A 60,948-nucleotide genomic window follows, 5' to 3' on the forward strand; every position below is an offset into this window, starting at 1 on the left:
TAAGTACTTTCCATGATCCATGCCCTAAGATCTAATCTGAAGGCTGCAGAAATTAATGGGAGTTTTCCAAATTTCCTCCGGAGGCTTTGAACCTATTTAAGCTTAAAATTATATTTTGAACGTGTTTGAGCTTTCATTTTCTGTATGACTTATGTGCAAATATTTATCTGCATTGTATGTATATGTTCTGTGGAATCAGCAGTGAACTTTGTAAAATATTTGTCCTGTCATTGGGTATTAAACCACTATGAGGATATTTATCCTCTGTGCGGGATCTGAAAAGGAAATGTTTTTGATGGAACGTAAGAACATACAACTTACATTTAAAAAGGAAGGAAAAACATATTCCTTGTTATGTGAAACTGGACACAACGAAATTATGCATAGATGAATAGCTGAAGGCAGTTACAAAGGGAGTAAAACTGCAGGGCAGTTCTAGAGGCATAACAAAAAGTTCTTGCTGGGTCATGTGTATGCTTATTCATTCCTGTAAGAGCAACATTGCCTCTAAAGCTATTAAAGGATCATGACTTTTTAATTGCTGCTGCTGAACTGCTGCTGCAGAGTATACATCAATCCTGATAAACAGAAATGGCCTCTCCTCATCACAATAGTGGCAAACCTAATCTAGCAGATTATAACATGGTGTTTCCCTCCAATAATATTTTTCTAAACTCTTGTTTATACTCCCGAGTTCATTAACAGTAATTAATTTAAATTATTTTATTTAAGCCAGTGGAAAAACATTTAGTTACACTTAAAATTAGTCTCTCTAGCAGTTTGAGTTTAGCTAAGAAGGAATTTATATAAACTACTGTTACCAAACTACCATTTAAACCTACTGCTGGGTTCAAATCACCATACAATTTACTGTGCTTAATATATATAAAAATATGTTAATATAAATATAAATATAAATATAAATATAAATATAAATATAAGAGCATCTCCTAGGTTTTACATCAATTTAACTACAAAATTTTTAAATAGCCTGGAAGTGAATCCATATGAATGAGGCTTTTCCTTCCCTCTCCAGCTCTAAAAATACACTTGACAAATGACCTGGTGATGATAGATTACCTCGAGCTGCAAACTGCCTGGGTCATGAAGCAGGGTTATGGGGACAGGACAAGAGTAAATGACATCACCTTCATCACCCCAAATCAACCTGCCTTTAAGAAGGTCCTAGAAAAGTACTTCTAACTACTAGAAAAATAATACCATGATAGCTGGACAGAATAACCCTTGCAGAGATTGTTCCAGGTGTCAACACTTCAGAGAAAACCCTTCCTGAGAAGCTGAAAGAGACGAGACATGTTTAGCAACATTCAGCTGGGAAACTAGGAAATGTCTCAGCATGAAATCCTTATCAATTATTCTGCCAACAAAGTCTTAAAAATGTTTTCCCACTTTTCATAGTTGTGCATTCAGAGAAGGCAGATTTTTAACGTGTGTTTTCATAACCTGGCTACCAACTTCATAGGAGTACTGAAAATTATGGGAAATGCCTGAGCTGACCGCAAGGATTATACACTTTTCACAGGTAAGCTTGTCAGCTGTTTTTGTCTCTCTTCATGCTATAAGACAGTTGGTGAAAAGTGAATTAGCATGGTGCTATGGAAGCAATCATTCTTGAAAAAAGTATGTTAAAAAAGAAACTCACTGGAGACATAGCTCCATCTAGGGCTTCAGGAAAATTAAAATAAATATTTTAAAGCAAGATCTGCATATCCTGAGGCAGGAGGTTCAAAGGCATCCAGAGGAGTGTCAGCCCACCAGCAGACAACCAGCAGCGCAGCTGGCAGGGCTCTGGCATCTTTATCAAGAACTCACTGGCAGAAGAATAAGGTGTTCTGCCTAACAAGTGCTTTGAAAGAAAAAAATAAACAAAAAAATAGTCTTGCTTTCAGCTCTCTAACAAAAACCATGAAAGGACTGGCATAAATTTCACGTCAAGCCCAGGATGACCTGGGGGCAGCAAAGCCTGGTCATGGTAGGTAAAGGGAAGGGAATGCTGTAAAACTGGTGCAAGCCACAGGTTGGTTCACATTGTCTAGAATTTCTTCATGCTTTGTGTGAAACCCTTATATCAAGTGAACTGGGAGAAAACATAAAATCATTGCTGACAGAGTTTGCAAACACTGTGTAATTTGATAAATAACGATTAAGTCAGGTTGTCTTGATAGTGAAATGAACTGTGCTTACTTAATCCATGCCTTAGAGATTTTTTAATTGTAGGAACAGGAATTTTAAAGTCTGTAAAACATAAAATCTGTATTAACAGCAGCAGCCCTGGGAAGAATTTAGGGATGGAAAACAAATACTTTGTATCTAGAACAATATTGTACCTAAGACAACAGATATGATCCTTGGGTATCTATACAGGACAAGCAATATGTCCTTTGTAGTATCTAGGGTCATTACCACAGCACTTACAAATTTTTAAGTATCTTGTTCTATAGTCAGATTTGAAATAATATAGTGTCAGATTGGAGACTATTCAGCGAAGAGTTATAAGAATGGCAAGAAATCTGTGCTGCTCAACTGAAGATCAAAACAACTGTACTTGTCTGAGAGAAGTTACAATCTGACTTGGCACTCTATAAACATAGACGAGGAAGATTTTGAGACAAAATACTGCTATCTAGTACACAGGAAACAAAAGATGAAAAATGAAATGTATTTAATTTTCTCTATGACATAAGCATGATTTTCATGAAATGGAAGATTTAAGACATAATGATTATTTCAGAACAAAACCAACAAAATAATCAGATGTATAGTCTAAAAATGATTACTAAGGAACTTTTCATGAATTATGTATTTCTTACTAAGTGATTATCAAACCTGCACAGATTCAACTTCAGCATTTCCTCCAAGGTGGTCATGGAATTATGTCATGCTATGTACTTCATTATTTTTTTGCTCGTGCTGAATTCTTTGGATTGAGTACATCCAAAACTGGAATTATTATTAGTACTCAGAAATACATAACACAGAGGAGGAAATGAATGACAACTTTTCTTGCCACCATTCGGCCTTTCCAAAGTGTTTACAACTCTGGATTTAATTTCCTCAAAAAAAAAAACCCACCCCAAACCCACAAACAGACACAAACAAAACATAAACAGCCCAAAATTATTTATTATGGCCAAATTTAATTGAATTTATTTGTCCAAAGTTTCTAAATGTAATCTTAAAATGATATGCCAAATTTCCTGTACCTGGTGACAAATTTCCCACAGGAATGAGTTTCAAATTGCTTTCCAGCATCTGTAACCAAGTATTTTCTTTCAAAACATAGGTAGAGACACAGTCTGTTATTTCATTCTAAAAGGAAAAAAAAAAAAAGAAAAGAAAAGATGTTGCAGGAGCAAGAGAAAACTGGTTATTTAACGAGCAGTCCGAAATGTATCACTGCTTGTGAAAGTATTTTGCACATGTAAAAGTAATCACATTGTCTATCATTTATCCAAGTTAAAGCCTGAACTGCCCCACAGGAGCAACAGCAGCTTTTGATTTGAGAGGAAATCCTTATTTTAGTTGAGGACAAAGATAAATGTTGTAATGTGATCCAGCTTTAACTAAGATCTGGATGTTTAGGGGTTTTAATACTGGCGATGGGCAAGTACATTCAGTTCTCTTACAGTGCACACCACAACGTTAAATATGAGTATGCAAAGATCTGACAAAAGATCCTTGGAGCTGTGAATTCCAACCCCAACCATACTGTGATTCTGTAATACCTAGTTCCCTATGCTAAGTGTATTCCAGCCTAGTGACAGAAGAAATGGTCAGAGGGCATTCCTGCTAAAAATCACCTAATTGTACGACACTCAGCACTACCTGCAGCTTACCCACCATTACTTGTATTTCATCAGAAAGGCATTTCTTCTAATATTAATGTTTCCAAAGAACACGAAGTTCCAGGTTCAACCTTTTACCCATGCCTACATAACCAAATATTTTCTCATTTCCAGCTGGCAAAATTCCTGTGATTTCTTCAGAAATTTCAACATAACTGCATTTGAGTTGAGTAAGACTTGTTTTTCTTTCTTCGTTTTTTTTTTTTTTTTTAACCTGGAATTGAGTTGATCAACATAAAGGCACCGAAAACTACTTGCTGTCACTTGCTGTCAGATTCTACATAGAGCACTTGCAGAGTTCTTCTGGAGACTTGGAGCTTTTTGGAAGTCAATCATTCCACAATGGTAAGTCAAAGTTTTAGATTTTTTTAAAAAAAGAAGGATACAGGTAGCTATTTGCTTTTAAACTTCAAAAGGAGGATTTCTAAGGGAATCACCTAGTTACACATTTTTAAATGTGGATTATCCTATTAAAAACTGCAAGGAGATAAGATGACACATTCGTGAAGATCAGTATGCATTTTATTCTTTGTTTTGTAATTTTTTGCAAGAAACTGTACACATACATCTCTTGGTCTTTCACCTTCTGTAGTCCTTTTCTCAGAACTGTTTGTGAAGCAAAATATCAGGATTTTGTAAACAAAATCTATAGATGTGAAATACAGTTTAAAATATAGTCACTTTACAATGAAAAGTGTAATACACAGTGTATTTTGCCTGCATTTCTCTATTGATATATCAATATTTGCCCTGTTTCAGATCTTTGAGCCTCAAAATGTGTTTGCAGAATCTGAATGAACAGTTCAGTACTCTAAACAGATAGACAAAGCCCTGTGGCCCTGTTTTCCTTTAATTTTTTGCTCACATAATCCCCAAAAGTACGGAGATCAATTACTACCTTTATGAGAATCTCAGGCGTAAGTTTTACAGAAGAGGCGGTAGTTCCTGTAATAATATATGCAGATTCATAAATAACGGGAGAAATTACAATCCACTTATTTCTCTGCCTAAGCCTTCCTGAGGACTTGTCTGTACTCAGACAAGACTTAGTCAAACAAAGTGATCTGGTATCTCATTCCACATTAACTCATCCACTTTCAAAGACTATTAAAACCAGTTTGGAAGATTATGTTCTGCAAGGTGGGTGGTGGCACCCCATTTTTAAGGGAGAAAACAAGTAAAAATAAAAAAGATTCCTTGAAGTGCCTTGCTCACAGACCGTGCAGAACAACACAACCCTGGTGTTTAACTAAGAGCCCTTGCTTGACATCAGTGTAACAATAACAATCTCTGCCATTTCTAATAAAGAATAGTGCTTCGGCCAGTGCTTGCTTTCCTGTTTGATACCCTCAGTGCTCAGCCTACTTAGGTGTGGGCCCCTTACTGCCAATTATCTGTTGCTTAGCTGACATAGCCTTTCGTTGTTACAGCATAAGGCCAGTTCAGACAGCGATTAGACACCACAGACTTCCCTCTCTATTTCTGTTTGGTTCAGTGGAAGGTACAGGACTTCAGTCTTTAGAGAGAGAGGAACATGCCCAGGTTCAGCTGACTGGCATTTCTAGGAATAGCAAGATAAGGACACATATTGGAGCAAACAAAGGATAAAACATTAACAGAAAACAGCCCAGCATAGCAAAAGATGGATTTTAGTATTTTCTGTAAAGACATGACTGATAGCACTAAGACTTCTCTTAGAACTGGCCTGCGCTGTTACAAATATGTGAACCAGCTTGGAGGAAAGCCACCACCAAACTCAAGATGGATGACTAGTATACAGCAAGCAGTATCCCAAGCAAGTTGAGATCCTCTGTGGAAAGCCACAGTTCCCTGAGTTCACAAAACCCCGAATAGCTGCACAGCACAGATAGCCCCACAGATCCATGCCAAGTGCACATGGAGCCTCAGCAGAGACCAGCTGCAATGTTATAGCCTACAGCTTCATGGAACTGGAGTTGCTTAGACAATTTTCCTTTGGCCAGGCACCATAGAATAGCACAATTTTAAAGTTTTAGTCTTCTTAACTCCTCTCATTCTGGCTATGGTGCTCAGCATGGCAACTGGTTCTATTCTACCCCAAGGCCTCAGGACCTCCAAATCACAGAACCACTATGGAAATTAAGCATTACACCCTTCCTAGACCCTCCATAGACTGTCTCCATACCTTTCACTACACTACAAATGTCTCTCAGCCCTGCAATAAATCAGCAGATCAAGGATTAAAATAGCAAGTGTTTTCCACAGCAGACAGAGGATATTCCCCTTGGCTCACCATGTGCCTAGGGTTTGGGACCTTTCACTGTCTTTTGACATTCATGATTCAAGTAACGGAAGGTAGAAAGCAGAGGTGCCCAAAAACAGAGCCTTTCACTCCTATTTTAAACCAATTCAGCTGGCAACAGCCTCTGGTGTTCAGAACAGTAACTTGGAAAGATCTACTGATTTTACAGTCCTTTCACATTAATCTTCAAGTGCTGTCAACAAAATGTAAATAACTTTCTCCACTGCTTCTCAGTCTCTGGCAATTCCTAAACTTTTGTTTTTAGTTATCCAGCTTGAGCAACACATCAAAATAACCCTGTGCTCCCTTATGCTTCTCCAATCCCCCTACCCCAGTGTAACCAACCTTACAAAGTTATGCAGGCCCTTTCACAAAAATCCTGGTTGTTCAGCAGGTCCCAGCAAACACCTCTGTATAGCTCATGCAGATGTTTGGCTGTTGCCACCACTAGACAAAAGAAAGAGTGTACTGTGACATGTCCAGACCTGTGTGTGCATGGTTTGACAAGATGGCTCACATGCTGCTACACAGAATATGCAGAACTGGAATTTTACCCCAAGATACTAATTTGTGTCTTTTTTCCTCTATCCAGCCACTTATTTAAAAAAACTTACTAGAATATAATTAGGTCTGAGATCTCGCTGTCAAATTTGGGGAAGTTGCTGTACCCAAAAGTAAAGCAATGGGATGCTATACAGACAGCGATTTGCTAGAGAAATAGCTAAATCTGACTCCAAGGCTATAAATAAAGCACTAATAAGAGTCTGACAGGGCTTTCAAGTGTGTAATACTACTAAAGCTTTTTGTGATTTCTAGAGATTGGACTTCAGAAGGGAGCGATACAATTGACACATTTGTCATTTTGTCCATTCCCACCTAAAAAAAAAAAGGACATGAGTGCAGTAAAATATTTGAAATGCCCTTTTCCAACATTTTCTTGTACACATAAGGTTATTTCTCATTTTTACTTCAAGTTCTGTGACTTAGCTTTTGAAAACAAAGATAATCAAGGTGGAATTACATTCATGCTGTGGGCTCTGTGTCTCTTCTACAGAAGAACTTTCTGGCTTTCATTGTTGCAATGGGCATCATTGTGACACTGGGTGATGCATACTGCTTCTCTAAAATGCACAAACCTGGGGAGGCTACCAAAGGTAAGAACAGGGAAGGGTCTCTCACTTGATAGATTTGTCACAGCTCAGCTCTATGTGGAGCTGTTGGGTGGGGGGGACACAGGGTGGGGGGGAGATGTCAGAAAGACAGGGATAGGAGGTTCCAGCACAAAGTTTCCAAAAGCAGAGAAAAATAAAGCCTTCCCCTCACCTGGGTGTGGTTGCTATTGCTATTCCAGCACATGAAGCTGATGCTGGAATTGAGTAGTTCAGTATAAAGTGTGGTGCCAGGTGGCAGACCTGGCTGTCTGCTTGTTCACTTTCACCCCAGATCTGTCACACTGAAACTGTCTCTAACAAGTAAAGAAGCAACAAGTTCAGGCTCTCAAAACAATTTGGGTAATAACCCAGAGAACAAAGTGACTTTTACTTTACTATTACCAAGAAAAACATTTTCAGAAAACTTGCAATCATTTTTAAACTTCTCAGCATTCATGTGGAGGCATAAAAAGTGTGTTTTGTTTTGCTGCTGTGTTATGCAGGCTGTACCCTGGATGGAAAACTATACCCCTTTGGAGAGATTGCAAGGACAGAAAATTGCTTCAGATGCAGCTGCAGCAAAGATGGAATGCGTTGCTGCTCCCTGTAAGTTTGAACTTCTTGGTAGTACCATTGCCCATAGGAAGACCACAGCTTTCCATTTGCTGGGAATAAATTAGTTTCTAAGGGCACAAGAGAGCCTTTCCTCACCCATGTCACAGAGCTAGGGTAAGCCACATATAGCTCTTGATAATTTGGATCCTTGGCTGTGTTTATCTTAACTCACTTTCTGCTGAGTGTGGACATAGGCCCTTCCAGACACATCCAGCTGGTGCTTGCCTTTAATTTTGAGCAACTCATGAAACCTTCTTACACTGCAGTGAGTCTTTCCTCACCAGGAAATGTGAGTGTAGGAAGAAATTCATTCCACAAAGGACTTAAGTGAAGCTCCTCTTAAAGACTTATGATCATCTGGCTCTGCTCTTAAATATCTATCTCCAACATCCTCCTTTCCTCTTATCCTACCTTCTCAAAAGGCCAAAGGGTCTTGATTATGATCGTCACCTTCGCTCAGGCAACACTTTAGTATGTCAGAAAACAGCTATCACATTCTAGGTGAACTGGCAATGATGAAAAATAAATGGAAAAGAGATGAAACATACCGAAACCATGCTTATGGCACACTGTAAATTGCTGTGCTAGAAATCCCTATGCTAGTGCTGAGCACACTAGTACATGTACACATGCAATGCAGCAAGGCATCATGTGAGGTCCTGGAAGCTGCAGCTGTGTGGCACTCAAGTGCCACAGCTAGGCTGGTCTTAGCCATAGTTTCAGAGATAGCTCATTCAGCAATAGTTCAAGCTATAATCACAGAATCACTGAAGTATTCCAACTTTTATTGAGAAATCTAACATTTACTTTCTCTTTGCCAATGACAGCTTTCATACTCCCGTGAATTATGACAAAGAGAACTGTAAAACTGTTTTCAACAAGAATAGCTGCGACTATGACGTGGTGCAGATAAGTGACCCCTCCAAGTTGTGTCCTATCTATTCTCGTGTGGGCTAACAAGCCACCTGATCCAAACCTCTCTGCACTGTGGATTTCCCCACCTTCCAACAGCAGCTTTGCCTTCACAGAAAAGCTCAAAGACACGGGAGATCTTTTGAAAGAGAGTACTTCAGCAGCTCACTTAAAATCTTCTTCTAATTCAGTATACAAGATGCATAATCCGATTCAATGTCTTATTTCTGTCATTACTTTTATTGCTATCACCAATCTTTTTTGAACACAATAAATCTAGATGAAACATCCAGAAATGCTTCCTAATGATGATTCTTTTTATGTAGTAACACTGAGCAATGTCACATTCTTTGAGAGAAGACTGAATTCAAGTCACTACTCTAACACCTCATGCACCAGTGCCCTGGCACAAGCTGTGCAGCCAATGGTCTGAGGAGACATTTTAGCTCACCAGGTGTTAAAATCCATTATCATTTGTAGGGGGTGCACAGTTTTGGACATGCTGTACAATGGGTCCTACTCAGAGCACACAGGGAACACTTGAACTGCTGCAGGAGTTTTGGCAAGACTTGTGCTATCACCTGGGACCTCTGAAGAAAACAGTGAGGATGGAAGAGTGTCATTATTTTCCTTTTTTTTTTTTTTTTTTAAATTTTGTATTGTTTCTTGTATGGTTTGAAAAGAAACATACCTTCAAGGACAAGTGGATTGTTTGATTATGCTTCATAATCGCAACAGATCTGCGGTCTTGTAAAAGTATGAGTTTACACAGAGTGGAGCATTCTGAGGGCAGGATCACCACTTGGCCCCAGAATCAACTCTCAGTCTATATTTATTCATTGGGGTACTTGCTTCTCAAGACAACCTGTCTCAGGCTCTGCAAGCCATCAGTAAAATCAGAAGGACTGGAAGTGGTAAGTTTTCTCTGGCTTAGGTTTTTTTTGTTTGTTTGTTTGTTTTTGTTTTTTGGGTTTTTTTTTGGTAATTTACGTATGAACATTGTTTTAAACTTTATTATGGCTTCACTTAAGCATGCGAGGGCAAAAACTCATGGACTCCACACAATCCAATATGAATTCAAGCCAAGCCATTTATTACAGAAACAAGCCTCCTTATATATGCAGTTATTTCTTGATCACGCGTCCACGCTCCAAGCACGCATTGGCTGATTAGATGTTGTCCATGTTCACAAGCTGTCCTTGAGATTCCTTTGGCTAGATCAGAAATAAATCTTTATCTAACAGAAACCCATCCACACAACAACCTCAAGAAAATCCCTCAAATCTCCCACAATGCCGCCTTTTTGTTTTTGAACCAGCCAGGCCTTATTAACAATGTGCGGAATCTTCTTTGACATACACTGCGGCATACAACATGTGATTAACAACGATTACAGTTACATATAATGTAGCTAAGCCTTACATAAAAAGATCAAACAACTATCCACTATTTGTCAAATCCTAATTCTACTATGACAATCTTATTAATGTGCTGGGTTAGTTTGTCTAAAGTACTATGAATAGATCCAGAATGATTAAACAAGTTAATACAACACTTTTTTCTTAAATTCATCACACCTATATCCTTACGATAACAACAAAAATCTATAGCAACATGATTTTGAAGTGTAACATGTCTAATACCATCAACATCTACTATTAATTGAGTTAGTATCTCAGAAGTTAGATTAGCCTGTTTAAAAGACCAATAGCTTAACTTTGATATGTCTCCTAAAGCTTTACCAGCCACTAGACTAGGGAGAAGGAGTGCAATAGATACTGTAGTAGGAATATCTCATAATTTTACCTCATTTTTGCATTGACTATCTAAGTATAATATCACCCTTTTGACTCTCCTGCTGTTTGCTCAAACTGCCATTCTCCACAGAAGGTACACCACCTGCTTTCTAATGGGCTTCTAGACCTCCAGGTCTGTGAGCATCTATAACACTGAGTTAGGATCCATGGTTTACATCTGAAACAGTCCTCACAACTTCTCTCCCTCCTGTCCGTCTGCAACCGTTGAATCTTTGTTGAATCCACTTCAATCCTTGGCCTGTAATGACACAAGCATAATCTTTTCCCCAGGTTGTCAATTGATGTGGCCTTTTCCATTTACCATTAACTAGTGATTTGACCATAACTAATGTAGGTTCTTTCTGATTTAGCATGGTTTTGGGTCATACTTGCAAAGTGTCTCATCACAGGGCAAGTTTAGGCTGCATCACTTAGATATAAGTGATTCATCACATACAATGCTTTTGACAATTGGTTTTGTGGTGTTTTCCCTACTTCTCCCCCCTTTTTGTTTAAAAACAAAAACAAACCAAAAAAAACCAGTTCAGAATCAGATACGTGCATTGGACCTTGACTACATACTCAGAATCACAAACCAAATTTAGAGGTTCCTCCTTAAAAAGTTCTAGGTAATGTAAAGCTGCGCCAAGAATGATGCCAGTCATTACCTTCACGCCAAACCACTACAGCTTTATGAGACTTCCCAGAACCATCAACAAAAAGTGTGCAAGTATGTAGGATCAGACCCAATACAAGTATGGCCTGTGACCTGATGTTAAAGACTTGCAGGTTCTGCATCAATTTACATTTTACATTTATGCATGCCAAAAGATGTGCTGTTAAGGAAATCAGCTAGTGCAATTTACAAGGATGTAGATTGCAAATAAAAAAATCAAAATTAAATTTCACAAATGGTACATATATGACAAAAGGATCATAGCCTATTAAGACTTAAATTAATTCCCTGAATTTCTTGATCAGAGTAATAATTGGTATATCAATCTGTTAGCATTCTCATCATACTGTCCCACAGTAGCCATAGGTTGTTTCTATGTTGTAGCTATCGATAGACGAATCTGCAAGTCCGACTGAATGCAGTCAGCCTGTAAGGCTTGCATAAATTTATTCCTCAAAGTTTCCAACTTCATTTCAGCTGGCATATTTATTGGATATTGTTTTTCCTTACTGGATCGAAGTCCTGTTTCAGATCTATCAGTGTAATATTTGCTTTATCAAAACATTGGCTGTTAATACTAGTGGAAATACAGCATTCAAAATTTCCTTGGAGATTTCTCACTTGCACAGGCAGATCTGCACCATCCAAGCAGCTTCTTGTAAGACATGCAACTAAACAGAATTCTCAGAAAATGTTATTTGAGCTTACAATTTTCTTAACGAATCCTGGGGAATGAAGTGTTTCTCATCCCACTGAAATGGCATTGAATTAAAACTGAAACTTGGCCCAGGTATGGGGGCTCTGCTACATATGGAAGTAGACAGGGGTGTTCAGATCAGGGTAGAAATGACATTGTTGTCTGCAGTCTGGGCTTCCCAGCTTGAATTGAGACTTCTATTTGAATTTCTGCTATGCCACAGGTTACCTGGGATCAAGTCACATCATCTGTGTCCCTTGCCTGTACAATTAATACAATTCTTTGCTAATTCCTATACTAGGAGAGAATTGAGGGCATAGGCCTTGAGGTTTGTGGGTGTATGAGCCACAGAGTTAAGAAAAATGTTCCCACCCAAGATAAAACTTCCTTCTACACCACATTTACCACATATTTCTGTGTCAACAGCACACTGTATATTTTAGAGCTGTTTGCTTGTCCCTTTCCTTAACAGATGTCCTTTCTCACACGCAAATGTGGCAGACTTTGCTTAACAATTGTAAAACAAATGTACATTATGCATAAGATTGTCAGTTCAAGGTTAAGACAAATTTCCTGTTAAAACTCTGTTTGCTTATGATCTGTGAGCTTATAAGCCTCAGGCTTCCTCTTGCTTTCCATCCCTCAATGGCAGTACCAGTCAGGCTACTGGTTTTAATGGCTGAACACGTAGACTTTCATAAGGAGTCCTGCACTTATTGTCTCCTGCAGAAAACACACGCCTCTCAAGACTGGGACAGTAGCACTGAGTTCTGAAATGCTGGATTAAGAAACAACATTCCTGGGCTGCTTTCACTGTAGTGTCTCTCTGCTAACTTTAAGTTGTTCAGAGTAATGCTTTTCATAGAAATTAGCTACTTGTTTGTTTGTTTTCAGTAATGTTACTTCTCTGCTATCATGCTGTACTGTGTTGATTGCCTAGCACTGAAAGATACAAAGAAAACAAGGCTGATAATCTTGCATTGCTCTCATTAGCTTTGTGGTCTTCAGTGAGCTGTTCCCAGAAATCCCAGTCGAAGAACTAGCAAGTAAAAGAGTGAGGTGAATCTTCAAACTCCTCAAGATTTTTCCCTGCCTTAGAAAGAAACAGAAGTGGAAAGAGGGCATAGAACTCAGTAGACCACTGATTTTCTCAGAAGAGTGAGAAAAACTGATTGGGAAGACAACAAGATTTCAACAGTGCAACATCTGTTGGAGATACCTGCTCCCCACACAAGCAAGGCACTTCTCATCCTGTACACTAACAACATGAAAAAGAAATGCAACATAACATGGGCGACAAATGACCTCAGTAATCAGTATGTGAGTGGACTATCTATATCTACTGTTCCAAGTGGTTTCAGCACCACAGCGTGTTGTCAGGGTCTCCTGAGTTCACAGATCACACAAAGAGCTTTTTCACTGTCCCTAGACACTGCTCAGGCTTAGACAGGTCACTCCCTGCTTCATTCACAAGAAAGCTGTTTGCAAGAACTTATTTTCATACCTAGCATAGCTTTCACCTAGAAAATAGGGAGGGCTCTTAGGTGAAAACTGCTGGGTGGTCACTGCTTGTCTGAAAAGTTAGAAGAGAACACACATGTGCACAGATTGGAAGTTCCTTTTGAAGTGCCTCCCAGAACTGCCTTCCAGATCTGGTGTGGTACAAAAGCCACACCTGTTCCTTCAGTGCCTCTCAGAACAAAACCTTCCTGTATATAATTTGCTTATTTTAATAATGTCCACCCTATGAGGCCATATTGCAGAAACCTGATTGGAGTTACTCATGCATGTTCAGTTTGCTCAAGGACTGGTATCACAAATTCCCTCTCTATATAAGTTCTCTGGGATAAGCTGCTTACAGGCTGTCTCCTTATTGGAAGCCTCATAATTCTGCAAGAATGGTGAGTCCTTACAACTTATACTGCAAAAGACCATGTTATGTTGCAAAAGTTTTAAAAGGAATTTCTCTTGAATTTATGTGAGCACTCAGGTCTATGCAACACAGAGAAAATTAAAACTATGTTTTGAGGACAGAAGTCAGATTGATAGACATAGGCAGGTAAGAACCCTGGGTAAAATATATCAGCTTTATCTGGCAGGAGATGTCTAATAGCAGTCCAGCTAAGGCTTTTTATCATAAACTGTTTTCACTTATATGTAACATTCAGAGGTGATCTCTCTTCTGGCAGAAAGCAGCTCTGTTATGCCTTAACCTAGAACTGCCCTTCAGTTTTGTGAGAAGTCTGGATGGTGTCTGAACATCTAGTTACATTATCTTAATTTTTACTCATCTGAAGCTCTGTTGCAGTTCTGTGGGTTTGGTTCTTCTCTGGAAAATTAAATGGTAGTTTCTGCACTTCCTGCCCACAGATATGACAACCAATGATAGAACAAGGGGTAATGGGTACAAACTGGAACACAAAAGGTTCCACTTAAATTTGAGAAGAAAAAATTTCTCAGTGAGGGTATCAGAACACTGGAACAGGGTGCCCAGGGAGGTTGTGGAGTATCCTACTCTGGAGACATTCAAAACCTGCCTGGACACCTTCCTGTGTAACCTCATCTGGTTGTTCCTGCTCCAGCAGGGGGATTGGACTGGATGATCTTTCGAGGTCCCTTCCAATCCCTGACATTCTGTGATGACTTCTTTTTAGAAATCACCAGTTCTACTCTGTCAAAGAAACCCCACATAAAAATACAATATATGTGTATTGTGTATGTCATTGCTCAGTCATGGTCTACCTTTCCTCTCTTATCAAGATTTTAAATTCATCACAGCTAATTCCAGCTTAGAGTTCTTGCATTTATTCCTTCATATTCAGAGCAAACACCCTTTGAACATTTCAAACTAATATTGAAGTATAAGAAACTAGCTGACAAATTTAAACTGAACTTTCAGAAAAAGCTGCTGACAAAGTTCATAGAATATAGAACTATCTAGGCTGGAAGGGACACCTGCAGGCTATTTGTTCTGACCTTCTGCTACCAAAGTGAGGCCAAGTCTTGAGGATTCACCTTTAGCTGAAGTTCTTCAGCTTGTTCTTAATCTTTCAATTTTGGGGTGAAACATCCAGGGGATTCTTAAGAGTCCAGTGAAGAAGTTTTTACAACCCTCCCACATGATGCTCTGGCTCTGCTTCTTCTAAATAGCTCAGTATTTCTGATTGCCTGTTGAAGTGTCTAAAATGCGCAAGATCTTGATTTTAAGTGGCTTCTACTTAAATAACTATTAAGACGTCTTGATGATCAGTACTACTATTAGAAGTAGTTGAGATTTCATATTAACTCTGCTTTCTCAGAAGACCATCCTGGCCTCCCTTCTTGTTCTTGCAATCAGTGTGACACCATCCAATGCAGATTGCTTTTCTGAGCCATTGAATCCAGGGATGTCTCATGGTGAGCAGACAGGTAAGGAGTCAACTGTCCTCAGCCTGACAGGCATGACCACAAGCACTGCTTGATTTGATTGAACACAACTCATAAGTGGAAAAAGTGGAGAGAAACCACTAGAAATGGGGGGAACGGGGGTATGGAGAGCAGGAAATTTATAATCTGTTATTAAGAAATAAGAGTTTATCTGAAGAACATCACCCAGGCCAAATTGCGAACTAATTTTGACCAGGCAAGTAGCATAGACTTTGTTTATCCATCTGCATGAAGTAATGTTTTCTGTTTTGATTATGACATCATATCTAGAAAGACAGAGAAGGGAGAAGTACCTTCCTCTATGTGGTCAACATTAAGTAGGGAACAGAATGGCAAGTATTCAGCTCACTGATTAACTTACTCAGTTGTTTCCCTATCCCAAGGAAAATTCTTAAGAACAGAATGGCTGTTCCTCTTGAGCATGGGGGTGCTCTTCCTGAACAGATCTAGTCTATCAGTCTGCAGACAAGAGGAGCAGAAGGAAAATTAGCACTCAAAAGAAACATGCAGCTATTTGGCTTATCTTAATTCTGACTAGGTCTGTGCATAGTTGCCTTTCTGATGGGTGCTCTGATTTCTGTACTTAAAGATGAGCTACTCCAGGAAACCTGACACTGGCAATAACCACAGGCAACAAAGGGATGCACGATACCCTTTGCCATGCATTCATGCATTAGAATAGCAGCAGTCCTGCTCTGTTGGGGACCCTCTGTGTGTGCCAGATAGGGATGCTAACAGCAAAAGTGAACAAAGATCACACTTGTTTCGTATTATCAGTAGCGTTGTGCACCATTTTTTCAGGTTGTCTTGACTCAAATGGAGAGCTGCATGAATTTGGTACACACTGGACAAACACAGACTGCTACTATTGCTTCTGTACCTGGAGTGGAATAGACTGCTGTAGCACGTGAGTTCAGAACAGCAGTGGGGGGTTTCCTCTGCTGCTGTGGTGCAGTACAAAGCACTTCCCTTCACACAGGAGTCCCTGAGAAATGACTCTGGTCTTTTTCTTACTCACTTCATATCACAAAGTTATGCATTAACCCAACAGCATCGTCACTGAACATGCAAGAAGTTCTTCTGACAAATATTCTTGATTCAAAACAAGGACTTCATTCTTCTTAGGGCTAAAATTTCAGGCAAGACACTGACTGAAGAGAGAACATATAGATACTTAAGAATTTTCTACTGCTTGCAATCCAGATATTCCCAAAACCACAAATAGCCCCTTCTTTACTCTGAGAAGCTGTTCAAGGTACACTGACATGTCTGTAACTTTTACCAGAGTGACGCAACCACTCATGCAATTTTTGTTCCATATTGTGTCTGAAAAGAAAAATATCAATTATATTTGAATAGTAAATAAACAGAAGAAACATCCCTTGGGTATAAATCGCACCAGTAAACAACAACTCTTCCCTATTACTGCTTAAGCAGCAGGCTAAGAAACTGGGAGCTTTGTGTGAACATCCTTTTCTGCTCCTACACACTTCCTCAGTACAGTCTCTTCATATCAAAGTTGTAGATATCATCTCAAATGGAAGCTGTTTATTTCATGGTCTCATTATCTCTTTGTCTTTTTCCAATGACAGCTTTGTAAGACCAGTTGGCTATGATGAAGAGAAGTGTGTAAGCATTTTCAACAAGGAGACCTGTACTTACAAAGTAGTTGAGAAAGAAGATCATTCAAAAGAATGCCCAGCCTATGCAGCGGTGGGCTAATAGAGAAGAATTGTGGATTTAGGGAATATTTCCTCTTTCTGTTTTGTTTTAATGGTTCTTTCCCTCACAGAATCAAAAACACTGAAAAATGTGGCCGTTGAGCAAAATCAACTCATGAAATCTAACACATAATAAAACTGAACATCTACCCACAAGACTTCCTCGGCTTCTCTGCCTTCTGCTTCCCCGTGAAGAAAGAACTGACTTGTTCCTTCCTTGAGAGGACAAATTAAAGCCAACATCTTTAATCATCCTCATGAACTGCTAATTTGAATTCTTTTCCAGTCACACTTCAGTGCCAGGGAGTATATTCTGTTACTCATGCACAACTGTATCTTAAAGCTAAAATAAAATCAGATAAAGCATCAGAAATTCATGTGACTTATTTTCTTCGAGGATGGAAACCTAAAGAACTAACATTCCAAAAAGCCATGGGAAAGAAATAAAAGCAGCTTAAAAATCTTTATGAACACTTACTTTTCTAGGACAATATCTTGTATTCTGATCTTTTACCCTGTATGGTTTCTTGAGCCTGCCCAACCTATGGACTGCAAGAGCCACCAGCTATCCAGTCTAATCCAGTGCTGTACTTCTGTACTTCCACTGCAGGCACAGCACAGCAGACTCAGTCCTCAGTCTGGTGTTGGGTTAAAATAAATAAATAAATAAAAATCCACAAACAATAACTGGGAGGAATACATGTGCTGGGATAAGCTCTGTCAGTGTGCTACTTGGTAATCTTTATGGGTGCATTTGTTCAGTTGCCTCTTTCCACAGCTAACTGTGAGCAATCTGTGTCTCCATGCTCTGTTTCCCTATAAAAGAAAGAGCAATTCAAAGCTTCCATAGTTCCTCATTTCAAATGATGGAATGAGCGCACACCTTGTCAGAAATGCCCAGTCTTGCTCTCTGTTGTAGCAAGTCAAACCTCAGCTTCTGTCAGCCTTGACCGCATGTGCACCATTAAGCAACATGGGCTTTAGAAATCACACCCCAGTATTTTATTCCACCTCTGCCTTCCACCAGTGTTACTGGCACTCCTACATGACCCAGACCTATTTAACCACATTTTAAATCCACTGAAGCACCTTTGCCACCATCAGCCAAGCCTTGATATGGTAATCTACCCTGTCTGCTCTGCAGAAGTAGGAAAAACTCATTTCATGTCTAGTCCTAAAGTCCTCCAGGGAGCAGTCTGCTCTTCTCTTGTCTGCTCCAAGTTTCATCACGGAAATGTCTAATGTTACCTATTGCATCCAGTTGTGGAACACCAGAAGCACAGGAGGTACTTGGCTCTCTTCTGTAGCAAGGAATCTAGCTGTGGGAGGATAACAAAACCTTCACAATCAGGAAAGCAGAGAGCGTCAAAGATCTGTTTTGCTCTTCGCACTTTTGCCCAGTGACGTTTTGTCTTTGCATTTCACTACGTCAACACACAGAGCTACAGTGCTATTATATACAAAGAATACATCCATAATCCTCAAAGCCTTAGATCACTATTAGCTCCACATAGTGGAAAGGAAACATTCACATAGAGTTTTCTCAATTATCATGATTATATATGTTGAAGGTTTAAGAGACTCTGCACAGCCTTGGGTAGCAGCTCAGTCCAGGCAGAGCAGAAGAGGCTGTGTGCTCTCTTCCCCTCAGTTTCCTTCTCTCCAGCTGGCAGCACACAGCTCTCCCACTAGTCCTGCTAGAAACAGTGGCAGTTTTGGATAGCTGGCCCTGGTCCCTATACTTCCAGTTATTCTTTTCATGGCAAGTCTTTTGAACACTGGAAAGGTGTTCTTGCCCTAAAAATGGAATCTAGTGCTTAGCCTATCGACTATCAAGTCTCTTAAACCAAATACCAGAACACACATCATAAACCTGATGGAAATTTTCCTATCAGTGTTTTTTTCACCTGAAACTTAATTTCTTAGTAGCTATTTATATTTTGTTTCTGTTCAGATCTTTGCCACAATCTTAAAAATAAATTCCAACTTAAACAATCATAAACAAGGAAAGTCCATATCTCATTTACGTTATGCATACCAAAGAACCTAGAGGTTTGTAGCTCACATGCTGTTTCATGCCAATTTAAACTTGTATAAACTCAGTTCATGATGATTTCACTTGTTCACATTGCTCTTAGTTAACTCCTTTTTTGGTATGCAGGAAAGCTTGCCTTGGCACTTTTTGAAAGCTTGAACATTTCTGTTTGAACCTATTGTTGTATGCATGTTTTCCTGGGCCAAGCTGGGGTTTATTTTGGAGCAAACTAATTTGCTTTATAATAGGTATTTACATGAAATTCCAGAACACAAAAGTCGCATGACCAGTCTGAAATACTCAGCAAGACCAGGTTACTTTAACACTTCTCCCCACCCCCAAAATCCTGTTTTCACATTTCATTTCTTTCAGTGCATAATCTCAACCACTGACCCATGCTTTTTACACTTCTCCAGGGCTTCAGTACTTCAGCACAGTCAATACCTCAAGTAGAGATCCATTATGGAGCACTGGTAAACAGCAGTCCTCTGCCATCACAAGATAATGTCCTTTAAAATAGCCTAGTACTTTTTCCACTGTAATTCCAGAGGTTTCTCCCATTGCTGCCCTGCCCCGCAAAGATGGGGTAAATCTACAGAGACAGAAACAAGCAGTTTTGTTTAACAACTAACTCCGGGGTGTTTCAAAGAGATGGGCCATATTTAAAAATCACAATTGAAAATGGGTCCATAATTTTGAAACACCCTGTGTAATGGCTCAGGGGGTGTGAAATAACACATTTCCTAAGCTGTTTAACAAAGACACTCCAGTCCATTGTATGAAGCTCAGGGTAGCTGGACTATGTTGAAATACCAGCTTGGGACCACATAGCTTCCCTAGAGTGCTATGCCGAGCCACACTGCAGCCTCATTAGAGTACAACAGCTCCTTGAGGCACTTTGCCTCCCCTTTTCAGTTCCTAGTCTGAGACTTGCTTGATTTCTCCTAACAGGGCTGTCCCTTAGTCTCTCCAGATTCTGCACAGGGAGGAAACTTCCTGGGGATTGCAAGAGCTTGTTTTCTTGTAGTGCTCTCCTGCTCCTGGACAAAGGGATGTGTCTTGTGTACCAAAGGTGATAGTCAAGGAGAGGTGAGCTGGTGAAGTCTGGTTTGGTGCAGAATCCATTCAAAATTCTTCAGACTCCTGAAGTCAGAGACTGGATTATTATGCAACAGTCTCTTTTTTTTCCAGCTTCTACTTCTATTTTTCCAGTTTCTATTTGTATTATTTGAATGTGTAAAGGCATACTGTTAAGCAGGTACATTACAAGCAGAGAGCATTGTTCTCTAATATAATATTAACAGCAAATTATGCAAATAGATTAAATAAGAGATCAACTCTGTAACATTATTATGAATCCTGGCAGAGACATTCGTAAGCATAACACCCCGAAGTCCAATATCTGGTTTGGCTACATGGCTGATCTCAGGCCTGTGTTTTTAGGATATAATTTCTGTTGAATAGCCAAAATTCCTCATTAATGTCTCCCTTCACCAATATTCCTCATTAATATTTCCCTTCACTTTCTTCCAAGTCTCCCTTCTGAATAGGAGACTCCCACATTTCTTTTCAGTAAGGAGTTTGAAAGTTAGAACAACCAAAATTGTATCAGAAATGGAGAGCAGCATGCCAGTATTCTTTTCCTGGTGCTCACTGCCAGTCAAGAATGTCAGAGAGGACCTAAGTTTTTCAGCAAGCCTAGTGGGAAGTATAAGGAGCTTGACTGAGTAGATTGCTCTAAATACAGACCCCTTACATTAGTACAGCTTATTTATCAACAGATAAGACAGCTCTGAAACTTTGTCTTTTGTTGCTGAGGTTTTATTTGAATTGTTTTTTCCTCCTCCTCTAAATCCACTGTAGTCACTAGATGGCATCCTAGTTCTGCCACAGTGTTGTACTGGCGGGAGAGGATGGAAAAGTTAGCGCTACAGAGAACACAAAAATCTAGATCCTGATTCAGCTAGCAGACCTGAGCTCAATTTCTCTTTGCTCGAGTGAGGTTTAATAATGTAACCACCATTTTAGAAGTGTCTTCCGTCCATGAGTATAGATAGAAATCTCCAGGGAGATATCATGGACTGAGTAGCTTTAAAAGTGTTTTTTTGAACTTGGACATAGACTGGCCTGGCTGAATTACCCTTGATACAAGAGAACAAAAACTTAACAATATCACTACTTTAGATTTTAATTGAGGGAATGAACACATTAGCACCTCTGACCGTTAGCATAGAGCAAAAACAGAAGTTTACCCCTTGCAGCACGGAAAAGCTAGTTGAGTCTGATGTGAAATCATTACTAGGGATGAAAGAGAGAATCCAATACTAACGCTGAAAGAGAGAATCCAGTTCATAGGAAAAAAAAATATTGCTGAGGTCAGTTTCATTTGGGAATAGCGATTTCTTAAGCTTTCTTAACAGCAGAAATATTGATAGGCCTGATCTCATGCTTATGACAAACTTCTTTCTTACAGACCTCTCAAACTGAATTTTTATTATATCATTTAAAATCAAAACAAACATCACATACTTAAAGACTTAGCAGTAGAAGAGATATATTGCATTTTCACCTTCTTGCTTCTCATAGCTAACAAAGTTATTTGGAGCAAATTTTTCCCTTCAGATAGGACTTCATTCATTTAAGAATTATCAGAGGAGAATTTTTTTCCTCAAGGCAGTTCATTAGATACCACAACTGTCTCCTGAAACAGAACCACACACAATGAACATAAAACACTAAAATCACAATGTTAACACAAGATTTGACAGCTACACTACAAAATTAAAGAAGCTCTAGAGCTTCTCACTAAGCACATAAAAACAAAAGGAACTTACATAAAACAAATCTGTCATAACAGCAGCCACTTCCTCCACAACCATCCCTTTACTCTAGATCCCTCAAGAGACCACACTTGTTCTGCCACTGCCCCTTTTATCCAGAAACCACATCCAGTGCAGCTTTGCTTCCTCTAGCTATTTATCAATCAGTGGAAGCTAATGAGTTCAGCCATACCAATCAAGGTGTCTAATTAAATCCATGTGTGCTGAAAGAGCCAAGCTAATGGAATTAATTCAACTCATTATGCTGGGACGACTCTGGTAACTTTTAAAACTTGTTATGCTTATGCTCTAATTCAGTAAAGCATTGAATCTCTACAGCCCCCAAAACAGGCACAGGGATCTGTGCTAGTTTTCATGACTGCATCTCAAAACCAGCCACTCTGTGTTGCAACAATCTAATTGCATAAAGACCTGGACACCTGTGGCAAGATGTATACTAAAAGAAATGTACTCATTTTAGTGTTGCAGAAACCACGCTGCTGTTTGTATCTGATTCCAGCTGTGATAGAGGCAGGGCATGCAGGCGGTGAAAGAAAATGGGAACTTTTTCCTTCTTTACTTCCCTTAATCCTCAGCATCATTGTTGTTGCTGTTAGGAAGGGAGATATGAGTGACAATAGTCCTGACTGTTACGTTCTTTTCTAGTCTGAGACAATGCACAGCTCAACCCACTTTTGCTGCCAAAAAAAGTGCTACCTTGTCATCGTGATCAGTCTCTGTTCCCCAGGCCTGGCTTTGCTTCAGCAACTGAAAGATATAAAACTACAGCTGGTCCCTGCAGGTCCTTAAATTTGGACAAAATAATGTGTCTTACATAAAATAATTGAAATTATAATAAATCAGTCTGAGAACAGTGGGCTCTCCACACCACTGCACTGTATGAATGGCCTGTTTCATACCTGGGGGTGATCTCATTGTAGCAGGTCACCTGAACAATAGTGCCCAGCTGCCTTGCTTACCATGTGCCCTTTCCCCACTGTTCCTTGATGGCCTGCCAGTCCTGGAGGCACAGCTTTCCAGGGGTCAGACTCTTCCTCTGACACCAATGTTGATGTAGAGTAGCTAGTCATTCTACTGAAGTTTCTTCAGACTTACACCAGCACAATGGAGATCAAGATGCCAGGGGACGTCAATGCACAAAACAAGCCGTTGCAAGACTTTTTGAGGTGCGACATTGTGACTGATGATTGGAACAGGTTAGTGTGTCCATTGGCACCCGAGGTTCTCACATTCACATCACGTCCCTTTGCACTGGCTATTGTTTCCTCACTGTATATAAATACACACTGCTCCTCATTATGAAATGTGAGCAGCCCACGCAAGTATGGTAAGTAAGCAGCTTATAGTGTGTGTGTATGTGTGTGTGTAAACAGGAAGCATTTTTTAATCTGAGTTTATTGGAAATAGAAGGACTCATCCTTAATTCTGTGCAAGTTAGTCTGTTAGACATTTGAAAAAAACACCTAATTTTAAATAAAGATTCTTGTTTCTTTTCTAGAAATTCTTGCTGCTCTTCTGTTTGATCCTTGCCTTCTCAAGGACCCTGTGTGAAGCTCGCTGTTACTTTAGACCAGCCAGCAAATACGGTAAGAATGGCAAATATATTAGACATCCTTGAAGCATAAATCCAGAGATTAAAAGCCCTTTTTTTTTTCTTAGAAATTCTGGAATAGTATAATATGTTATTTGCTGAGGAATGATCCAAACAGCACTGCACTAAGAAATCAACCCACCTGGAGGCATCTCTGGACATACAGAGACTCTACCTTGTTCAATAGCTACCCTCTGGGCAGGCATATCACTGAAGTCCTTGCACGTGTGGTAAAAAAAGTGTACTTTTAAGCAGCATTAACTAATCTGACAGGGGTACCTGACACTAAAATCAAAACAAAGACAACAGAGCTGGTATTTAAATCCAGTTTAGCAGGTCAAGTTGAAGACTAATAAGAATTGGGGAGGAGGGAGAACTAAAGTCTAGACCTGTATGCTGAGTATGAGAAAGGGCAGAAATATCCTACCACAGCCATAAGCTAAACTGTTTCTCAGATCCATTTCAATAATAGCAGAATAATACTTCTCTGGTATGTGGTTGCTATCACTCTGTCATGCCATGTCATATACTCATGCACCCTTCAGGAACAAAGACATGGTATCTTTACTGCAGAGCAGTGGGTTAGATTCTTCCCTGGTGTGACTCTATGGAAATCAGTGCTTTGAGTACTAGCCCACAAGCATAAGACTGTGGTCTATATCTACTGATGTATGTTCATATTGATCTATTGACTATCATTTTCTGGTGTGTGCATGCAGGGTGCCTTTCAAACAGAAACCTCTATGTTTTTGGTGCATCATGGAAGACTGAAGATTGCTATCAATGCAGGTGTAAAATGACTGCAATGATTTGCTGCAGCTTGTAAGTTCACCCAAATTATTTATAGTTTTCTTTACAGGAACTGGTTGAAATGTTCTGAATTAAAAAGCCTCACTGAAAGCATGTGTTGGGATTTCATACTCACACAGGCAAAATTCCTCTTCCTGTTCCCCTGTTAGCTCTAATTGTGATCAAGCAGGATAATCTAATAATCACATAGACTTCTTTGGGAAGAAACAAAATGAACTATAGTTAGGATCTTCCCAGCATAGAACTCTTCCTCATCACCTAGTTCTTCTAGCTGCATGTATGCTTCCCTTTAGGCTCTGTTTTCTTCCTCCTTTTGTTCAGTAGCTTGTCTTCAGATACCTAAACACCCCACAAAACACACACATGTGAGCTTCTGCAGCTCTGCACCAGAGCAGTGGCTTGCCTACAAGCATCTGATCAGGCCAAAACTGCTCCACATCCTTCACATGCTGCCAAGAGCCCAATTTTCCAGCTCGTGAAAGCAGGACACACATGTCCTGCTCTGATAATTTGCTTTCTAAATCTTCTTATGTGTTCCTGCCTCATGGATAGCAGGTGACACATCAAGGAGAGCTGTGAACACATCAAGGAGAGTGTGAACTTGTTATTTCCCCTAAAGGCTGGAAAAAATATTCTTGAGGTAAAAGAAAAAGAGTCTCATAAAAGGTCTGTGAGGAAGGATACAACCTAGGAACCCTTGGTGGGAAACATTCCTGGCTGTCCTTAACCATAGGAGGGAGGGAGTCAGCCTGTGCTGAGTAGAGGCTCGTCTGTGAGGTATTCATTCTGGCGTCATTCAGGACTCTTTAAATGTTTTTTTTTATTATTATCAAGAAAGCCTTATTTTGAATGGGGCAGACAGAATTAATCTCTATTTTGCCTCTGCATGGGAATTTATACCAATCCGTAACAGAAAGAACACTGAGAGAACAAGAAAAAACATTGGGAAATCACTTCATCTGTTAACAGCCATGATTAGGGCTTTATATTCCTCCTACAATAATCCACTGTGCTTGTATTGATGGAATCCATGAGCCAAAATTATCTGTGATGTATCTTGCTCCAGGATGGCTCTGGCTCAGAAAGCATCCTTCTCAATCCATGTCTCGGCTGCTGATTTTCTCTTTGCCTTTCTCAATGACAGGGTTTTAATCCCCAAGAACTATGATAGGGTGAATTGCGTTGGCCTATTCCACAAGAAAAGTTGTTCCATCCGAGTGGTGAAGAAGACTAATCCTGACATAAGCTGCAAAGTCTACAATGGAGTTGCTTAAGACCACATGATGTATTTCTCCTCTTTTGCACTTATGCTGCAAGTTGAACATGCTCTGGATGTCTCCTTTAGAGGAAAACAGTAAAGCAGCATGGTTTCAGGAGGAATGGGTTTACCTCGTGCCTTTCACAGCTCTAATTGTGACATGTCTATCTTATTTCTGACACCAGGCAGTTTGTCTTACAACACACACCTTTGTAACCAAGCTTTGCCACTGACTTTTTTCCTGTTGGGATCCAGAGTTAAATAAATTTCAACATACATCAAGTCACTGCTTTTCCTTCTAAGTGGTCACTGATTGGTTTTGTTGAAAACAGAAGAATTAATGGTGTCTGTAAACGCTTGTAAATCTAATTAGTGATTCAGAAATCATCTAGTTTTTAGAGTAACAGGTATTATATAAATTGTTGCCAGACAAATGGATTCATTATGCTATTACACTCATTGACATTCCCCCAAGGACATATATTCAAGAATGGGATGAAACAAAGCAGAAAACAGCCCTTTGAAAACCTCCCCTCACCCTGGTGCCTTGTGTAGGTCAATCCCTTAGTGTAGACGCACAAGGGAACATATTATCCAGTAGATGACTGGTATATTACAAAAAAATGTAAGCCCATGCCTGAGAGTCAAACCTATTGCAAAGAAATGCCATATAAACAGCTCTGTAGCCTTCCATGCTGGGGTGGAATTTCCTGATATAATCTTGCTTGGGTCAAAGTCCACGGACAAACAACCCCATGAAAGCTGTTCGAACAGAAAACCTGGCCTATAAAACATGTTTAACCAGTAGACTTCAGACACTACGCTGTACCTGGTACGAAGTCCATGGAAGTGGTTTATGTGGGAAATATCCTATAAAATATATTTAGACAATATTAAGAGCAATTATAACAAGAGCAGTCTGCAGCTAAAAAGGTCCAGATAAATAATTTGAGTCTGTTCAGTTTATTCAACACTGACATCATAGATGTTTTCTTCATCTGCCTTTCCTCTACCTGGTTGGAGTGTATTACAATGACATATTTCAGCTGATGGAAACACCATCTTTTTAATATCCGTTGTGGAAAACCACAATCACATGGTTCTTTTTCAAACAAGAGTATACAAGTAGAAAACATGCACATGCTAAGGAAAACAGCTTACCAATGGTTAGAAAACCCATCCATGGCTCCAGATACTACCAGAAAGTCATTAAGGCAATTCCAGCAAGCAGCTCAAATGAGCAATACAATTGTAGCTTCTTAAATCTTTTGCCCTCAGGATTAGTTAGAACTGGCTAGTAGCAGCTCCCTTCGACAGTATCCCCCTGTGGCTTCTTGGGACTAATGGAGCGGACATTACCAGAGCGGGCTATGGCTCTTCTAACCTATGAGCAGCAGACACTGGAGAAGCTGTCACTATTCTGCTTGCTGAGGGTGGATCAGAGGATTTCACCCAGTTATATATATAGAAAGAGATAGGTATAAATATAGACATAAGGGATCATGCAGTCAGCTTCCTAAATGCTATATACTCCTGCCTAGGGGGCTCTGAGTAACAGGGCTACTTTTCTGAAGGCTTGAACATTATTTGAGCAGTTCAGAAAAACCTGTAGGAAGATACATCAGTTTCATAGCTTCCCTCATGGAAGGTGAGTTATGAATAAATTGGAGAGGGCTGAAAATGGTTAAAATGTTAATTCTGCTTCAGAGAGAGGTAGAGATTCTGACAAAATAAAGCCAATGCAAACTTGTGCAAAATACCTACAAGGGTGCCATGTAGACCTGCTAAACTTAGCGTACACATGTACTATGTACTGTTCCATGGTACATTTTCTCCATATGCTTTCTTCATCCAGTACTTAGTAGTATTCTTTGTGGGCACTGTTTGCTCACTGTTTAACAGTGCAACCAAGAGCAGGACTCCAGATGCTGGACTACAATTAGATTTGCTAAATGTACTGTAGGAGAATTTGCCTCTGAAATTTCATACATCATGGCTCCATCAGTGAACGCTGGTATGACCGAAAATCTAACACAAGGGTGCTGCAGGAGGCCCTCAAAACATCCAGAGTGCAGTTGTAATCCTACTACTGTGACTATCCTGTCACTCCCAGGGAGATGCTCAACTACACCCAATGAATGATTCTGGGTAGTGGGTTTGCTGTTGCCATAACCACTTGCAGAAAAGGAGTTATTTGGCCTCTGCAAAGAGGACTATTTTCCCATGTATCTGTACCCTCTTGAAATGTGTTGGCTCCGTGGCATCCAACTGTCTTGCGTAGTAAACTGCAGAGAAAACAGGACAGTTCCCCAGTGCCTTCCTGTAACAGGGGCATGTGCTGTGAACAGAGAATGAGAGCACGCCTTCTTATCTCTCTGTGGGTAGTAGGACAGCCCCATGCCATGCCAGCTACAGTTTCTTTACTCCATTTTCTATCAACAGCAAACAGGGGCTGGTCCATTTGTTTCCAGAGTCAATGCAAACCTACTGATAAGAACAGAAACAGGCAGTTTGACCAGCACATGACTAGCAACAGCTGGGACTATGGTACTTATACATTGCTTCCCAACAGCAGTCATCCTGTGTATAGAGGAATTTACACCCTTATGCACCATCATACAAGTACTGCTTGTGTGTTTTTCAAAGCCTTAGTGGGTCACGATCCTCACAGAGAATCTCCACAGATACATGTTCAGTAGTACCCATTGTATAGTGAAATTAAACATGGTCAGAGTCAAACCAGCTAGTTCAGGCACTGGTATCCCTTTCAGTAAGGTGCTGAACTGAGCCTACAAGATCCACCTGGATGAGGAAACAGTCATCTGCATCTTTGTCTTGCTGCTGCCGTTCTTACTCCAAGTTAGCTCCAGTATCATCCCCACTACGCTTCAGTCCAGACAGCTACTGCATGGGAGCTCTAGCCCCACCACATTCTTGGTTTACACTCAGTGACTGCTGCGTGCCTTTAAGCCCCAGCTACACAAACTAGTGCAGGGTTGGGATGACCCAACTGCTGATCTCACATTAGCTTGCTAATAGTGAGCATTTTCACCCTGTGGTTTGGACACAATGTGAAAAGAATACGCATGTAATAGGACTCTAATACAGTCCCATGCACCTCATAAAAAATGGCCAGAACCTTGATACTGCAGTTCATTCTAAAAATCTGTCAAAAAGAAAGTCCCAGATGCCATAGCAAATTCACAGAATGTTTGGGGTTGGGAGGGACCTCTGGAGATCATCTAGTCCAACCTACCTGCTAAGGCAGGTCCACCTAGAGTAGATTGCACAGGAATGTATCCAGGTGGATTTTGAGTGTCTCCAGAGAAGGAGGGTCCACAACTTCTCTGGGCAGCCTGTTCCAGTTCTCCGTCACCCTTAAAGTAAAAAAGTTTCTACTCATATTCAGATGGAACCTCCTATGCTTCAGTCTGTGCCCGATGCCCCTCATCCTATTGCTGGGCACCACTGAGAGGAGTCTGGTCCCATCCTCTTTACAGTATTGGTGGTTAGGTAATTTCCTGATCCCTGGGTGGCAGAGCCCTGAGCAGTTTTTCAGGAACAGTGCTGCAGCTGTTCTTTGTCGACTTTAAGAAGAAAACAGATGCTAATTTGCTCTTTTGCAGGCTCTGCCCAAATGTCTGAATTGAGAGAATAAAAGTGACATAGCATATCTTTAAATGTTTGGAAGGTGTGGAGATAAGTCTGGCTGAGGAATGCTTCAAGCTGAGGGGTATGAAAAGGACAGCTTCACAAATCAAAATACCCCTCAGTAAAAGGACTATCTGTTTCCTAGTGGTTTTCCTCCCCTTTCTTTAATAGTTTGAACAGCAGAACAAACAAACATATGATAAATAAATTAAGGAAGAAACAGAAGCGATCAGGCCAGCTAAATAAATCATTTCAGCTTTTCTGGCTCCAGTAAGATCGGAAGCTTCTGCTTCCTAAGGAGCTGGCAAGAGGCTCAATATCTGTGTGGGCTGATGCCTTCTCAGCTGGAGCACAGACTTCATGTCCCGTTTCCTAACCAGATCAGAAAGGTCATCCTCTTCTGAGGCATCTGGGTACAAAAGAAATGCTGGGACATGGGGTGCTGCTTTAAACTAGCTGTTAAGTGAAGCTCCCAAAAAGGAGTCTGGGAAAAAAAAAAAGCAATACAAAATAAGAAGTAACTCAGGGATGCACTGAAGAAAGAACCAGTAACTAAGGACAACCCTCTAGCTCACACCAGATTCCAGTTTTATGCTTCTAAGTATCGTAAGACATGAGAAAAGCCAAAATACCCTAGAAAGACTTCATCTTCCTGCTTCTGTTTTGATTATTTCTCTAATGATGAAAGATGTTAGCTAAGCACTTGAAGTAGATCTGTAATAGCTGGTACGAGAAAAAATGGAAGAAAGAATACAGTACAAATGCAAAACTCTTTTCACAGTTAGTTTAGTTGATAAGATATTGTACTTATTTTGATATTGAAATGTTTGATTTCTGTTGACACACTACATGCCTACAAACAAAACCACATTTTTGCTGCAGCTACTTATCACACCCTTAGAAGGGCCCCAGAACAGCTGGAGTAGTTAAGTAAGTGACCATAGCTTAAAACCCAGTTTAAGTAAAGACCGAAATTAGGTTGTTTTGATATAGTCCTTGGAAATCTTCTGTGCATTTTCCCAATGCAAGAAAAAGATTTGCAACTCTGATTTCTGTCTTGGTTTTTCATGAGAAAGACCTGGGCAGGGGAAAAAAAAAAAAAAAAAAAAAAAAAAAAAGAAGAAGAAGAAAACCGGCACTTCTGCAAATCCTTCTTTTCCTCTATTTCCAACTTTCTCAGTGCTCTCACATTTCTGAGTCATTTGCCTGAGTAACAGTGTACTTCTTTCACTTCCAGAATTCAGGGACTTGCAGCCTGGATCCTTCTAAAATAAAGTTTCAATATCAATCTGTGATGGAAGGGTAAAATTGAGAAAGCTGATACTGGCAACCTTTTCATACATATGAGACAAAATTCTCTTTGAGCCCTACAGAAATTTTGCCTTAGCAAGGAGAAATGGATTAGGCTCTGTTGCTGCATTTTGTCACTTTGCTTCTATGTGCATCCACACAAGCACATACCTGTGTGCAGCATGGGTGCGTGCTGTGCTCCATATAACTTCACAGCTCTTTTCTGAAGTTGCTATTCCTCTCAATTATCTATAGAATTTCTAAATTTATATAACAGCAGAGGGAGCCAGAACTTCACAGTCAGATCATAACCATAAAGCAGAATTCATTGGCTAAGCTAAAGGGAGGGAAGGAAGGAGGGAGAGAAAGAGGAGGGGAGAGAGATGCCACCCAAATTACCAACAGAAACAGTGCAGAGAGCTTCTCTTCTGGATTCCTAGGACACAGAAGACCTTACTTTGCTGTTACAACATTCCTTCATTCTACCAAGATAGAAATGTGCAGCAACAGCAGTAATTTTCTCAATCAGTAACAGGTAAGAATTCTCTAAATCATCTATTTCAGACTCATAAGAGCTCAGATTTCTTTATTAAAGTTATTACTTTTGATTGTAAAAATTTATTCAACTTTCACTTGAGTGACTGACAGATGGTGCCATCATTGCTAATTCCTTTTCTGCTCAAATCTTCCTCTGCTTTGAATAATGACTAATTTCTAATCAGAAAATGTTAAGTAAGGATTCACCTGAAATTTAATCCAAGATCTGAGGCAAGACATGTGTATCAGAAACTTTTAAGAGACAGTTTGAGTGGTTGCTACATTAATATTACTTAAAGGAACAAGTTTTACAGGAAGATGAGAATATTGATTACAAACAGTTCAGATATGATCATTCATGTTAACTATTTGGATAAACAGGAGATAATGAAAAACATTCAACCAGCATTTAAACTCTAAAAATCAATCCATTGATATTGAGAGTCACATGAAAATTAAATTCAAGGGAACTCATGGATGGAAAGGCTTTATGCATATTGGATTCTTAAAAGCAAGGAATTCTTGCACCGTCCTTTGGTTCCATGAAAATATTGTAGATTTCTTTATGGTTTTAGAACAATACAGTAACAAGGGTAGAAATATTAAGTGAACCTGATCCAAAGTCCACTATAATCAACACACTCTGAATCCAGTCACAAGGCAAGGGAAAACAGCAATAAATACTTGGTTCTCTTTGTATGCTTTTTAAGCTCTTGTCCATCTCTCTCAAGAGCGAGACCTGTCTGCTCCTCTGGACCGGTACAGCACCAAGCACAAAAGGACCTATTCTCCATTAGTTTTTTTAATACCACCATAATAAACATTAACATTTTTATTAATGGTCATATTTAGCAAGAAATATTATAAAAGCAAGGGAGGTCCTTGCCTTTACCATTCAGCTTTGATTAAGGCTGTGCAAACAATTGCTGTCACCAGTCAGTGCCTGAACCAAAACATTAAAAGTGTTGTTTTGAAAGACTGGATTTTTTTTGAGGGAAATAAGGCATTTTCAGATATTAAAAAAAAAGAAAAAAAAAAAAAAGAAGAAGAAAAAAAGTGGATTTGGTATGAATGAGACACATTGTTTCACTAGAAACAAATTCCTAAACTTTTTTTTTTTTTTTTTAATAAACCAAAGTACTTGAACCACTGTACAGGGGATGGTGATACGAAATTTGGTGTTTAACCCAATGGACCCCAATGATCACCTGGGTTCTTCCTCCTCCATCAGATTCAGAAAATACATTTGAAGGGACATTTCTTCACCGCATTAAATGTTCACAGTATATGGGTACATTGAACTAGCATTTTCCACCAAGCAGGTGTCTACTTTTAACAAATCGATCAGGTCTGACTCATCATGAAAGGCCCAACCCTTGTACCACAGAGCAGAGCTTTGCAACCTTTCAGGGTACAAGCAGGAGATGGCAACTTCTTGGGGCATCTTTGGGGTTCAGGTGTGCTTCCTACCACTTTGTGGTGTGACAGGAAGCCTTCCTGGTTACTACTGGACACAGAAAAACAGTTCTTAACTCCTGGTCCCCGAGACTCCTTGTTCCTCATCCAACCCATGCGGTTCCTGGCAGTAGACATCATGTCATTCTCCAGATATCCTATCTGGCTGCCTGCTAAGGCGCCAACTACAATGATTTATGGATTCCCCACCTCTTTTGGTAAAGACTGCCTTTGTAAAAATATGAAGTTTTTCTCTTGGTTATAGGACAAGTCACAGTAGCTTTTATTCTTAAGGCATCAGGAATTAACTACCATTCTCCAGTCTGCTGATCTGCTAGTAACATTTTACCTTTGTGAGGTGGGTCTGTGTCTTTGGTAAGGTTGTTATGAATTTGACCAGGAAAAAAAAAAACAGAGTAAGTGCTTTAGTAAAACTTCCCGGATTTCTGCTGGATCAGAGAAGGTAACTCATAATATAAGTTCATATTCCCTAAAAGGCTCCCTTCTGAAAACATACAGATGTGAGAGGGAAGGGAAATATTTACTTTCCTGGGAATTTATAATCTCTCCCAATGCTACAGGCTTGTAACATACTAATATACACAACTTGTGTATAGATATAATTAGGCCCATTTTAGAAATTTTTGACATATATAACTTCTTCAATGACCTAAGATAATAGCTCCCAATATTTTTGCAACACAGAGTTAAACAAAGATGAAGAGTCCACCATTAAATTTCATTGTACCAAATCCCTTATGGATTTAACATTGCTGTGGGATGTCTGTGCGTACTCAGTGGCAGTTTTTCTTCCAGTGTTGTCTTCCTGGGAACCTGTACAGATAGCCAACTGATTTTTAACCTTTCTCCAAGATGTAACATTAAAGAGGACAAATTTATTTTAATGTCAATGCCAGCAAAAAGGGGATAACACTGCCAGTCAGTCACTACCACATCAGTATCTGCAATATGAATATCATAGTTTTGTTAAACCTTTCCACTGCTCATTCGTTTCCAGTTTGTAAGAGACAGATGATAGCTGCTTTACTCCAGATAAATTGCTCTTTAAATAATATAATCACTTCATGTCTTTAGGAATTGCTTCTCTCAGGAAGAGTTAGAGACTGAAAACACAAAACACTGCTTGAGTAACTGGTTACATTCTGAGCTATATAAACAGTTGTTTCTGAGTAACAGATAATGAGGCCAAACACTGTAATAATTTTTTTTGTTGTTGTTGTTTAATTTATGTCTGATGTGGAAATCGATCCCAACTTCCCATCACAACTATGGACACTGGTTTTTGATTACAGGTAGGGGATGTTAATGACTAGTTTTGCAAGAATGACCCACGCTTTTCTGGTTAGCACATAGAGCACAGCATCAGTATCAGTCCCTTGCTTTATCCTGCCTCCAGGAATACAGTTTTAATAGAGGTTTTCATGGAATTTCTTCGAGTTCACAAGGCAGCCACGCATTATCCACTTGGGGCTACTTATTGTTTGGGAGTCTCCTTGGAACCCACTGAGGGTTTCATTTTCTTTCCTAACCTATCTCTGCAGTATTCCCTTTCCTTTGAGGAGTTTTTCCAGGAAACACAGGATAGCCCTCCAGGGCAAGGCTTTCAAGTTTCAAGCTGACTAGTGAGAGTCAGTTTTTCAGTAAGACAAACAAACCATTCTGACCTTACCTGGTCTTCTTCCTTCCTTCTAAAACAGACAGCAACGATGAATGTCTATAAAAGACGTAAGTGGGAAACCTAAGTTACATAAAAATTAAATCTGAAATCTCCTTCTCTTTTTCCTTCTATATCTTGTTAATTTACTGCAGACTTTTGTGGCACTCACTTTTTAGAGAAACTATCTCATGCTACATCAATTAGAGAAAACAACCCTTGCTTTTTGAACGTTAGCTTTTGTTCCTGATCTCTTTCCTGAAGTTCATTAAGGGTTCTGAACAGATTTACTCTCTTGGAAAAACGAGCAAACAAAAACAATACAACTTTCCCCCCCACACCTTCTGTAAAGTGATTTAGGAGGCATGCTTCTTACTTCTATAAGCTAAGTAAAGGTTGCTTCACTTCCTGGAGACAAAAGCTGGGTTTTTTAGCCCATAAAGTTTTTGCTATAATTGGTAATTGACAAACCTTCAATACAGGCAGGAGGCTAACACCCTTTTTCCCACTGCATTGGTGACTCAGTATATTAGCTAACGTTTGATGCAAATGTCTAAGCAGAGTAAGTGCACGTTACTTATTAGTGGTTCCTAATTTAGACCCAACTGGATGGCAAATACTTCAAGATAATGCAGCTTTTGGCAGTGACCTGGAGAATCTGCCATCCAAGGATACCATAATAAGATACGTAAGTATAAGGTCACCACAACATTTATTTTTCTATTTTTCTAGAATTGCTTTTTTATATTAGTGTTGCTAGAATGAGAGATACAGAAAGCTATGGATGTAGGTGATCTACGCTCTGACTTTTCCAAAAGCATCAGGTTGGCAGGCAGTTTTAAGTACTACATAGTGCACCACAGGTTCCCTTGAGGCAATTAATGTCTCACCTCTCTTAGTGCTCTTATCTGTGATAAGAGGGTGACAATTCCTTATTTACCTCTGGGCAGTACCAGGAAAATGAATGCCCAGGGAGTGCTTGACCTTGTGGGAAACACCAGAGAATGCAATGTGTTAAAAGAAAAGGAGCTCCTAACCCAACACAATGCACTGCAGAGCCTTCAGAAATGCTCTTTATGCCCATCATGTTTGTCATTAGATGCACAGCCATGCTCTGCCCTTTGCATTCCTCTTGGAAATGTGCCTCTTCAAGCTGTGTGATCTGGCTTCTGCTTTTCAGGTGGCTCCACTACTTTCATTTTTTGCTTCAACATTATTAGTTTTCCACACTGACACCTCAGCATGTGTTTGGGACCCTTGAGACGGATTACTCTGTAGGGCACAGATGTTTGTAATAATTCAGCACACATATTTCAAGCAACAAAAGTGAAATATGTGTTTGTTGTCGAGGATACTGTAGCTAGGTACTAGGCTGGGACTGTAGTAAAAAGCTCATGTTCATTTACATTTACAACAGAGTCTGTTTGTCCTGTCCAAATGCCAAGACTGAGTTCCTTTGACCAGTATCACATAATATTGCAGGCTGCTGATCCCTTAGCTCTGTTTCATATGTGGTATCTCTACTGGCCAGCAATCACGCAAAGCTAAGGGGATCATTGATGGTCTTTCATCCTATATGCATTTTTCATGCTGAAACAGTGTCTTCCCTGCACCAAGCCTCCCCATATATGACTGTGCAATCCACACAGCATCATCGCTTGTCTTTTAGTTCCAGAAAATAAATTAATTTGTTCACACAAGTTCAGTAACAACATGAAAGTGAGTGAACAGAAAGAGTCATACTTATGTCCACAATTTAGTAGATTCCCTTTACCCTCTTTAATGATGATTTAAACTAGTAAGGAAATGGGAGAACATGAAGAATTAAAGGTTACTATATTTTACTCTTGTTACTGTCTTGACCATCACAAAAAATAGATAGAGGTAGTCAAGCAGAACAATGATCCCCAAACAACTTTTTATTTACTGTACACTATTGCTTTTGTTAGTGAAAAGCAACATCACAAGAGGCATACAATGCAATTTGCAAGGAGGAAGACAAGGCAAACGAAAAATTGTAGCATTGTGGACACTTTTTTGTGCAGTACTACTTACCTATATGTATGCAGTTTCTCAGGAGTAAATGCTATTCAAAATGTCACCATCACTATACCATTTTATTTATGCATTCATATCTTGACCACCTGTTTTTCTGAAACCCAGCAGCTTTCCACAGCTCCACAAATTTGTTTGTGTGGAATTTTATTGCTGAGGAAAGGGTCATGCAATGGGTAAATAATGCCATTGCCAGAGTATTTATTTACTTTTCACTTTACAAGCCTTTGTACAGCATGTAACTGCCTCTGGCCTGAGGAGATGTCCCACTGGAGTCAGTTTTTTTCTTTGATTCCTGTACACAGAGAATTTGGACTCCAGAGCCGGGATTATAAAGCAGGCTCTGCTATGGCAGGTCACAACAGCCTCCCAGGAGCCATCTGGTAGAGTCCAGGCAGCCCTGTGGTGTGCAGCCCCAACTAACTCTGTGGGTTCACATCCCTGAGACACCATTGAAAATTCCAGCTCAGGCCTTGCAGCAGTGGCTAAGCAGCAGACCCATATGCCCATGCAGAAACAGTATCCAGGAGCGAGTACATACTATTACAACACATGAATTCTCTTGGTTAAAAAAAAGCACAATTTTACTAAGAAAGAATCCATGAGAATCTTCTCATTAAGCTGTTAAAAGAGGTTGTCAAAAACACTCACTCTTAAAGCCAAAATCAGGAGACTGGACTATATTTCTGATAAACTCAGTGGTGACCTGGAGGGAGACGTCAGTGCCTCATGGGTAGTATATTATATATATATATTATATGATATATAATATATATCATATATCTTTAATATATAATATATATATTTTCCAGAAGGGGGAAGCAGGGAATGTGGACTGCAGTTCCTATTGAAGTGATTTTTAATTATTTTAGACTTTTTCAAAATTGTCCCATGTAATCCATCATGAGGATAGGAACCTGAATTTTTGCATGGTGATTATCTCAAGTGTTGGCTTTTTTTATCTAATATGCCTTACTTTTCACATGGATGTTTAGTTCAGTTGAAGGTAAATGCAGCCCCACAATGTATCTTCTGTTCAGTTTTGGATCAGAACCTTGTAAAAACAGAATTGCATACAATGAAATGCAGTCATCATTCAATAGAGTTGTACAGACTTCCATACCACAATTTAGCAAAGGGTCCCATCTGATAAGCTATAAAAGAGGAAGCTGCAGGATATACACAGAATCCCTGGTATTTCTTCCCCGTCTCATTGCCCCTCCTACCCTTTTCACTGATTTCTTGTAGCATAACTAAGCAATCTTTTTTCCTTTCTTTTGCAGATATACACAGATCTTCTACAAACAAATAGAAGAGAGAAAGAATTTTCTAGACTGACTCCAGAAGACCCATATTCTGTTTGACTATCACATTTTTGGACAAATATTTTAGGATTCAGGATGAATAATACAAAGGCTTTTAATTATATTTTGCCTTTCCTGAACAGTAAGAACTGGAGCTCAAACCAAAGCTTCCCCATGCACATTTCTAATCAGTGCAGGAACATCACTGACCTTACTGTCTTTCTGGCCACCTCTTACAGCTTGGAGACTGTCCTAGGCATTGTGGGAAACATCTGTCTGATTGCTGTCATTGCTAAGCAAAAGGAAAAAGCCAATGTCACCAACGTTCTAATTTCCAACTTAATAATTTCAGACTTGTTTATGTGTCTTGTCTGTCTGCCTTTCACTGTTGTTTACACTATGATGGACTACTGGATATTTGGGGAAGTCATGTGCAAAATGACCTCTTTCACTCAGTGCACATCTGTGACAGTATCAATTCTTTCCCTAGTTCTTATTGCTTTGGAAAGACACCAGCTTATCATAAACCCAACTGGCTGGAAGCCAAATATCTCCCAAGCCTATCTAGGAATTGGAGTAATTTGGACTTTAGCATGTCTTATGTCCCTGCCCTTTTTGACTACATCCATCTTGTCTAAAGATTTGTATGAGCAGCTCTCACATATTATGAATTTTTCCACTGACAAGGTCATATGCATTGACTCGTGGCCTTCTGATCAACACAGACTTATCTACACTACTGCTTTACTGCTCTTGCAATATTGCATCCCACTGTTCTTCATTATACTTTGCTACCTGCGTATCTACTTACGTCTACAGAAGAGAAAGGACATGTTTGAGAAGAGTGAATACAGCAATCGAGCAGTTCAGCTGAGAAGGATAAATATTTTGTTGGCATCCATGGTTGTGGCTTTTGCTGTTTGCTGGCTACCACTGCATGTTTTCAACACCATTGTGGACTGGAATTACAAAATAATTTCACCTTGCTACCACAATTTGATCTTCTCATTGTGCCACCTGGTAGCTATGGCCTCCACTTGTGTCAACCCTGTTATCTATGGTTTTCTAAATAGCAACTTCAAAAAAGAAGTTAAGTCGCTGATTCTGAGCTGCCAGCATAATTCAGTAACTGCATCAATGGAAGAATATGATCATTTGCCTTTATCCACCATGCAGACTGAAGTCTCTAAGGGCTCACTGATGTTGAACTGCAGACATAATTCTATCTAGCCAGTAGAAAACGTTTCAGAGGGGTGCTCTAACACCACACACTAATTATTACCTGTAGGTATAAAAAGCAACTGGCGATGCCATAGCTAGGATGTGAACAGGAAGCCATTATTGACTGATTTTTTGGAAGAACAGGCAAAGGAATGTTGTAAATATATACAGTAGTTCCTTGTGGTACACAAGTTGTTTGTGTCATTGAGATGGTACAAACATAGAGGAGCCCGGGTTGATGCACATGCAGCTGTTCTGACAGATCAGTAACTGAGCTGCACACAGACTGACATGGGGCTCATCAGTCAAGCCCACATCTCTACCATGGCTGCAGTAGAAACCCAGACTTCCAGTATGAGCACAACAGGCTGCCAACAGTTGCATTAGAGAAGACTCTCCCAGCTTTTCAGTATTATTAAAGATTTTTATGCACAGTTGACACACCAGTGGAACAGAGATATATAAATACATACATTTTTGTGCTTTACCAACTCTCACAGCCCACTAGGTAATGGTAATCTTTTGGCAGATCTAGTTCACATCAAACAACTGGGTGTTTGTATGAAATGTCTCTGTCATATTGACTTGGGAACAGCCATTGCCTCTCCAAGTAGGAACACAGAACAATGACCTGGCATGTAAAGACAACAGTTACTTATTGAGGGATGGTGGCAAATGAAAATGTTACTCAGTGTATTAAATTCTTAAAACACATTGAGATGATGCTAGGCACCATTTTTAAGCAAATGAAAAACAGTTGTAGATCTACATGGAAATGGATCTCATGGATTTCACAATTCCTGCTGCTGTCAGTCACAAAGCTCTACAAAGCTGAAACTGTGTGCCACGATGGCAGCTGGATTACCGGAGTTGTTCGTGGTGATGGTAGCAAGATATTGCTTCTGCTTCAGCAGCTCCTTGGTACTTTAATTGCAAAATATCTTATGCAGAAAGTCAGAACAAGCATGAAAACATGTTTGTAGAAGCCCAGTCTTTTCAGAATAAGTACGTTCCTAAAGAAATAACCACATGCATGGAGGCTTTCAGTTTCCTGTTAAAATAAAACCTGATGTCAGTACAAGTCCCACTCACTGTCATCAGCAGAAATGGAGCTGAAATTCTATCTAAGCAGTAGAAGGCCAATGAAAATACTCAAGTGGAATCCAGAGTAGATTCAAGGCAAGTTACATGCAAATTAATAGAGCAATTGACAGTATTAATTGAGGGTTACACTTTTTCACATCTGTGGTACTTCTAGCCTCTGTCCACAAAACCTACAAATAATGAACTTATTTTAACCTCTATAGCCATAGAGGTTGCTCAGTGACCGCTGAGAAGTCAAGAAGTAATTATGTCCAAGAAGCCTGTACTAAGGAATTGATTAAAAATAAAAACACAACAAGTATAAAAAGGAGACCAACCAAGACTTTGCTAAAAAAATGTGGAAGCATATTCTGTCCTGAGTGTTTAAACTAGCCTTAGCAGAAGATTGGATTAGGTGACCAGCTAAGGTAATTTCCAACCTGAATTATGCTGTCATAAGCAGCTGTTACTCATTGTAGTCAATGGATTTGCATTGAGTTGAAGCTCCCCGGTGTACAGTTATACAGACAGCTGGAAACCCCTTAGCTGGGAGCTCTCTGATTAGACAAATAAGTGAACAGTAAGGTGAGGAAAAAATTATTTGCACCCTGTGGTCTGACATGCAATATGAATGTTGGACAGAATATCTGAAGACAAGATCAAAACCTTATGCTATAAGGTACCAAGAGCTATCAACAAGCATGAGACCATATCCTCAGCTGGCAGAAATGGGAGTTAATCCCTTGCTCTGAGCTGGGTGCATAGAAGTCAGTGGCAAAACTTCAAGTTTAGACTTTAATTCTCTTGTGCATAATCTTAAGGCAGAAGCTGTTTTGATGGAGCCATCCTTCTAATTCTGCATAGAACCTATATATCTCAGCAAGTGTTCAGTGCAATTACCTTTTGTATTTTCATCAAGCATTTGGCAAGGCATTTTAGCTTCTTTCAAATGGCCTTCTTTCTGCTTTGTTTTTTTCTTTGTTACTTGCCACAGTATGACAAGAAGTTGTTTCTCTTGATTTGTCTGCATGTAATGTCATTTCTAGACTAGACATTAAGTCTATAAGAAACACAGAACAAGAAGACTTATTTTATATGCAGCTACTGTAGCTGAAGCAATGATGCAATGTTGAGTAGTACAAAATACAATAACTCCTTGATTTATGTCAAAACTGTGCTGTATTATTCAATGGCTTAAATACTGCTTAAACTTTGTAGTGTATTTTGTATTTCATCCAATTAGCCTTGAGTAATTCTGCCTGTTTCCTGCACTTGTTATAATTCCAGCATTTAATTAACTAACATGCATGTCAAGCTATTGTAAGAATATTCTGCTAAACATGAACATGATTTATGATTTTAAGTATACAACTTTCCAAGCATCAGTGTGTTAAATGGAAGCACACTTACATTTAGAATTTGTACTTCCATGAATATGCCTTTGTTGCTAGTTCCAAGTGAGAACTTTTTGATAGGACACTTACAGTATGTCAGAGACCTGCCACTAGAGCTACACATTTGCATTGTGCATTGGGTCCCAGTTCTTCCTGCAAAGAGTAGAAATATCAATTGGTTCTGGCGCTTTGTTTAGCTGTAGTTCATATGGCCATTTGTCTCCGTGATCACAAGTAAATACGTAAAGCAAGCAGATCCAGCTTTGCAATAACCCAGACAGACACAAAATGGATGCATCTTCTTCTAATGATTAAGGGAAGTGTCAAGTTTGGAGTCAAGTACTGTTTATTGCTAACAAACTTTGGTCTGAATAAACTAAATAATTTAAACACTAAAAGCCACCAAACCACACCCATGCATCTAACTGCAAAAATACAGATGCTCAAACCCCCCAACCAGCTGCTGCCTATCCATCTACTTACATACCATCCTGAGATACAAGTTTCTCAGCCTCTACAATTCCCTAGGTAACTAAACAAACTTTAGAGTAAATCCAGAAATAAAATATATATATATATATATCCAAGTTCTAAAGGACTAAATATCTATCCTGTGTGTAAACCCTATCTTTACTTACACACTAGGCATCCTGCTGGCACAAAAGCTGTAACAAGAAAGGTGCCTTTCTCACCACTTCATCCAATGTGGACATAAAGGCTTATACACCGTGCACAAATGCAGTAGAGGAAGTTATACTGCTAGTTCTAAAGAACTACTCTAGCAAGCATTCCTTTTGAAGGCAAAGGTACAAGGCTGGATGTGATTATGCCTGTGTGGTTGAAAGAGCCATTTTATTTCTTGCTTTGATGCAACCAAGGGCAGCTGCATCATTTTGGTCCAAGCAGAGGGTAACACAATAGGAATAGCTTATATACATCTGATCCATTTGTAAATAACAAATAAGGTTAATATCTAAGAAAAATCAAGCATTTTTGTGTTCATTGTATACAGTGATGCTTTTGAGTATGCTCTTTACAAAGTTCTACTACTGAGTTACAAAGGCAATGTTGGGGAAATACACAGGAGTTGTGCAAATAATGATTTCATACAATTCTAAGACCTCACCCTGCTTTTTTTTTTTTTTTTTTTAAAAAAAAAAAAAAAAGCAGCTTTTTATAATCCTGACTCTTGTGACATGTAGGAAGGCAGTGAAGTTTTCAGAGCAAGAAAATAACTTATTGCTATGATACAAGTGGCATGCTATGGGGACTCAAAATATTGAGTGTTACTTCACTTATCTGTACCTGCTTCTGTAAAATGGCATAATACTATTCATAGTATAAAGTACATAAGATTTAGTTTTTAACTAATGTTTATCAAGAAAAAACAAGTTATACTGCATGATAAGAGCCACTGGTATATAAAGGATTAGTAGCTCGATGCTTTATTCCTAAGATCAGACAACAGTGCAGCACAGCCAACAGAGGATGAAAGGACAGGCTAATTATCAAAAATTGTGGGACATTGGAATATTCTGATACCAGGACTCAGCTCATCTTCACAGACTTCACAGATTGCACAGAAAACTGGGTCCTAAACAACATACTGCCCTGAACCCTGACCAGCACCCCAACCAGAAATTAACTGAGACTGCTCAGAGGTAAACACCAATATGGGATATATCAAAATTTTATTGAACCTCAAATTCTTTGACTGGGTTAAAAGAATTGGTAAACTTTTCCAGTCTGGGGTACCTGCCTCAGCAGAAAGCAAACCAAGGTATCAAAGATGACCAGAGACTGTGCTATAATCACAGTTTATTACATCTACACACACGAAGAAAGAGTGCAATAGCAGTATCTGCTACCTGCCTGACATGTTGTTTGTGGCACAAATATGATGCCATCATCATCAGTTGGTAATGATGTTGTGACAGCAGTCAGGGTCTGCACTGTAGGTTTGTTATTTGCAAATGCAGTGCGCACACACATTAAGGATGATGGTCTAACAGAGCTTATTGTAAATTAAGATATCACATCTTAGGCACCACTTAAGGGATTCTTTTCCTTTGACCTGTGTGTCTTCTGAAAAGGTCACCTGATGTTTCATTACAGGCCATTCTTTCAAATTTCTCATTCAGGAAGTATTGTCTTGACTTTCAGGTTGATATTGATTTCCACTGGAATTGTTTTGTATAGCACCATGGGTAACCTGGGTTTATATTTTATGAGTATCAACATCACTTTTACAGTCTTCCCTCACTTTCCCAGTTTGCTCTACAAGGGCACTTCCTTGAACTCAAGAAGTCAGAAGCAGAATAAGCTTGAGATTCATGCTTTTGTAGAATGCCTTTTCCTGCCAGACAATGCACATTAAACCTTAGTCAGAATTGTTTCTTCATTCTTCCAATAAATGCATAGTAAACAAGAAGCCCCGTAGAAGCACAGACATTATATAATGGAAATATGGGATTAGATTGAATTCCAGAGACTTTTTTAGAACTTAGTGAATGGGTGGTAAGGTCTCATCAATATAAAAAAAAAAACTCAGTTAAACAGTGCTATAGTATTTCTCCCATGTGACAGAAAATACTTCATTCAATAGCATCTATAATGCAGATTACCACCCATAATAGAAAATAAGTAGTCACAGTGCACAAAATATAACACTGCACATTTTTCTGCCTATTGGCAAAACATGGTGGGTTATGGTAGACATGGTGACGTAATAATATGAATAAATACTTTTTGTAGAATATCAAACGCAAATACAACATCAAGATGCAATCTCTGGTAGTAGAAAGGTTTTGTTAATCAAAAGCTATGATGACATCCAGAACATGAAACTTGCACTTCAACTCTTAAAAACAGGACACAGTTCTGTCTTTGAAGTCTCAGGTAAAAAATTCTGTCCTTTGAATACAATAAATTTAGCCCACCAATTACTGTGTCCCTTATCCAGACTATAGGAATACAACATCTCCCTGTCGGCAGCTAGTGGGCAAATACTACTTTGTAATTCATAAATATTTGTCTTGATTCCTTTTTATTACATGGTAACTGCACATAGAACGCACCTATCCCATGCTATGCGTGTAGTAAGATAATGAGCGTTGATTCATCTACTTGATAGGTCAGGGGTATTAAACTCATTTTCACTGGGGGCCACATCAGCCTCACGGTTATAAATGCAATTACATTTATATGGCCCTAAAATTACATTTGGCCCTTTGAAGGCAACCACGAGGCTGATGTGGCCCCCAGTGAAAATGAGTTTGACACCCCCGTGATAATGTAATTACTAAAAGTATTTACATATATCAGGTATTTCTTTCAAAACAGATTGTAGAAGAGTTCCTGATGTCCTAAAGACCATTTACCACTTTCTGAAACACATCACATTTGCAGCAGATAGAGAGCTGAAAAATACTGGAAAATTCTGGTCTCTTCAGTATGCATGTTAAACTCACAGGAATTAATACAGTCAAGCAGAGAGTTTTGTTTAAAGTAATGGCAAATACACAGACTACTTCAGGAGCATAATGTGTATATACCCCCTGGTCTTGTGTTTTGGGAAGGCTCACAAGGTTCAAAGACAACAGAAGCTGGCTGGGACCTTGGTTAAGATAATTTTTTAGGCTGGTGAAGACAATTAACACCAGTTCCATTTAAAATTCAATGTGCACCTGATTCAATTAATCAGAAATACAGCTACACTACTGCAAATTGTAGCATCCTTTCATAACCACCCATGTTCGCAGAAGCCACCCCAGAAGTCTCACATGGCACACAACAATGCACTCGGGCATGCACAACCTCACACCAAGCAAGCTAATCTTCAATAGCAGACCAACAGGTCTGGTGTTAAACCTATAAACTGTTACTGTAGTTTCTCTCCCTCACGAATAGTCTATGAAATACGGCTCTTAATAGGACAAACGTATTCCCCGTGCAATACAAAGGAAAGATTCATGGCATTGTAGTTGCATTGTGTGTCTAGGTGAGTTGCTCACAGACAACCAGGCAGAAGTCCTAGATAAGAGTATCTTATTTGTTGGAAGGAAGTAGGGAGTTACTTGGCTGAAACAAAATGTTCTATCTGTACTCAGAACAACAGGCAATATATTTGCAAAGAAAACCCTGATCCAACACACACAATTCCTTGCACTCCAAAATGAATATATTACATTCCAGAATTGCACAGGTTAAGCTTTAAGTGAGGACAATATGAGGCTTTACACTGATCAGTTTTCTACAAATCACAATTGGTTAGACCAACAACATGCAAAGCATTCCAGGATTAAAATATGATTCATTTTATATATATGTGTATAAGTCCATATATTATAATTTATCAGGATTTGAGCCATGAAACAAATGTAAATATATACTTTAAAAATATTTAAGAAAATCCACTTATTTATTTTGACAGTTTCCAAACAACAACTTACAAGGATGAAAAACAGTCCCTCACTCTGCAAACAGAATGAAGGCAGTAAAGATTTTGTTTACTTTTTGTCAGGACTAGAAGGAGCTTAGTTTTAGACTTCCTGCTATGCAGTACAGCCTCGGTTAATACATTAGCTTCACTAGAAAGAACATAAAGAAGCAGTACAGTAGTGATAAACACTGTAGAACACACATGAATGCACTATTGTGACTGGACTGTAAGTAAACAGTATGATTTGGTATGGTACAGAACAGGTAACACCTTTTAAGTATGAGGAATGTGCTTTTTATTTCAACCAGTTTAACTCAGTATCACTTTTTACAAATAGAATGCACATGAAACAGGCAGTAGCAGGCATCTGTGTGGACAGAGAGAGTATTTGAGAGTAAGAAACAGATTTAAGATATTAACCTTAATCTTGTATCTAGGAGACTATGTAAAGTTTGTATTAGTTTTTTTTTAGACACGGAAATAAATCAATTGATGTTGTTGCTATGATTCAGCTGTCAGCTGGACTGGCTGCATTCATTTTTATCTCCATAGGCTGTTATTACAGCTAGGGAATGAAAACAACCACTGTGATGCTTATTTTGAGTGTGCTTATCAGTGGTAATCTCCCATTTTATACTGAGAGCAAATGATGTTTATTATTTCCTTTTGTAACTAGATACACATTAGGAAGAGGTAGGGGGCCAATAAGTACCAGCAGCTTCCAGGAACATCCATTCTTTATCAAACTTTTTTTAAATAGCATTTATAATATCTATTCAGGAAAACACTGACAAGTGTTTTAATAGAGGTTTACAAATCACTGCACTGTTAGGAAGGAATATCTGTGCTACATCCTCTGTTAACATGCATTAATTGTAAATAACTAGCAGCAGCATCTCCTACACTGCCATGAGGGTACACAGAAATTAGGTGTAGGCAGCTACAAAGAACTCTATTTCCAGATGCAGGAGCACATTGACTTGGACACCACTGAATGTTTTCTTACATATCACAAGCACACGCAAGGGCTGCATACACACATTCAGGGTCACTGCCACAGAGCACCTGCTCCTTACCATATGAGACAGCAATGATGTACAGATAACTAACTCCTGGGAACAGAATATACTAACAAATTGAATAGGTTTACACCTTTCCTTTTTCTTCTCAGAGCTCTGAAAACACAGAGAGATAATTATATCCATGTGCTACAAATACAGCTCTCTGCTACTGTAGAAGCTGTACAGGAAAGAAAGTTCTCATAAACACTCCCTATACATCAGCTACTCAGTTATATGAGAGGGTAGGGGAAAGGTATTACCTTTCCCAAGCTGCTGATACACATCTGATGGAGCCAGCCTTTGGGGAAGCACAGGCTGGGCAGCACCTGCTCTGCAGAGAGCAGCAGGACTCCAAGGTGAACAGCTGACAATGAGACTGAGGGGATTCTGGACACAGCCACAGTAGGACTTTAGGTAGACAAGGGAAATGGCACAGAAGAGATCTGAGGTTAGGAAGAGCTTTGATGATTCCATTTTGGAATATATGTGCCTAAGCTCCATCTAAATCTAATAGTAAATTCAGCTCCCAGGTGACATGCCAAATTCACACAGAGAGTTTGTACCTGGGCAGGTGTTGAACCCAGTCTTACACCAGCACACTAATCAATAATCCACTTCCACCTTAACCATACTTGAATCTCTGAAAACTGCAATCCCAGCATCTTCAATCCAGAATAAACTCAGGGAGTAAGAACCTAAAAAAGAGATGAGGCTGTACAAGGTGACCTGAATAAGGATGGGCAGTCACACAATTAGAACACTTCCCTTTCTTGGGAAGTCACTTGATTTTATAATTAACTTCGCTTGAATTAGTTCATTTCTTGCAGGCTCTGTAGTTCTAATGAGCCATCCAGGCCCTGAGGAACACATACCTGAGCAGAACTTGCTGGCTATACTTTCATAAAGAAAGCATACCTGATTTTATATGTTCTGCCTGTCTCCATAAGAAGAGTACCCAAGAGGTACAATTGGCTCAAGACAGAAGCCTGATTTTTTTTTAAGTAATTAACATCAGATAACAGATATTCCTGCTTTCAGTAAGAGACAGTGTAAGTCAGCATACAATTACACAATATGTTGGATCCAGGTATCATGCTAGTCTCTCCCCTGCTTCCTCCCCATCCACTTGTCCATCATTCCATGTGCTGTGACAGTACATCCCAGTAGCGCTGGGAACTGGATAGCTGAACTGATATGCATTTAAAAATAACACTCAAAAAATAAACATTCTAAAAAAAAAAAAAAAAAAACCAAAAACCAAAAAACCAACAAACCCACAACCCACACACTTGCTACTTTTAACCTTGTCTTATCATTGATTCAGTTAATGATGTGGCCCTATAAATAGTTACACCACCACAAGGAAAGAGGCAGTGACCTTGCAGTATGGGGAAACATAGAGGAGAGGGAATGCTGGGGATGGGGATTTCTTAAGCTAGCTTCACCACCAGAGTCAACATTGTGCCTAACTAAACCCTCCGTCTCTGGATATGTTCTTTACCCACACTGAGGGGAGTGCAGTCAGAACCTTCACAGAATCACAGAGCAGCTGATGTTGGAAGGGACCCTTTGAGGTCATCTTGTGCAATCTGTGAGCTCAAACATGGTCACCTTAAGCAAGTTACCCCCAACCATGTCCAGGGATTTTGAATATCTCCACAGATGGAAATTACATGACTTCCGGGTAACCTTGTTCCAGTGCTGCCACCTTGCACAAGCAAATGTATATCACTGCTTCATCTCACTGTCTTGAGCTACTATCTTAAACACATGAAGACCAATAGGTCTGCACCAATAGCAAACAGATGTCACCGATTTTCACTGACTGGAAGTCTGCTCCCTACTTTGTCTTCCTTCCCTCCAGGTTTCTCACTAGTATTTAAAATTCCAAATTCAGCCTCAGTTCTGCTGCAGGCTCTAATATGACCCCATCGATGGTCATATTAGCTCACAGGCCAAAATGGAATGTTAAGTTTGGCCAAAGAAGGTAGTGCTTTTGAAATTGTTACTGAAATTCAGGTCTAACTTGCATGTTTCTATGTTTCCTTACAACAGCAGCTTTTGTTTGATGGTGGTATCTCATCAGGTAATGCTGAACGTATAACCACAATGGCATTAGCTGCAAAAGCTAAGATAGAACAAATAGATATTTTACTAAAATAAGAACAAAAGCTAATGAGTAACAGTTTCACTATGAATCTCTATTTTAATAATTGTCCTTTTATGACTTGTTACTTTTTGTTTTATTTCATACACTGCAAATAGCTTAATGATTAAAATGTGGTGGTATTTCCTGGTTTGCCATTTATTAATATACTTCTCAGAGACCTTTTTCTTTTTGGGTACAATATGAAGTTCACAGATCTCACTTGCCAGGGTATTCTGGTGTAAGGACATGGCAGCCAACAGCAGAACTGAAGGTTGTGTCTGGTAATTTCACAACAGAAAGATCATGCTTGTCTTCCATTACTTTAAGAAGGTCATCCCTGCAGCTGCTTGAGCAGTGCTGCAATCTGAACCTTTAGGGAATGGGCTGGATGCCTCAGGCCAGCAAAACATCAGCTTACCTTTTCCTCTGCTGTGGTCTTATTTTTTAAAAGCATTTTTTTTTCCTAAGCTGCCCTGATTAGATAATACTGATAACATTAAGCTAAATTGGTTCCTTGGGAGATGTCCCAATTAAATGGCTATCCTAATTAAGCACATCCTGATTAAGCAGAAGATCCTATAATTATAATAATAGCATGTAATAAAAACTGGCCCATACTTTTGTTCAGACAGAAAGCATTTTGAAAATCTTATTTACAGGAACCACTTTGAGAACTGAATACAACCAGTTCTTGGGTGAAATGCTACATCTGTTCAACAGAGTTCAGTAGAACTAAACAGCCTTTTAGAGCAGGAAATGAAAAATTCTGCAACATAATGACAATGCAGACAATGTTATGGTAAGGCAGAAAGTACTTAACATGTAATTAGGATAAAATATTTTGACTGCTATTAGCAGTATTTGCTATTGCTGCAAATGGTCACAAGTTCACCCCAAAGTGTGTTTTATAGAATCTTCTAATACAACACTTTAAGTTCCATACTAAATAGAGGAAAAGTACTCTATGTTGAACTGTCACCTTCTATGTTTTGAAAAAAAATGTTTTTCCTGTATTGACACCATGGACTTTACTCAGCTTACAATATGGAGGAAAGCAGAGTACAAGAAACCAGGTACAGTCTGGTAGAAGCATTAATGAAAATAAATTAGCAAGTCTGCGTTCTCCAATGAGCTGGAAGTCTGAGATCCTCAACCTCTGTAATTGCTGCAAATGTATGGCAAGTTTCTTGAGCACCACTGTGCCAGAGGGAATTCCTACTGTCTGCTCTGCATGCTGTTCATGTTCCAACTTGCATAATCGCATTCAGCTGGCTCAGCTGCTCTCTGGATCACAGTGGAGTATGACAGACTCATTTTTTTAGTTTGTCCTCCACAACACTGTAGAGAAGACATTAAGTAACTCTCACTAAGTAATGAGAGTTGGATAAACAAATCTGAACAAACATATTTAGTATTTTTTTTTGCCTCTTAGTGACAGAAGAGCAGAAAGGAGGAGTCAACATGAAGCCCAAATGCTCAGAACTGCCAGATGATAAAATCCCAAGTGAATATATATGTAAGTAGTCATGATCTGGTAAATTATCAGTGAACAGAGAAATTGGTAAAGTCCACCACAAACCATTATTTCAGGGAGTATGTTCATACATATGTGTTATAGAGGTATTACAATATGTGTTTACCCAGTATTAGCTCAACAGTGTGTGGATGTGGAGTCTAAGCTATGTACCATAATGCTGAGGGAACAAGTCTGATCCCTGCACAGACTCAGGAATATTTATAATGCAGGTGCACAAGGTGCATTGAGGTGTTGCTCTCCACAACATCAAGTCCATCTTCTGAGTTGCCATCAGAAGATACTATAGAGTCCTTTGAAGAAAGCAACAGTTGCTGGTGCTGCTTGATGACATGATGCTGCCCTTCCAGCACTACAGTGAGCTCATAACACAAGGCAGCTATGAGAAATGCAAATGCAATCTAAGGATGCACAGAGCAGCAGAACTGCAATACCTGACAAATGTGTCATTGTGCAAGGACCTAATGCAGGATACAGGGACCCCTCATTGAAGAATTATCTACAGAAACCAAGACTGCAAAGTAAGACTACTAGGATCAGATAAACAGCCAATCTATATATTAAAAATGACCAAAAGAGCTTCACTATTCAGACTAAAATTGCTGTTTGTACCTGAATCAGGCAAATTAAATCAGAAAGAAAGAGAAGTGAGTTCAGGTAAAGGGGCAACATTAGCATGAAGACAAGCTAACGTAGGGCTTGAAACTGGAGGGCTTTTATTGAGGTACCTCCTAACTGTATTATCTTTAAGAATAATATCTGGTTATCCAGTAAAAAAAGCTTACCTGGTGCTGTAGCAGATTATAGCTACAGACCAGCTCTTACAGTCCCATACTCTGCTGCCAGGTAGTTGTGATATCAGACTGAACACCACAAAGTCAACATCAGCCTTGCTTGAAGTCTCCTTCCTTCATCTCAGCTTGCTAAGTCACTAATTTCTCTGTGCCTTGATATTTCTTTCTGTGCTGCATTAAAAAAAAAAAAAAAAAAAAAAAAAAGTCAACCATTTTGAAGAAGCTACCTGTGGGCAAGCTCCTCTCAAGACAGCATTAATTTAGGCAATCTTTCTTCTTATGGAACTAGCATCACAACAATCAGTTCCTGTTCCCTTCAGGTAAAGGCAGGAAACATTTCTCTTTGGATAGCAATATACCTTGAAGATTCTAGATCATCAGATGAATATTTTTATAAGTAGTAAGTGTCTCAGAATATGATACCTTAAAAACAAACAAACAAACAAACAAAAACCCCTCACACCACCCACAACAGTAAAGAATTTTTAGTTAGATCTTCAACCATAATTATTCAATGGGAAATACACTAGACTTCAGTAGTAAAGGCTATATTAGTTTCCCACCTCTTTTCAGACTCACCTTCCCCAGCAGCTCACCTGACAACCCCATGCCCAGCCCCTTAAATAGCATAAATGAAGGGCATGTCTTCTGGCCCTCTCCCTAGCAATTAACCTTCAATCAATTATCTTAGATTGGAATTACACGAAGTTTGATTCTGTCACCATTTCATGTCCTGTGGTCTCAGGTGGTGTTTTCATACACAGGTGTTTCCAGTAACCTACTATCAACATGCTTCTTGATTTTATGAATTTTTTTCAGCATTAGAGATAGTAAAAGTGCATCATACTTAGAAAGCTACTTTCTGCAAAGCATGGGGCATTTTTTGCAAGCATTAATACATCCTCACAACAATCTTGAAAGTGGAGAAAAGGTTACAATAGATTAAATGCCAACTACCACAGTAGGGGAGATTGGAAGAGTGTTCTATTTTAAAAAGCCTATTTCCAGGCAGTCAGGACTTGCCCAGCCTTTAAAATTAACATCTGGTTGAATTAAAAACAGATTTTCAGCTGCTGTAAAGCAGCAGAGCACCATGGGAGTCAGTGAAACAAGCTTCGCTTGTGCAAATGGAAATGGATTCTGCAACTCTACATAGTTATTGTCATGGAGGGTGCTGGGCTAAAGCTTAGTCCCCATCCAGGTGTAACCAATTTTGAACAGCCTTGAATACATTTGGTTAACAAGTTATTTCATTCTTTGTTTCACTGAGGCGTCTTGATTTGGGAGCTGTGTTAATTATTTTTGTTCTGTCAAAATCGTGATCCTTTTCCACCTACTCTAAGTGTAGATGTACTCAGATTTCCATTTCTAAGTGGTTCCACCACTGCTGAATTTTTTCTGTAAATCAGGATTTCACATTTAAAGAAACCTTATAATTTGGAAATAACCTTAATAGTGTTGTCCACTATTCATGTGAACTTGTTGGGTTTTTTTCTCCAAGCAATATTTTTTTTCTCACTGTCTAATAATCAAAGTTTGTTCACTCTTGACAGTATTGCTCTTGGAGGTTGGACAAAGGCTAAAGTTCCCATTATTATGAAAGACATTGTACAGGCCCTGTTTTCTTCAACATGCCTTCTGTTAAATTGGAAGAGCTTAGAAATTTGAGGTAATTTTTCCTGCCGGCCTTACACACCTTTGGAAAATGGGCCCCCATTTCTCCATGTGATGTGATAAAAATATTATTATTATAGTGATTGTCTTTGGAAGAGGCATCGTAGACTAAAAGAAGATTTACTTTTGAACTGAAACCATGGCCAACGTGAACTGAGCTATTTGTTTTCCAGTGACCTGAGTTCAGATTTTGGGAGGCCTGATGCAAATGCACTCCAGTTGGCAAAGCTGGGTTTGTGCTCATGGTTCTGCTCTTCTGCTCATGCAGGCTGAGTGACTGGGTCCTGCTTTAGTTTAACTGTATTCGACCTGTGTCATCTCTGGGGATCATCTATGCCAGAAGAAGTGACAGACAAAAGTAACTTATAAACTAATCACAGTATGTATGTTACCAGTATTACCAGTCTTGTAAATGAGACTCTAACACACCCTTAATTAACATATCAATTAAAAAAAAAAATCTGGTGTACCCAGACAACATCAACACCTTCTGATCATACAGCCTGGGCTTTGTCAGAGCAGAAGTGGGAGCAGACTTCATACTGCATAACCATCCAGCCTCTGTCTAAACAGTAACACAGGGGAACCACAAACAAGAGAAGCTGAGCTCTCAGGTCATGGTCAAGACTGCAGAGTGGGAAACCACTCTTAGGACTGTGTCCCGATATTCATGTGCAAATCATTTAAGCTTTTAGAAGTAACAATCTTGTGTTGCCTATGTTTATAGGACAGACATACAATATAAGAAAAAGCAGGACCCAGGTAGTGATCTGCCAGAACATGCACTAGCAGATCCTTCTGAAGGGTCACTTCACATTGCTGTGATTCAGCATCCACTTCTATGTACTATGACAAGCACTTTTTACACATATGTTTATTTATTATTAGAGATGTTTAGCCTCCATACCTCTTATTGAAGTCAGTGGGAAAAGAAAGTTTTGTGCAGCTCTCTACTCGAAACATAGGTCATGATCTTGAGAAGATGTTGACTGGACCCCAACAATCCAAGAGAACTTCAACAAAATCCATGGTGCTCGGTCCTAGTGTTGAATCTGTCCAGACAGATCAGCCACCAGAATTGGAGCCCAGACAATACGGGATGCTAATAAATCCATTTAAATTGAGCTGTTCCTGGGCTAATCTTTCAATTTCCTTTGCACACAACATCAAGGTCTCATTGATAGCCCCATGTTAAAATTAACAAGAAACATGAGTGCGTTTTTTCAACTGGCTTATTCTAGAGTAAAATGGGAAATATTTTAAGAGCTATGTTGCAAGTTCAGTCTGAATGTCTTGACCCCTGGGATTATTTAGCCTTAAGCCTGGATGTAATAACTTCACCCTGCCCTCAGGACAGAAATGTTGTTGTGCTTGGTAGGATGCCTGCCTCAGCACAAACCTTTGAGACTTCAGAATTTAATGTCTCCACTGATCATCAGGTGAGAGAAGAGTCATAACAAGTGTTATGGCAATGATTAACAGGACAACCTCCTCCACTAAACTGACTGACAAAGAAGTATTTTCAAGAATAGTTTTGGCTTCTCTTTAAAAGGCTGCTGGCTCTTGCAAAGTAGGACTTTGGTGGTGTTAATCTCTCGGTTCCTTGGCTGGCAACTCATAAAACCTACTGCCTATATGCAGACATACAGCCATCTAACTGGTGTGTGGGAGGGAGGTCTTGCAGGTTATTTGTTATATTGCTACCTCATCAGGCAGCTTCTCTGTCAGATCCTCACAGGTTACCTTTGCATGAGATAAAAAAGGAAAGCACAGCTAACTTTATTTTTACATTATGCACAAGTCCTTGAAAATGGTTGGTTACAAACACAGATGATTTTAGAGTTATGTGAGACTGTCCAAACATCAAAACTCAGTTCCCAGGGAGCAACAAGTCTCAATAGCTGGTTCCATGTAGACAGAAAGGCAAATGGTGCCACAGTTCGGTCCAATGGGGTGGCAGGTTCTTTTAGAGCTGAAACTTCATTGCCTGATATATGGAGCATCAAAAACCAGAGAAAGCTGTATCACATGGTGAATCCTGCCCTGTATGTTTTATAAAAATTACTTACCTTCCAGAAGAACCTCCAGTTCTGGGAAGTGAAGATTTCAATTTACCCAGAATGCAGAGAACACAGGGACAGTAACAGGGCAGACTTCCACTTTCCTGACATTGCTGTGGTTCTTACTCTGGGAATGGGACACAGACCTACCTTTTCTTGGTCTCTTTGGCACTCATGTCTCCTTAGGACTGATTTGATGAAGGTTTTTTAGACACTGCAAATATTTTCCTGGATCCACAATAAAAAAAGGAGACACAGTTGGCAGAGTACCAACCTTGCACCTGGGAAGATGCAGCATCACACGTTTCCTGTGTGCCAGTAGGCACAGCCAAGCACTGCTGCAGAGAGCAGCAACAGTCCTCATATTCACTCAGTTCTATACTCTAAAACAGAGGTGAAATGTAACAGGACTTTACACACACAATGAAGTATTCGGATACCACAATAAAGGTGTTGTGTAAATACCTTCAACTGACAGCAAGAGATGTTTGTTCTGCATGACAACCAAAACTCACTGCATCAGATTTATTTATCAGCAAGACACAATCATAAATACATGGTGCCTTTCAAGTACTGTGACATTCCCTTCCTGCAGATGGCTGGAAATGTTCTTAGACACAATATTTGCAATTAGCTTTGCTGATGAAATTAGTGCTCTGAAATGGTTAGTTTTATAGATGCCCATGTTGCTCCCTCTGTGGCTGTTGCTGCTTTAACCTCCTTGAGACTTGGCTGGGAGCAGTTTCTCATGACTGCAATATCGAGAGCGCAGGTCAGACAGAAACATAGCCCAGCACAAGCAGAGAGAAGAGGGGGACTCCCTAGGTGGGTGATTAACCTGGGGCTCTGACAAATTATGTCCTAATCCCTGCTCTATTGCTGACCCCTGAACTGGTTACTCACCTCTGTTCTTGCCTCAGCAAAATGAGGACAGTGCTACTTACTGCCTTCCAGCCCTCCTGCCCCTGGCAGAAAACATGCTGAGGGAGAGCTCAGAATCATCACTGTTCCCAGTGGACAGTTCTGGCACCTCGTTTTTGCATGAGTAACCATCATTCCTGGCATGTCTGCCCTGTCTCTCTCATTTACCCAGCAGGAGGGTTTGGGACATGTGTTCAAAACATTCAGGAAAAATCCCTCCAACTACTGCCTCTGAATTCCCCCAGAACTGCCCTGGTGTACACAGTGCTGAGGACACCTACCCCTTGCCTGCAGACTGGAAACACAACAGTGATGGAAAGGATCCATCAGGAATACAGGGACTTCGTAGGTGACCTCAGGGATTTTGGGGCTTCCCATGCACCCAAGGCACAGTTGTGCCAACCCACTTTGCCACTGTTCACTGCTTTGTACCATTGGGATGTGTGAGAGCAGAGTCTTTTCCATAGGAAGCAACCAGGAAACTCAGAATTTAATGAAGCTTGGATTCTTACTCTCTCTGTACTTAATCCCACCAGTGTTTTGGGCTGTTTTTCACCTTTCATTGACAATAAAGTAATTTGCTTACAACAAACAGCTTCTCATTTGAAAGAGGACTGGCATGAATCATAGCAGAGACATGTATCAAAGAGGACTGGCATGAAAAGGTCATGCTCATTTTTGAACACTGCATTATGCCCTGATTAATTGGCAGTGGCTTATGGCTCCATCAATAGGACACGCTCCCTGGAAGAATGACACATTTCCAAGAAATTGTCAACAGATCCAAGCATGTATTATTGATGAGCTAGGAGAGAATCATCTAGGTCTTGTTACAAACCTAAGGTTTAAATCAGTTTTGCTGGAAGGTCTGCCTACATTTTTGATTATGGCTTCCCTCTGAAATAGAGTAAATTTCCCCTGAGGGAAAGGATTTATTTATGGCATTAGCCTGCAGCTCAGGAGACCTGTACTGTCTGCTTGGTTCTGCTTCAGACACTATGGGTGATCCTGGATAAAACATGTTGAAAATGTTTCCTATGCTTGCTGAACTGGAGTCCCATTTTCAAAAGTACCTATATGGGTGTAATGTCAAAACCCGAGGAAGGCAATCCAGTGGTATGACCCCTACCTCTGTCCACCCTGCTGATTCCCCTGTAGCGGTTGTGCCTGTCTGATTATTTGACCAGGGCAGGGGCCTGGCAGGAAAGGGAGGAGGCAGGTTTTTTGTTACTGAGCTGAAGGGCTCCCTGCCCACTGAATGGGATTTCTCCCTTGCCTTGGCTATGATCTCAGGCTAAGCTGGTGCAATTCCCTTCCTAGGCAAAGAAGCGCTAAGTTAATTTTTGCTGTTAGGGCTGGCATGTAGTCAGACTAGGACTGAGGGCAGTGACAGGTGGGGAGGAGTGGAACAGCTTGCTGTCACCATCAGTGAGCTGTTGGGTTGGTTCAGGCAACCCCTTGAAACAAATTTGCAGCCTCCAGCTACAAATACCGAGATAACTGCTGATTTGTCCCCAGAACCAGGTCATCCCTGAGTCAGGTAGGTGCCCAAGTAAAGAAAGTACATCAGGTGTGCTAAGGCAGCAGGTAGCTAGCACAGCAGCTAACCTGTATCATTAAACCTCATCCTAAACCACCTATTTTCCCCTTGGCTAGATCTACCACCTCTACCATACGTCATGTGATTTTTCTGTTTAAACTCAGCCTTGGAGTAGGACCTTCCTTTCAACAGGCACTTATGACTTGCCTAGCACCACAGGGATCTGATCTTAATTGTATGCCTAGAGATCGTAACTACTCGTGAAGTAGTCTCACAGAAAATGAAAAGCATTCAACTGCTGCCAACAATCCTGGCTATCCAGTAGCACTCTCTCTTCACTGCAGTATTTGCAGACCTACTTTGGAGAACTTTTCCATCTTCTCCTGTTTCCTGCAGGGGTATTATTTGTGCTTGTGAGGATTCAATTAATGCCATTGATGTGGGATGTTGTTCCATTCATCACTGGCTACTGCATCTAATGAATAGGATAATCTAATTCTCCCCAAATAAATATGACACCAAATTAAAAGAGTTCATAAGCAGCATCCAAAAAATGGAACGAGTTTGTTTCAATTTATTGTCTTTTAAATTGCACTGGATCCCTCAAGTACCAACCTAGCTATAAACAAGTCAGTGACTGAGTCTGAAAGTTTATTATCACTAATGTTTGCCTTTATTTATACTAGAATTGAGTATTAGTATTAGCTGGAAGAACAGCAAAAGGAAGGTCATCCAAATGCCACAGTTTTTAACCACAATTTTCCTAAAATATTGAAAGAGCTTTAAGGCACAATGTATTCTGGACAATTATTTTTGCTGTGTTTACTGTCATTGAAACATTTAACGAAGTGGTTATGACCCATCATTAGAACCACGTGAAAAGTTAATCAGGAAAACAGAAAGAAAGTATTAATGTCTACTGAGTATTTGGCTAGTTTCAGAAGAGACTTTTCTCCCTGTCTTCCATCAAAAAGCAAATGAGCGGTTCTTTTAACTTTTTTGCCTGGCATCAATTTATTTGGGAATCAGCTGTTAGACAAATGATTATGTATGTGGAGACAGATGATCTTGTCAAGCTCTTCTTTGAATTTAGCCTGGTTTTGAGTATCCTCACCAGCCTTTCCAGAATACTTGGCAGGAAAAGAGATAATTAGTGTGGCTGTGGATTTCTTACAGGATGATCTAGATGAAAGAGGAAGAGAAAGGAGCTATAGACTTAGTGTGATGCTTACACAATATGACATATTGGATCACCACTTTCTTAAATGTAGAAAATATCCGATGCTCCAGAAGAAACCAATCTTGTACTTTACTGCTTGAAAATACAATTTATTTAACAGCTGTTACCATGGAATCTGAGCACTTTCCTGAAAATAATCAATTTAACCTCATTACAGACAGTCCCAGGAAGAACAGATCTATCTCTACGTGGCTTTTACAGTTAGAACATTATTAATGGTAACACAGCTCTCGCTTAGAAATCCAGAGCTATCACGTCTGCAAAGCAGAAAACTGGCTTGTGTAGGGATTTTCTTTCAGTCCCAGAAGCAAGACAAGCAAGGAGGGATGAATAGATTTATCATAGAATGGCTTGAGTTGGAAGGGACACAAAAAGATCACCTAGTCCAAGCCCTGCCATGAGCAGGGACATCTTCAACCAGATCAGGTTGCTCAGAGCCCCATCCAGCCTGGCCTTGAATGTCTCCACAGAAGGGCCATCTACCACCTCTCTGGGCAGCCTGTGCCAGTGTTTTGCCACCCCCATTGTAAAAAATGTATTCCTTAGATCGAACCTAAATCTCCCCTCTTTTAATTTAAAACCATTACCCCTTGTCTTATCTCAACAGGCCCTGCTAAAAAGCTTGTCCTCATCTTTCTTATAAGCCCCCTCTAAGTACTGAAAGGCCGCAATAAGGTCTACCCAGAGACTTCCTGTTTGTATAATGATTTTTGAAGACTGCAGGACATTTTTTGCTTCAGCTCTTGGCTCAGCCTTTAATACTCCGTGTGTATGATACGGACTCTGAAGTCTTTTTCTGCCTTGCCTGCAAGGAGAGAGCTAAGGCTGAGATGGTGTATGCATAGGGATAATTATGAGATGATGTCGTATTTAAGTAGTAATTTCTTGAATTAATACGAATGATTGATATGATCTTAGGGAAAGCAGTAGCTCTGTTTAGTTAGTAGGGCATCTATTTTTGAGCCTAGGATACCAGAGTATCAAATGAATATTCTAGTATTTTAGATTTGGAAGAAGTATTCTAAATAGCTAAATAGTCTGAACAATAAGCTGTATTTGGAATTGTTTAGCACAAAGTGTGAATAAGTTTCTGCACATTCCTTTTGCTACTTTACTAGAAAGTAAACCATGAATCACAGAATCACAGAATATTAGGGATTGGAAGGGACCTCAAAAGATCATCCAGTCCAATCCCCCTGCCGGAGCAGAAACACCCAGATGAGGTTACAATATTTCACAATATTCCATACAATATTACATATTCGTGTGTCATACTTCCTTCCTAGCAAAGTAATGAAGTATGGTTAAGGTGAAACCCTGGAAACTGAGGAAAGGCTAAGTGACTAATGCAGGAAGGTAGCAAAGCTGTTGGCTGACTCTGACGTGCTTCATAAGCTTTGAACAGGGAGTTCTGACAAGGCTAGAAGTTGACATCATCTGTACTCTTCCTATTTCTTCTTGTCTAGACATTTTGGGATATGTTTAAACACAGAATTTAGCCCCCATAGCACTGATGTTTTCTGTTGGAGAAGGTGGCTGGTGACATTTAAGGCAATGACACTTGCCTGCCTTTTGAAGAACATCAGACTTTCTTATGGCTAAAATATCAAAGGATCTTTCAGCTCAGTAGCTAAACCAGAGAACTGAAGGGGAAACTGTGGTTCTTTGGCTTAAACTAAAGTAGAAATTTAGGAGATACTTTGGGAAATAAAATAAGTATTGTGAGGAAAACTGAAATATTCAACTTTCTCCCCTTCAAAATGTCACGTTTCAGTTTCAGATTAATGAAACCTTTTAATAATGTTTTTTAGCCTGAAACGTTTTTTAAAATAAAGTTGCCATTTTAAAATCAATACATGGAAAGGTTGACTTTCACTTTTTCCATATTTTCCTGCCTGACATTAATTTATAAGTGCAGTTAAATTTCATTTTTGTCCACCAAATATAATTTTTCAGTGAATATACTACTGTCAATAACATTTTGTCCAGTGCTGACTGTGATTCTCTGCTTCCCTAGAACATTGCTACACATGAGTCAGTTCCTGCTTGGACTGAAACTCAATTTCAGAGCTCACTGTCATCTATAACTCCAAAGAGCAATTTCAGCTGAAATCCTAAATTGAATTACAGCTTCATATTGCATTGCTCACTATTTATTAATAATATTGTGCCTACAGCATATCCTGTTCTTTGT

The 60,948-nt window shown here is 39.6% G+C and overlaps 2 protein-coding genes and 1 non-coding gene across 4 annotated transcripts; all 3 read left to right on the forward strand.

The window, feature by feature from the left end:
• The first annotated feature begins 4,023 nt into the window (after positions 1-4,023).
• MSMB (microseminoprotein beta) lies at positions 4,024-17,514 on the forward strand. Its single transcript, XM_065068631.1, has 8 exons — positions 4,024-4,211; positions 7,202-7,301; positions 7,802-7,904; positions 8,741-8,865; positions 13,846-13,895; positions 15,294-15,402; positions 16,222-16,327; positions 17,013-17,514. The coding sequence occupies exons 1-8, from the start codon at positions 4,209-4,211 to the stop codon at positions 17,140-17,142; spliced, it is 726 nt and encodes a 241-aa protein (XP_064924703.1). The 5' UTR covers positions 4,024-4,208; the 3' UTR covers positions 17,143-17,514.
• Positions 17,515-22,868: 5,354 nt separating this feature from the next.
• On the forward strand, positions 22,869-24,377 carry LOC102090090 (uncharacterized). Its single transcript, XR_010473499.1, has 3 exons — positions 22,869-23,212; positions 23,515-23,602; positions 24,327-24,377. It is a non-coding gene; the product is annotated as an uncharacterized LOC102090090 (transcript).
• A 6,576-nt stretch (positions 24,378-30,953) lies between these two features.
• LOC102087072 (neuropeptide Y receptor type 4-2-like) lies at positions 30,954-41,317 on the forward strand. 2 transcript variants are annotated; one of them, XM_013371988.3, is made up of 3 exons: positions 30,954-31,151; positions 34,883-34,971; positions 37,622-41,317. In XM_013371988.3, exon 3 carries the CDS (start codon positions 37,739-37,741, stop codon positions 38,870-38,872), a length of 1,134 nt encoding a protein of 377 aa, XP_013227442.2. In that variant the 5' UTR covers positions 30,954-31,151; positions 34,883-34,971; positions 37,622-37,738; the 3' UTR covers positions 38,873-41,317. The 2 variants fall into 2 exon arrangements, with proteins under 2 accessions (XP_013227442.2, XP_064923419.1); XM_065067347.1 differs by lacking the exon at positions 34,883-34,971 and having other exon boundaries at positions 30,960-31,151.
• The last annotated feature ends 19,631 nt before the right edge of the window (positions 41,318-60,948 follow it).

The sequence above is a fragment of the Columba livia genome, chromosome 6 (assembly GCF_036013475.1).
Source record: "Columba livia isolate bColLiv1 breed racing homer chromosome 6, bColLiv1.pat.W.v2, whole genome shotgun sequence".
Taxonomy (NCBI): domain Eukaryota; kingdom Metazoa; phylum Chordata; class Aves; order Columbiformes; family Columbidae; genus Columba; species Columba livia.

Bases quoted from the DNA above. Each gene is read 5' to 3' on its own strand.
- MSMB (XM_065068631.1), top strand. The intron at 7,905-8,740 runs GTAAGTTTGAAC...TGCCAATGACAG, and splicing joins GGAATGCGTTGCTGCTCCCT to CTTTCATACTCCCGTGAATT. The intron at 13,896-15,293 runs GTGAGTCCTTAC...CTGCTTTCTCAG, and splicing joins CTCATAATTCTGCAAGAATG to AAGACCATCCTGGCCTCCCT.
- LOC102087072 (XM_013371988.3), top strand. From the start codon at position 37,739: ATGAATAATACAAAGGCTTTTAATTATATTTTGCCTTTCCTGAACAGT.